Source organism: Mustela lutreola, chromosome 2, assembly GCF_030435805.1.
Source record: "Mustela lutreola isolate mMusLut2 chromosome 2, mMusLut2.pri, whole genome shotgun sequence".
In the NCBI taxonomy this organism is placed as follows: Eukaryota; Metazoa; Chordata; class Mammalia; order Carnivora; family Mustelidae; genus Mustela; species Mustela lutreola.
In genome coordinates this window covers 108,865,040-108,917,215 of record NC_081291.1, presented here as the reverse complement: position 1 = coordinate 108,917,215, position 52,176 = coordinate 108,865,040, and the positions used below count along the sequence as shown (strand labels likewise).

Below are 52,176 nucleotides of genomic sequence, written 5' to 3'. Positions count from 1 at the left end.
AGGGTCATACTAACAAAGAGGAATATTAAAATTCTGCTAATGAAGACAGAGAAAGAGCATGAAGTCAGGCTAATTCAGACAGTAAGATGTAGCTTCTGTTCTCAGCGTGCTGGCCAGCCGGTGTCCATTCTCCAGCCACTAAGTTTAGGGATGGGGTTTTTACACAGCAAATAACAATTCAGACACTCTCCAAACCTTCCATTTTTCAATGCTTCTGTATTTCTCCATTCATTCCTTCATCCATATTGACTGTATACCCATTAGGTCCCAGGCACTGTGCTAGGCACTGGCAATACAAAAGGGACAAAGACAGGGTCCTTGCCTTCTAGGAGTTTAAATAGTAATCAGGAAGAGATAGGAAAGCCTCAAACAAAACAATTAACAAGGTAATCTCCATACAGATGACGTGTTCTGAGGAAAATAAAAAGGCAAGAGGATAGCATGATATTGCAGAAAGGAGATAAAATTGTTTTAGAAACAGCTGTGGTCAAAAGAAGCACTCTCAAAAGACGATGTCTGTGCTGATGGCGTGTGAATGGTGAAAGGATCCAACAGGTTAAGATCTCAGGAGAGAACATACAAGCAGGGGCATGGTCAGGACCAAGTCCTCGAGGCAAGGGAGAGCACTGGCATGCTGGGAGACCAGAAAGGCCAGTGTGCCTGAAACATGCTGACCAAAGGGAGTGTGGCCCACGCTGAGGCCAGCAAGGCTGGCAGAGGTCAGATCACAGAGGTCCTTGACAGTCATGGTGAGAAATTTGGATGTGGGGGCGCCTGGGTGGCTCAGTGGGTTAAAGTGTCTGCCTTCGGCTCAGGTCATGATCCCAGGGTCCTGGGATCGAGCCCTGCGTCGGGCTCTCTGCTCAGCAGGGAGTCTGCTTCCCACTCTCTCTGTCTCTGACTACTCGTGATCTCTGTCTGTCAAAAAAAAAAAAAAAAAGAAAGAAAGAAATTTGGTTGTGAATTTAGGGGTAATGGGAAGCCATGGGAGCAGCATTGCCCAAGAGAGATCGCATGCCAGCAGCAGAGGCAATTTAAAATTTTCTAGTAGCCACATTATTTAAAAGTATATTTTAAAAGTCTAATAAATTTTAATATTTTATTTAACCCTATAATATACCCCAAATATTTCAACATGTAATCCATATGCCATATGATTAATGGGGTATTTTACATTCTTTTTTGGTACAGAGTCTTTGAAATACGTGTATATGCTACAGTGACCGCTCCTTTCAGTGGAGACTGACCACATTTCAGGGGCTCAACAGACACCTGTGGCCAGTGGCTGCCATTCTAGCCAGAAGAACACTGGAGGATCTAATGACCATGGTCGTCCCAGATTCCCGGGCTCAGAGCTGTCTTTTAGTCCTCTCTCCCCCTCACGTCTACCTGCCATCACATCCAAGAGCTTGGATAATTCTATCTAAATACCCCCACAGCTAGTCCATCATCTTTACCACAGCTCAGATGTCTTCCCTATTTCACACATCAGTTAGTGCTACAGTCTCTGAACGGGGCTTTTTGGCTCCACCTCTGCCAATCGCTCTCCATGAGGCTACTGACACATTCTGCTAAACACAGCACCCACCTTCTCCCCTCTCCCCTGCAAAATCTTCCATAGCTCTCACTGTCTGTGAGGTTCAAACTCCTTCAGAAGGCCTATAAGACCCCTCAAAGACCAGCCCCACCCCTCCTGTTAGCCTTATTTCCTGCTGTGTGCCCTTTACATAATACAGTTAAAACCCAGGGCCCAGTTTGGTCCACTTCAACACACTTGCTCCAGTAACTTATGAAAGTAAAGTTATTTTATTTTCCAAAATATCCCTACCCCACCACAGAACAATGGTAGCCAAACATTGGAAGTTTTCAGGGTTTGCTTCCATGTATTATTCCCCTTGAATAAGAATTTCCCTCTCCATACGAAGTTTTGTGTTTTCTTCTTCTTTGAGAGTTTTTATTTTGTAAAGTTTTTTTCTTCTTTTAAAGGCAATTGCCGCATGTGGATATGAGTTGCCTGCTTGCTGCTTGATTTCTTGCTTGTTCTTGTCCCACAATCCAACTCTTAGCAAAAGTGATACATGGCAAATATACATAATCAAGCATCATATGGTGTGTGTTTGTATGTGTGTGTGTGTGTGTGTGTGTGTGTATGAATTTTGAGGCTAAAGTACACTTAATTGTATTTTGAACAACCCCTGACGTCACTTGAAATTACCAAAAACACTATGGGTTATGACAAGTCCAGGCTGGGAATCTCTAAACTCCTCCTTAACTTTGGTTATGACCTTAAAAACGTTGCCATCTTTGAAGTACGGTTGAAAGCCATTCTTTGTGTTTTTCTTTTCCCCCTTGATTGAAACATTTAAGTAACTGAATATGTAATTTTGCAGACTCCACTCCAAAAGAGCCATCAAAACAAAATTCACATGATGTGTCCTCTGCCAGTGCCCGTCCCACAGCTGCTCCTGACTAGTCATGGCCGTGAGATACCAACTCTGGAATTAGACTGGAAGTGAACTGAGTCATAAATTGCTACTGAAGGAAGGAAGTCTGTGCTTGCATCTCTGGAAATTCATGTGCAAAGGCAAGGGGCTCACAAGCCTGCGCCAGCAACAGTCTCCATTACCGAACTCTTCCCTACCAACTTGATCTGGTTTGATTTTAACTTGCTTTGGGAGCCGAGTTCAATCCTTTGCATATATTTGAGTATAAATACACGTCTCAGAGCAAACACTCATTGCTTGTTAACAGGCACAGAAAGGCATTACTCCAGGCCACACCATAGGGGCAGGGCTTTGCTGAGAAGACCCACTAACAAAGCTCAAAGCTCACGACTCCCCAGGTTGTCTAGAGTTCTGGTCTCCGTCCTTCCCCACTTCCTTCCAATACCAGACTCTGACTGAGCACCTACTATGTGCTGTCTCTGTAGAGAAACAGATGAGTGAGACACTCTCAATTGCTGGGGAATTTAGGTATCAACAAAGAATTTCTTTCTTTTTTCTTTTTTCCTTTTTTTTTTTTTTTTTTAAGATTTTATCCATTTATCTGACAGAGAGAGAGACAGCTAGAGAGGGAACACAAGCAGGGGGAATGGGAGAGGGAGAAGCAGGTTTCTGGCTGAGCAGGGAGCTCGAAGTGGGGCTCGACCCAGGACCCTAGGATCATGATCTGAGCCGAAGGCAGACGCTTAAGAACTGAGCCACCCAGGCGCCCCAACAAAGAATTTCACATAAAGTGCCCCCTCAGGTGATTCAAGGGAAATGTGTGCTTCTTTTTTGAAAGCCTGGGAATTGCAGGCAGCTTGGTAGGTGAGAGCAGCCAGCGAAGTGGAGAAGAGGTTACAGGATGCTCCGGGGCTGGAGGTGATTTCAAAAGGGAGGGCAGAGAAAGGCCAGGTCTGACTGGTTCCATGTGCTTATGAGTCACAACCATCAATCAATGTTGTCCAGGAAAAGCTGCCTCTTCAAATCCCCTGGAGGAGGACAGGTGGAACCAGAAGAACGTGACCTGGAGATGGTATGGGCCCTGCTCCAACTCAGAATGACCTTGGCAATGTCACTCACCTGCCTTTAACTCGTTTCTTGTTATTTAAGAGGGTGGGATCCCATGGTCCCAGGGGTCCTCCAGTTTTGAGACAAAATCCCCTGAATTACCGTCCCAATACGCCTATTGCTGCATGGGGCGGGGGGGGGGGGGGGGCGGGTCTGTGCGTGCCGACAGCGTGAGCTGTGGAACTATTTATGCCAGTGTCACAGTTAGCTGGGTGTGACTTGTGAACTCCAAGTGCACATTATCTGCCCCAGAACACAGAACTCCCTTTCAACCTCTCACCTCCTACCCTCATCCCCAGGCTTTGCCCCTCCCGATTTCCACCTGCCGTCTTGCGTTATTCCCCCTCTCTAGTTGGTTCATGTTTTCACTCATCCCCTTGTTCATTCAACTAATACGTTTAGCCCCTGATGTGTGCTGGGCCCTAGATCAGGCCTCGAATCTATGCCTTCCTGACTCAAGTGAGCTAAGTGGGAAAGGAGCAAGGGGAGGCAGGGAGGGTGTCCAGGACACCGTGGGGAGGGCTCTGGCCATCCTGCTGGGCCCTCTTGCAGCAGCACCCATTTTCTGGATGTTTGCCGGATTACCTGGAAGGAAGGGTGAGGGGAGTCGCTACACAGGGTGTCTTAGCACACCGTAGACTCAACCTTCCAGACTGAAGTTCAAGATGGCACCCCCTTCACAGCACAACCCCTCCGTGAACAGGAATGCCCTCTCTTTTTCTCTATATATTTCTCTTTTCACTCAACTATACTTGGGTGCATTGATGGGTCCACAGAGGAGGCAAGTGACCCTAAGAAGTGGAAGGGCATATGTGGTCATTGTTGGGCAAGTGACCAGGAGGCAGTGGGACACTGGAGGCAGATTCAAGCAGCAGAGAGAGGCGGTGGGGGTGGGGGGAGAAGGCTCAGGGCTTGCTGGAGGGTTGCTGAGTACTTTGGGTCTCAGGGTTCAGAAATGCCAGCAGCTGGCATTCCTCCACCACCTCCAAGTCACTTTCTTTGCCGTCCCCGTGGCTTTTTATTTGCTTGGAACTGGGAGAGCCTGCTATGGCGTCTAACAGAGAGGCTCAGAGCTGGAGTCCCTACCTCAAGGGAGACTGGGCAAGCTCCCAGGCCACGGACAGAGCAGTCAGGCAGGCCTGGGCTTCTGATGGGGTGCAGGGCCCGCACCGTCCCCAGCCTGACCTGGAGACTTGCCACCTCCCATAGGAACTGTCACCTTTCCCTTCAGGTCTGTGGGAAGCCCCCTCCCAGCCTCACTCTTCTCTGTCCCCAGGAGAGTTCAAATATGGAATTCAGGAGGGGTGAAGGTGGGAAGGAGGAGTCCTGAATTGGGAACCCAGGGGCAGCCCAAAGTCGCCAAACCTCCAAATGCAAGGAGAAAGAATGCTCTGAGCTGGGATGGGGGGAGCTGTTTCAAGGCAGAAATGAACTGGGGTGACAAAGTGGGGCGGTGGGTGTGGAGAGAGAGAGAGGGAGAGAGAGAGGAGGAGACAGATTGACAGAATTCTGAGGGCAAACTGAATCTTTCCTCCCCCTCCACAGCCGAATCTCGGCTCAGCCTGAGGGTCTCCAGATTTCAATCTCTCTCCCTTCCCACGCCCCCCACCCTCCACTTACCTTCTCACTTCCCGCTTCCCCCTCCCTCTCTCCCTCCCACCTCCCTCTTCTTTGGCTTCAGGGCTTTGCATTATCAGTGGTGGAGCATCTTGGGACCTGGTATTGACTTCAGTCCCAGCTGCAAACCTTCCCTCTCACTCCAGGAATTGCACAAATAAACCGTGAGGAGCAGAGCCCTCCTCACCACAAACATTGAAGGGGCTTCTGCTGGCTTCTGCTCAGCCTCTGAGGCTTTGAACCAGCTCCTGGGAAGGGCCCCTGTCTGGGGGACAGGCACCAACACAGCCTGCCTGTCCCCTACAGGCAACCCTGAGGACCCTCTCCCCCACCTCCCAGGTGAGTGGGCAGGGCTTGGTGGGATCACAGTCACCCCTCCCCCCAGATGAAGCTGGGTCCAAGGCACAAGGCTTCTCTCCCAGGGAACTAACCACACAATTCGGTGACCTTGAGAAAGTTAACTTAGCCTCCATAGACTTCCCTTACCCTGTTTTTAAATAGATCAGAGATTTATGCTTTTTAATTCACAAAGAAGCTGCACGGAAAAAGACTGATTAGTTCTGAAGGGTTCTGACTTCCTGAGAGGAACCCGAGGTTCCAGGCAGCTCAGACATGCATCAGCTCACGGATTGGACTCTGAGGTCCAGCCACAGGGATGCTGCTGCGTGCCCTTCTGGGTCCCCGGCAGTATTGTGCTTGGAACAAAATGAATGCTCAATACTGACTGAATGAATGCACTTGGCAAACGTTTCCTGCATTCCTTCCTTGGGCCAGGCACCGTGTTCAGAGCTGAGAGACAGCCCAGGCCCTTGAGGTGCTCACAGACCAGGAGGGAGACATGCACATCCACAAATACAGCCTATATAGAGTGTTAATGGGCTGGTGCCAGGACAGAAGAGAACAAGGCGCAGGGAGGCTCAGAAAAGAGAGCTCAGGCCTGCCCTTTGTGGGGAAGGAGGACAGGGGAGTGGCAACTCTGAGCTTTGAAAGAGGGGGGCATTCAGGAGTCCGACAAGGCAGGGAGTGGGGGTGGCCCATGTCTTCCAGCAGATGGAAACATGTTCAAAAGCACTACGTGGCAGAGTCTTGTCACCATGAATGACCCCTAGGGCAGGACCACAGGTGGTTAGGAGATAAGCAGGAAGGGGAAAGGGCAGATAAGGAGGGTTGGATCCCTTAGGTCATTATGTCCCCGTATTTTCCAGGGATTCCTATACGTGACTTCAACATTCACCTTAGATGATTAAAATGTAGTAGTCTTATTTTTCTAAGAAACTATAGTAACATCTATAGTAACTCTATAGAACTACTATACTATAGAGTTAACTCTATAGAAACATCTATAGTGACTCTAAGAGCCCACCCCCCTACACCCATGCCTGACTCCACACTGTGCTCCATACTTGGGGCCATACCCAGTACTTAGAGTGACCGTACAGTTTCTCATCCAGATTGGTCCACTTTGGAGAGTGAATGGGGTCACTATGAATAACTGCACCAGAGGAACAAGGAAGAACTAGGACTATTCTGGGCAAATCAGGGATGCATGGTCACACCAGCTAAAGACCTTGGGCTGCCACTGAAGGGTTCTACAGAGTAAATGGTACCATCAGATTCACGTTATTGGAATTGAGTCACTCTCCGGCTCTCACTTTTCCACAGAACAGTGGGAGTAAGAGGAGAAGGATGGTTCAGATGGTCCCGGAGGCCCTTTTCAGCTTCGGCATTCTATAAATCTGTGTTTGGTTGGCATTTGAGCAACAAGAAGGGTTGGATAGAATGTAACCTCAAGGAAGTTTTGGTGGTGGCCTGCAATTCAACCTAAACCATGAAGATCCATACCAATATCCTGTGTTTTTAGTTGAAACCCAATGAAAGTGCCCAAGAAAAACACTCCCAAGGAAACTCCACTCATTCACCCATCCAGGAAGGGAAAGGCAATGCCCATGAAAACATTCCATTGAAATTAAAGCCCTGCTGCCAATCAGCCTCTCCCACAAGTCCTAGTCCTCCCTTCTTCTTCTTCCTCCTCCTCCTGCGTCTAGAGGCCAGCAGGTGAGCCGTGATTGGATCTGTAACAGGATGAGCTTCAAGTGGCTCAGTTAATGCTGTGGGTTCAACTCCCATGACAATCCCCTCCCAATTAGAAACTTCTCTCTGAAACAAAACAAAACAAAACAAAACAACTCCATGGCTCCTCATCACCCGGAAAATTAAGCACAAACTCTTCAATCTCCATTTCAAGACTCTCTACAGTCTGAAGACAACCCCTTTTTTAAGCTTTGTCTCCCATTGTACTTTTTATACACCCTTTCTCACAATCTAATTGGAATTCTTGCTGAAAGTACTTTATATAATTCTCTCTAGATGCTAACTCATGTTCTATCTACTCCCTACTTTAAATTTCTACCAATAAATTTCATCTCTTCCATAAACTTTATCTTCCCTCCTCCCTCACTTTCTGTCTTTCAAGTTATCAAACACGTATCTTTCAAGATACTTGTGTACTTACTTCTAAATAAAAGTATAGGGTCACTTGAGTGGCTCAGTGGGTTAAAGCCTCTGCCTTCGGCTTGAGTCATGATCCCAGGATCCTGGGATCAAGCCCTACATCAGGCTCTCTGCTCCGCATGGAGCCTGCTTCCCCTCCTCTCTCTGCCTGCCTCTCTGCCTACTCGTGATCTCTCGCTGTCAAATAAATAAATAAATAAATAAATAAATAAATAAAGGTATAATGACTGAGTATCTATCTCTGAATCCTCTTTTATAAGGAGCTGATGGCGAGTGTGGTTTAAGGAAGTTTGGACTCTCATCTGTGTGTCCCACACGAGGCTAGTCCTATCCAATTTAGAAATGCAAAGAAACTAGAATAGCCAAAACACTTCTGAAAGAGAACAAAACTGAAGATTTATACATGTATTTCAAGACTCATTTAAAGCTACATTAATCTTGACAATATGACATTGGTGTAGCAATGGGCAAACTGATCAATAAAATAGTACAGAGAATCTACACATGGATACCACATGTATATAGAGGCAGAAACTAAAATTTAGTGAAGAAAAATTGATCTACTTAAATAAACTGCACTGGAACAATTGGATAACAATGCAAAAAAAAAGGAACTTCAATCTATGCCTCCTGTCGTGTTCAAGAAATAACCCATGAAACATCTTAAGATATAAATATAAAATGTAAAACTATAAAATTCCTTTTTTTAAAAGACTTTTTATTTATTTATTTGAGAGAAAGAGAGAGCACAAACAGGGAGGGGGGCAGAGAGAGAGAGAGGGAGAAGCAGACTCCCCACTGAGCAGACAGCCTGATGCGGGGCTCAAACCCAGGACCCTGGGATCATGACCTGAACCGAAGGCAGATGCTTAACCCACCGAGCCACTCAAGTGCCCCTAAAACTACAAAATTTCTCTAAGAAACAGGAGAAAATCCTTGTGACCCAGGATTAGGCTAGTATTTCTTAGATACAACACCAAAAAGCACAGTGCTTTACAAAAATTCAGCAAATTAGAATTTACCAAAATTAAGAGCTTCTCTTCCAAAAACAATGTTTTGAAAATAAAAGACAAATAAATAAACAAAAACACTTTGGAGAAAAAAAGAAAAAAGAATTTGGAGAATATCACAGATCTGATAAGAGGATTGCACCCAAATTAAATTTAAAAACTTTTAAACTCGGGGCACCTGGATGGCTCAGTTGATTGGGTGTTTGCCTTCAGCTATTGTCATGATCCTGGAGTCTCAGGATCAAGTCCTGGGGCAGGACCCCTGCTCAGCAGGGAGTCTGCTTCTCCCTCTGACCCTCCTCCCTGTTCCTGTTCTCTCTCTCACTCTCTCTCTCAAATAAATAAATAAAGTCTTTTAAAAAAATTAAAAACCAAAAAGTTTTAAAACTCAATAATAGGGGCACCTGGGTGGCTCAGTGGGTTAAGCCTCTCTCTGCCTTTGGCTCAGGTCATGATCTCAGGGTCCTGGGATTGAGACCCACATCGGGCACCCTGCTCAGCGGGGAGCCTGCTTCCCCCTCTCTCTCTGCCTACTTGTGATCTCACTTTCGCTCTGTTAAATAAATAAATAAAATCGTTGGGGGGAAAAAAACCTCAATAATGGGAAAACAAAAAAAAAAGATTAAAAAATAGGCAAAAGATTTAAACAGACGCTTTATCTAAGAAGAATATAGATGGCAAACAACTCATGAAAAGATAAATATCGGGACACCTGGGTGGCTCAGTCCTTAAGCATTTGCCTTTGGCTCAGTTCATGATCTCAGTAGGAAGCCTGTTTCTCCCTCTCCCACTCCCCCTGCTTATGGTCCCTCTCCGCTATGTCTTTCTCTGTCAAATAAATTAAAAAAAAAAAAAAAAACTTTACAAAAAGAAAAGATACATATCGTCTGTCATTAGGGAAACACAAATTAAAATTACAATGAGATACCATGTCCCCATGACACACTCGCTAAAATTAGCCCAAATAGAACAAAAAAAACCCTAACTGTATCAAGTGTTGGCAAGGATATGGAACAACCGGAACTCTCACACACCACCAGTGAGAATGTAAAACAATAAAAACATTTTGGAAAACAGTTTCTTTAAACATATGCCTAATATATGACCCAGCCCTTCCATTCCCTGGTGTTCACCCAAGAGAAATAAAAGACTTAAACCTGAACATCCAAGGGAGCGTTATTTGTAAGAGCCCCAAACTGGAAATGGTAGAAAGGTCTATCAATAAGTGAATGGATAAACAAATTGCAGTATTTCCCTCCAATAGATTCCTACCTAGCAATAAAATGGAATAAATTATTGATATATACAACCACAAGGGTGCATCTCAAAATAATCATGCTGAGTGAAAGAAGCCAGAAAAAGAAAAGTAAAAAAAAGAATAACTCCTTTATGATTCCACTTCTGTGACATTCTACAAGCTGCAAACTCATATAGGGATGTAAGGCAAATCATCGAGTTGCCTAGAGATGAGTTGCCTAGAGATGGGAGTGGGGGAGGGGGCAAAGGGCACCGAGGGTTGGGGAGGCAGGAACACAAATGGAGAGGGGAAACTTTCGTGGGTGATGGATATATTCACTATCTTTTTTTTTTTTTTTTTAAGATTTTATTTATTTATTTAACAGAGAGATCACAAGTACAGAGAGGCAGGCAGAGAGAGAGACGGGAGGAAGCAGGCTCCCCACAGAGCAGAGATCCCGATGCGGGGCTTCATCCCAGGACCCTGGGATCATGACCTGAGCTGAAGGCAGAGGCTTTAACTTACTGAGCCACCCAGGTGCCCCTGTATTCACTATCTTGATTGTGGTGATCGTTTCACAGGTGCATACATATGTCAAAATATCAAATTGTATATTTGATTTCATGGCAAGAATACCTCAAGAAAGCTTAATTTTTAAAAATACAGACATTATCATTTAGGAGCTTGGAATCATGGTCTTACTGAAGAGACACCACTCAAAGAAGAGCAGGGTTTCAATTTGACTGTTTTACTTTAATACTGTCTAGATCCGCCTTCTCCACAATCACTCAACACCTGGCCTACCATATTACCCATGTCCTCATACCTGCTGTTTGAGCTTCTGGGTTAGAAGAGGGGTAAGGGTCTGGGTCTGATTTCTTGATCCACACCAATTGCTTCTGAACCACAGAGACACTTGAGGACATGACTGAGGGGCCTTCAAACTGAAAGGAACCTTTGGGGTTTTCTGGTCCCCCTTCCATCCAGTGCAGGAACCCCCCTACTTTGAAGAAACCATTATCTAGTCACTGACAGTGTCTCCTGGGATGGGAAACTCCCACTGTTACCTGCTCATACGGCAAGTAGCCACAGTCCAAGGGGAAAGAATGGGAGTAGGACAAGAGGGAGTGAAAAAGCTATCCCTGAAATTGGCCAGGATCCATATCCTCCTCCAATGTAGTTCCTTAGGAATCTTACACTTAGGGAGAAATCAAATCAATGCCTTCAAGAGACAAATACACTTTCTCTGGCCCACGATGGAAGAAGGATGCGAGGAAGGAGAGACAGGCAGATTTGTTTAATAAAACCTGAGTTAGCAACAAATTCTTTAAAAAAGAAATTCTATTTCTGACCCAGTGGACTGTTTCTTTTTTACTTTTTTAAAAATATGACTTTATTTTTAAGTAATCTCTACACCCAATGTGGGGCTTAAACTCACCACCCCGAGATCAAGAGTTGCACACTCTATTGACTTGAGCCAACCAGGTGTCTCTCGATGGGCTACTTCTGTTTGGTTGGAGTGGTTTTTATGTCTGTTAGCTCTAACTTTGAGCCCATCTTTTAATGTCTCATCACCTTGGCTTTCCCAATTTGGGGCATTTAGAATCAAGATCCTGGACCCTCCTTCCCTCATGAAGGCTCATGAGAAATTTGGGTTCTGGGGAGAGAAAAAAAAAAGCCCTGTATAGGAAGACCAGGACTACATCATTTCTGTTTCTCTTGACACCTTTTCATGGTTGGTGATTTCGGCTACTTCTCGAAGGGAATAATCTCTTAAGCTCTCCATCTAATCTGTTCTCAGACAGGAGTTTAAACTCTCCTCCATTCGAAGTTTATCAGACAGATCTACAGAGACTTTTCCGGGAGGATGTTTACAAAGGACTTTTAGTGTTGCCAAGAAAAGAAAAAAGGGGGGAAGATAGGGTTTCTGAAGGGCAGTTTCAGAGGCAGTGAGACTAAAACATAAAAGAACCTTTCTTTCCCTTACTAGCAGGTTGTCCAAAGGCCAGTGATGGGCAAAACGGTTTGCGCCAGGGGCAAATGGCTTTCCTGGCGGAGAGTGTCCCTTGTAATCACTGAAGCCCGTGGGGTCTGCTCTAAGGGTAGAGACTTGTTCTCTCCTTTTGCGGAGTTGGAATCTTTCCAGAGATGAAAGCCTGTAGTTCTACTCCCCGACTTCCTTTTCGATCACTTCATTCTCTGGGAGGTCTTCTTAAACAGTGACATCTCGCTTTGTAATGATGTCACATCTACATGACTGTGTAGCACTAGCCCTGTAGCGTCTCCTTTGGGAAGAGGGGAATTCGAGAGCATGCTAACCACCATATCCAGTAAATCACATTACACAGACACAGAGCGTTTTGAGTATGTCTTCAGGAAATCAGAAATATTTAGAAATTGTGTCCCTGTTCAGGTATTTACAACTCTGGAAGTTCCCACTGTAGAAATCTAAATGCATTTGGCTTACTAAGTTTAGATTTCTGTGTGAGAAAATGTCCCCCATATTCAAACCCACACTAATACAGAGTTAGGTCTAGAGAGCAACTTTCTTTAATGTGTCACTTGAGAGGCTCTGTTATTGTTATTTCTAGAAAAACAAACACTTCTGAGGCCAGTCTTGGGAAACAGTTTTCCTCTCTGGTAAGAAGGACTTCATTTTATCCCAGTAAAAGATACGTTTTCATCATCATAATCAAGCAGAAGAGAAATTATTCCCTGTGAGCTGCCTGGCACGTTGTATAATTGGAGTTCATTTTAATTAACCGGCTCCATTTTTGAATTGTTAATCTCCATTTCTTTCATTTTAGTCAGGACTAAAACTAAATGGATTTCAACAGTGCGTTTCCCCCAGCCCTTTCAATGAACGACTACGTTTCAAGTGTCTTCTAGAGGAGAGAATGAATTTATCCCATTTGTCATAAAGCTGAGGTCTTCAGCTGCAGAAAGAAAGGCCTTGTTGTTCATGGCAATGTCCTTGCATGGTGAAAAGAAGGTCTAAAAGAGAGCTTCTAGAGCATCTACTGCAAGGGGAGCCGAGGGAACACGTGTGTCCGGACAGAGGGGAGGAAGGCTGGCATTCCTCAGGAAATTTCCACACAGCCTCCATAAATAGGGAAATCCGAGGCTCTAGCCTTCAAGTCACGTAACATATCGGCACGAAGAAAAGTTGGGAACCAGATTTTACTTTTCCTGGCACTACTTTCAGCGTGCACACACACCATACACACACACAGGCATGCACGTATTTTTTATAGTCTTTATTTTTTGAGCACTTTGAGGTTCACGGTAGTTTTTTACAAGAAGAAAAACCATGAGTTCCACATATTTGCTGAGAAAGACCTCCAAGAACAAAGAGTAGCCGTGAGGTTATTGAGAATTAAGCAATATCCTAAAAGGGGCTTCATTTGCCCTCCTTACTTCCACCCACCACTGGGTGGTGGTGTGATTGAAACCTTCTTCCCAGGTACACTGGCCTCTGATGATCTATCTCCCCCATTCTGCCCAGGTCACCGGTGTCACCGGCTGGGAAGTGTGTGTGTGTGTGTGTGTGTGTGTGTGTGTATGTGTGTACGCGTATGTGTGTCTTTTGAATCAATAGAATGCTGTCCTGATTGAATGTGATCTGCAGCCATCCTGACAGAGGGAATTGTTCTGCCCTTTTCAATCAACAGCTTTCCATCTAGAGGACACAGAGGTGGCTTGGAAAGAGGTCACCACGGGGCACGCAGCCTGCACCATGGTCCTGAGCTTGTTTTACGACACCAGAGGACATGCATAGTCAGCCCAAGGGAATGAAATGAAAGTGTTTCAATTAAATTTTAATCATTCACATAGGTCCCCTCCACTGTCACACAGAAAATCAAAACATCGCTGTCACCTGGTGTAAAGAATCAACCCATCTCCAGGCTATTAGCTTTGTGAGATTTTTGCCGACCTATGGGATACTTTTCTTTTTTTTTAAGATTGTATTTTTTATGTAATCTCTACATCCAACGTGGGGCTTGAACTCGTGAGCCTGAGATCAAGAGTGGCGCCCTCTACTGACTGAGCCCACCAGACGCCCCATGTGCTATTTTTGTTAAATGAATCAGTTTCCCATTTTTCATTAATCAAAGCTACTAATGGTAATAGCTAACTTTAATCAAGGGCTTATTTTGGACTAACCCCAGCAACTCTGTGAAGTGGGTATTATTACTATACTTAGTTCACAGACAAGAAAATGGAGGTTCAGGAAGCTCCATCAAAGCCATTCTGCAAGGAAGCGGACGAGCAGGGGCTTGACCCCAGATCTCCCTGCTGTCAAAGCTCAGGTGATACATCGAATTTCCATTTGGCCGAGGAGAGGTCCTGGTTTGCATGATGAGGTGGACCCCGGTATAACCACACTGCCAAAAGCAAAAAAAGGGGGGGAGTGGCGTGTCTTGGTGAGACTGGAACCCATATCCAAACAAACGTGGAATTCCCAATAAGCTCTTTGAAATGCAGAAAATTGTTCACAGACCTCCTCTCATCTTCCCTACCAGTAACACCTGTAACTCTCCCTACAAGTCTATGGGGTCAGAGATAGAGGATCACATGCTGCATCCCATCCGCTCACCTAAGAGACAGTTCGGTTGTGAATGGGGCTGGGGGTGGGTATATGTACAAGGCTCCCAGCCCCGCTCTGTTGAGATATCGTACATGGGCTTAAACAAGATATTCTCTTTTTCCTTCGAAAATTGGCTTTCCTGGGATTCTATCCCTTGCTACCCGAAAAGCACAGTCTTCAGCCTTGACCAACAAAGAGCAGAAAATTCTATTATTTTTTTTTAAATAATTCCTTGAGTCGTATGATATTACCAGCATGGGACCTATGTCTCTAAGATTTTGGAGAGACCCCATGTTGACTGCTTCTGGCCATTTTGAAACAATCTGGGATCTAAACCTACAGGCCAAGGAATACAAAGCCAGAGCAGGGCCATCAATCATGAGCGGAGGGTCTGAAGGGTGCTTTCTCCCACTTCAAAGGTGGGAGTGGGGCCAGGGCAGAAGAATGTGAACATTTAAATAGATCTTCCCAGAACTTAAAAAATGAATTACTATCAAAAGATCTTTGAGACAAGCTGAGTCGATGTTGAAAATAATATTTAAGGAGCACCATGAACCCAGCTTCTCTGTTGTCGGTTAGCAGCTGGGGGTCTGGCCCCCACCGCTTCATCCCTGTGTCCCTACAGCGCCTAATACACAACTTGGCACCCTGGAGTGTTATGGAAATATTGGCTTTATTACAAAAATAAAGTCCAGAAGCTCCAGGATTGGTCCTGGAAAGAGCCTGCCTCGGGGCAGGGTGGGGGCGTACGTAGGGAAGGCTGCTCCAGGGGCCCTCTGGCCATATCAAGGACCCACCTTGTCCTCCTCGGAGGGGTCTGAAGACCACCACGCCTCCCTCCATGGTGGTCCCCTGGGAGGGCTGCACTTTTCCTCACATGCTGGCCCCAAACATCTTCCCAGGTGAGGTCCAGAGTCTGCTGAAGGGGGGCTAGAACGTGAAAAAAAGACTCTACCAAGGGAATAGGAAACCGCAGGAGGGAGGTAACTGAGAGATCAGGGAGACTGAAGAGCCCAGCTTTAAAACCCGGCTTTAAACATGAGCAGCTTGCGGTGCCCCCGTGGACTCCTTGCCCGGCCTCGGTGTGGCAGAGTATGGATTTCACTAAGTCCCAGGGCACCTGGGTGGCTCAGTGGGTTAAGCATCCCAGGGTCCTGGGATCAAGCCCCACATCTGGCTCCATGCTCGGCGAGAAGCCTGCTTCTCCCTCTCCCACTCCCTCCATGAGTGTTCCTTCTCTTGCTGTCTCTCTCTGTCAAATAAATAAAATCTTTTAAAAAAAAAAAATTTTTTTTTCACTGCGTCCTGCAGGAAGGCTGCCTGAGGCTTCCAGAACAGACATGTCCCTATTCCTGCAGGACCAAATAGGAAAACCAGGCGACGATTCACCCAGGAAGCACTTGAGCTGAAGCTGTCCACGTTTCCCTTCTCAAGTGAAAGGACACAGTGGGTGTGTGTGCTTCCCACCCCCTGGAATAAACCAAGGGGAGGCAGTCATCCGAAACGCCGGGAGGGAGACCTTTCTCACACACGACCATCCCAGTGACTGCTGACATTATTGTACAGAAATCTCATAGAGCAGGGTCAGACCTGCAGGCACCCCACATTTACATATAAGGAAACTGAGTCCCAGGGAGGGAAGTGACTTACCCAAGGTCACACCACACAAGCTCTCTTTGCCCTGGGTCCCCTCCTCCTCCCACAACGGCCCCCCTCCTCACTTGCAATGATGATCAGCTCTGAGGTGAGAGGGTTAACCTTCATTCTGAAAAGATATTAGTAGTGATTTATATTCTTAAATGTGGCTAATGGCAGAAATAAAATGATAATGAGAAAGCAACACATGCTCTCCAAGTGACTGTTCGCCAAAGCGAACATTAAGCCTGATTTGATCACCCCCATTAGAGATTTCAGCTGAACATTATGGAGATGCTTCTGCTGAATTTTTCTGATGGATGTGGCAGGGTCAGCTGCTAGGGATAAAGAACCATCCCTGAAATGTCCAACTAGACAAAATTTTATCAATTATAAGTACAAGAGAATTTGAAGTGCTCCATGTAAATCAAACTATTTCTAAAATGAAGCAGTTATTTTTCAAAATTCATGTGTGTAATACAAGCAGTTTTACCTTTATTGGCCTTTCTCATAAGTAAAACGTTATTTGGGGAGGGTAGATTTTATTTATTGTTTCAGATGTCAGGTTTTATAAAGTAAGAGACACCTTACTTTAAGTCCGGAAGCCACCTTAGAGACTCTCTGGTCAACCTCTCCGTTTTCCAAATGAGGCGGCTGTGGTCCAGAAAGGGGAAGTGACTGTTTCAAGGTCACACAGCAATCAGCATCAGAGCTAGACCTACCAAAATGCCTCGGGATCCAGGTCAAGGTGTCATCTGATCAAAAGCCAGCAGAACTCCTTGCCCTGTGAGTTGCAGGAACAAGATTACAGTAAGGAAAATACAAAAGAACACAGTCTACTTCCTATTTAAGTCTTTTATTTTGCCTTTAAAAATATAATATTGTTACTCAATTTCCAAAAAAGCTTTAATGGCATAAAATAAGACAGCTGGAGAAAGAGAGAGAGAGAAAGAAAGGAGGAAGAAAAGAAAGGAGGGAGGAAGAAAGGAGGAACAAAGGCAGGCAAGCAGAAATAAGAACGCATGTATGGGGTGTGTGTGTGTGTGTGTGTGGTCTTGTGTGAGGGGGAAGGGTGATCAAAGAATACATATTTTGGGTGAAATCAAAACCTTTAGTAAGAATAGCCATTAAAATTGATTTAGATCTGCTTGCCCTGGCTATAAAATTTTCATTTGCTTATTTATTTCCCAAAAACCCTACAGCCAAGGCGTAACTAGAGAGTCTCCCTTTCTTACCGCTCCTATCACAGCTTCCTATACCCCAGTCGGAGAACCACAGAGCAACACTGCAGCCCTCTGGACCTGAAAGGCTAGTCAGTCGCCACCAAGCCCAACCCCCCAGTTGACAAGGGCAGCTGGAACCCCAGAGAGAGAAGTAAATTGCCACCGTCATGGCACAGTCCACAAAAAGGTGAAGGGAAAAGCTGGAGAGACACCGGACACCTCATGTCTTGAGTTTCAGGGATGCTAATGATTAAAATTAAAAAAAAAAAAAAAGTTTAACTTGTTTTTACAAATAACTCCAGTTGCCTAGCAACAGGCTGGCATCCCTGAGCTTCTTTAACCTCCTCCCTGAGAACCTTGAGCCTGACGGTCACAGAACTTCTTCCTTCCATGGTATTTTATTAGGTACAATATCCTTTCATGCCTGGCATGTCCCATGGTACTGTGGCTTATCCCCAAGAGGCAAAGGGCAGAATAGGAAATCGGCTTCAGAGAGTTAGACTGGGCCAAGGTCACACCACCCGGCAGGGCTGCTGGTGGATCAGCTCCTGACCGTGAATCAGGCTCTTGAAGGCGAGTCCACTCTTTCCTGTCTGTGCCGTGCGTCCCCCAACCCCGAGAGGCGGGGGAGAGTGCACCCCACTGCCCACTGACAGAAACCGTACAAGGACATGGTGACAGCTAGTCGGGGTGCCAGCTCCATGGTCAAGTGCTATCTCTTACAAACATTCAACATCTAACACAGGGGGTTTCTGTGAAATGCTTATGTTAAAGGGATATGTGTGTGTGTGTGTGTGTGTGTGTGTGTGCGCGCGCGCACATGCGCGCGCCTGCATATTATCCCCGCCAAGGTAAAAGAGTCAAAGGCTTCCTGAACACCGAAGGATATGTCAACAGATGTCCTGCCAACCACGTGGTCACCCAGGGGCTTCTGGGAGTTAGGTTACCACTGGTCCAAAACTCCAGAAGGAGATTCAAGGGCTTTGGATGAGGCTAGGATTGAGAGAGACATAGGGAAAACGTAAAGCAATTGTCAAGCGTGGATTGAGGAAGATTACCTCTGTAGTCAGGATCCTACCTCGGGATCTGAGACTTAAAGTTAAAAATAATAGTAATAAGGGAGCATGTTGGTTCCATCTGAGTAGGAAAAGCCAGTGTCTACAGGCGGCTGGCTGCTGAGCGAGGCCTTCATCCTGCCGGGGCATCCACGGAGACACTGTCAGAGACAAGGATAACTGGAAGCAGATCCCAGCTGGGGCATCACCCCCACCCAACCCCCCCCCCTTGTGAATGTGCAGTCCTGGCGGTTAGAAAAAGTGTCTCCATCTTGTAAACACAGCAAATTTGATCTGGAAGTCATTGAGAAAACATAAACACGGAGCCTCATGCGGTCATGTTTACACTGCCCCAGCCCCAGTGAAAGATGAGCTGGTTATGGAAGGATGGGTTTTTTCCAAAGGCGCTTTTTTTTTTTAATGAAAATCCCAGGAAGCACACATTACCATGAAGACCAAAATCCCGAAGGAGAGACCACAAGAGCACGAACAAGTGTTGCCTACGCACGTAACAGACATAATGCCACATTTACGTGGGCTCTGTTCTGCAATTGCATAAGCTGCTTCACCAAAAAGTCAATTGCTTTTGAAATGGAAGTTAACAGTACTGGAACATCTTCTGAACTAGGCCCTTAGTTAAGAATATGGGTTCATGACGATTTCGTGCTTCCCAAACCCATTCCAAATTTGCAGTAACATGGACTGGAATTCAGTCCAGTTCCCTATATTTAACCAACACATAGACAAGGGTCCAGATGGGGAACTGACTTACTTAAGGTCACAGAGCTTGTTGGTGCCAGAGGCAAAAATAGGACAATGATTTCCCGATGTCAGCTGGTTCTTTCAGTCTCTTCCAGATGTTGCGATCTAACTAACATTCTTGCCCAAAGGCATTTATTTGGTATTATGACCTATAGGGATCAGGTAATGCTGTTAGTCCATAACTGTGGGCAGGAAAGAAACGTGCATGATTGTTCTATAAATAAACTAATTCTGCTTAGGAGCGCCCTGCCCTGGTGGGTGAAGAAATTCAGCACCTCGGTCAGGAATGAATGGGGGTCCTCCCGGAAGCAGCAGCAGCACCCACTCAGGGGGACATGGAAGGGCCCAGGGTGCATCAGTGCAGTAGCTGTAAAGGCCTCTGGTTATTGAGATCCTCGCACGTCAAGGTCTTTCCAGGCTAGTAGCTCACCTGCTCCTGGGCTGTGGCGTCTGCAGAAGATGCCGGTTCCCAGACTCACCACGGCTCTGCCTCCACTCTGGGGTCCTGAAAGGGAAGGGAGTCAGGGCCTGGAACTCAAGCCACTTCTCTTCTATGTCGGGAAGACCTCTTCAGCTCACTTTCTCTCCACTCCCCTGATTCTCTCTCTTCTGCTCCTACTCCCCAGCCTCTCCGGCTACCTCCTTCCCAGGTTAGCACAATCTTTTCCAAAGCCAGGCCAGAAAGGCAGAGAGAGGAGTGCCTTGGGTGGCTCAGTCAGTTAAGTGTCTGCCTTCGGTTCAGGCCATGATCCCGGACTCCTGGGATGGAGCCTCACATCAGGTTCCCCACTCAACGGGAAGCCTGCTTCTCCCTCTCACACTCCCCTTGCTTGTGTTCCCTCTCTCCCTATCTCTCTCTGGGTCAAATAAATAAATAAAATATTAAAAAAAAAATAACACAAGAAAGAAAGGGAGAGAAAATTATCTTGAAGAACTCCTGCGTTCAACCCTGTGCCCAAGGAGCCCTGATACAAGGAAACCCCAAAGGGCTATCTACCTAGAACGAGAAAGGGCGAAATACAATAAGAACAAATTCCAAACGGGTATCTCAGTGAATTATCCTGCTATTGGTCTATGCCACCTTTACCATGCAGAGTTCAGATCCTTTCATAATGATACAGCGATGCACCTGGTACAACACTGGCCGTCTACCGAGCACTTTCAGACTCACCCGCTTGTTTCGCCCTCAAACACCAAGGTCACTCTTATCACCCCATTTCAGATGAGGAGACTAAGGCTTAGTGAAGTGATGAGATACTTGTGGTTCCTTTCTCCTGGTCCTGAGAAGAGGGTGTCAAGCCATGCGTGTCAAACACCCTCTGAACTTGGCCACACTCTCAGAAAACCAGTGCTCGTTAATGCCACTCCGTGATATATTTCCTCCTCCTATTTTAAACAGCCCGATGAACTTAGGTAAAATAACATGCAACTTTTAACATTCTTCTGGGGTGAGCGCCATTGTTTTTGTTCACTGAGCTTCAAGGTTAGAAAAAAGAGACCAGAGATCATAAACAATCTCCCTACTTTAGTTCCTCCTCTGCATTTGAAGGTTTTGGAAAGAAATTCAGTGAATGATGAAAAGAATTGTTTAAATTCCCCGGGGTTGTTTGGATAAGGTCTTTGTGCCCTGGTGCCAAGACTCCTGAGACTGTCCTCAATCTCTGTTTGTCACCACACCCTGACCTGATCTGTACCTTCAAGGGGCTGGGTCACTGATCGGTGTCAACTTCTTCATCTCCCTGGAGACCCATAGCACAAAATGAAAAGAGCTTCCTCAGTCACTGCAATGGTCTCCATGTGTACTGGAATACTAAAATTCGTATGTTGAATCCCTAACCCCCAATGTCATGGTAGCAGGAGGTGGGACCTTCGGGAGGCAATGAGATCATGAATGGGATTAGTGCTTTTAATAAAAGGGACCCCCCTCTGCCCGCCAGAGCTCTCTCACCGCTTCTGCCTTCCAAAGACGCAATGAGAAGATGGCCTTCCATAAACCCAGAAGCAAGCCCTTACCCACGCCACCTCTTGGACTTCCAGCCCAGAACCGTGAGAAATACATTTCCGTTGTTTATAAGCCACGCAGCCTGTGGTATTCCGTGACAGCAGCCAGACTACGAGAGTCGTTCCCTCCATGCCCCTAGTCACCCAGCCAACATTTCCCAAGTGGCCCCTGTGTGCCGGCCATTGTTCTAGCACGTGGGATTCGGTCACAGAGCCCCTGCCCATGTGGAGTTCTGAGAGAGAGAGAGCAAGAGAGACAGTAAACAGAAATAAATAAATAGTATTCCAGGGGGTGGAAGCGGTGTGAAGGAAATACAGCTGACCCTTGAGTGGTTTAGCGGTTAGGGGCACCGACCACCTACTGCGTCAAAAATCCACGTGTAACTTCTGATCCCACCCCACCCCCCAGAACACAACTGCGAATAGCCTGCTACTGCCTGGGAGCCAACCCGTAACAGAAGGACTCGACGGATACACATTTTGCGGGTTGTATGTATTAGATAGCGCATTCTTACCACAAAGTAAGCCAGAGGAAGGAAAATGTTAAGAAAGTCTTGAGGAGGGGCGCCTGGGTGGCTCAGTCTGTTGACCGTCTGCCTTCAGCTCAGGTCATGATCCCAGGGTCCTGGGATCAAGTTCCACATCGGGCTCTCTGCCCAGCAGGGAGCCTGCTTCTCCCGCTCCCCCTGCTTGTGTTCATGATCTCTCTCCCTCTCCCTCTCCCTCTCCCTCTCTCTCAATCTCTCTCTTAAATAAATAAATAAAATCTTTTAAAAAAAGAAGAAAAGAAAATCATGAGGAGGAGAAGGTACTTTTAATACTGTATTGTATTTATATATATTAAAAAAAAAAAAACAACCCTGTGTATAAGTGGATCCACACAGTACAAACCTGTGTTGTTCGAGAGTCAACTGTATGGCAGGTAAGGGGGGGTCTTATTCCACAGAATAAGGTCTCCAAATGTCGCCCAGTGACACTGATGGTAAGGACTCAGAACCACTGTTGTTACTATCTTATTCCATTTACCAGGTCTGTGAGCAGGAGGAACATGAAATAATCAGTACAAATGGCCCCTGAAGGCTGTGCCCATTCACAAAACCCCAAAACAGAGGCCACAATATCAGGGACAGTAGCTGTGAGAAAGAACGAGATCAACTGCCACTTGTCCTGAGATTGGAAGCTCTCATACCCATCACAAGGTGACAGGAGCCAGTTGCAGAACCAAACGCAGGCCATGATCCCACCCAAGTAGGAAACCTACTAGCTAGTATAGTCATAAGTGTACCCGTGTACACATGCACATTCTAGAAGGATACACGGAAACCACTGACAGAGGTGTCATCTGGGAGCAGGGCAAGGAGGGTCAGATTATGGTTAGGGTAAGGGTAAAAGAAAGGGTGGGGTGGGGCGCCTAGGTAGCTCAGTCAGTTAAGCGTCTGCCTTTGGCTCAGGTCATGATCCCAGGGTCCTGGCATCAAGCACAGCATAGGGCTCCCTGCTCAGTGGGGAGCCTGCATCTCCCTCTCCCTCTGCCTGCCACTCTGCTTACTTGTGGTCTCTCTGTATCTCTCTGTCAAATAAATAAATAAAATCTTAAAAAAAAAAAAAAGGTGGGTCTTGGTCTTTTAACTCTTAATTTCTATTTCATTTAAACTTTTTAAAAATAAACAATTATCCATATATTGTGTAGTTTTAAAGAGGTTAGCCGAAAAGCAATGTTACCTGCATTGGCCATAGCTGCCTAAAGTCTCAAGTCTCAACACTAACATCCCTCTAGGATGTGACCTTGCTTAACTCACTAGCATTTGAGGGCCACCATTGCCAGGTGTGCAGGTTGTACACTGCACAATGAAAGGGGGAACCATTCACACAGAGCCCTCTTGACTGTGAAACATGGAACTCATCTTATCCAAGACTTCTCTCCTCCATGTCCAACCCCATGCCATCACATGCTCTATATTCACCATTTCCTGGATACAAGATATTATTTTGTGCTCTTTATAAACTCCAGTCCCTTTCTTACGAAAGTATCTCTTTACCTACTCCATCTACAATTTCTTATTCTTTCAAGACCTAGTTCAGACAGCTTTGGTTTTCAAAGGTCATTCTGACTCCCCAGCAGAATTTGTTCCTACCACTACCACCTCCCTTATCATATTGCTTTGACAATCTTCCCAGGGAATATCCTGGGGACAGAAACTTAATGTCATATTCATTTTGACTTGCTCTGAACTGATCGCATGAAACATGAGCAATGGAATAAATGAAGGGACATGAGTGGCAACCCTAGAACACTGGTTTTTAGATTGATCGTCTGCAATTTTTTCACTCTTGGAACAATTCGGTTTTTCAAACTGTTCTGCAAAACATCTCATTTACAAGGTTAATTCTGAATGTTAAAAAGAGGTTCCATGAGTGAATTTGGGGGAAATGCCAGATTACAGGCAAAGAGTTCCTTTATCTAGTCTTCTCAGAGGGTTTCATATGCTAATAATCACATCGAATTGTCAAGAAGGGGAAACAGAAAACCAGCTCCAAACTTATCTGACCATTAATCTGCTTTTCCACGAATACCTCTTCATTCAAGAGATCTACTGTTAGATTTCCTATGTCCCAGACTCCCTAACCAAGAGGGAAGCAACTATTTTATATATTAAGAAGTGGCAGAAGGAAAAGAGGAAGAGAGGGCTACAGCAAAACATGGGAGGATTCCCAGTGTCGAGCTCACATGTGAGTGCGATGTGGCTGGCAGTGGGCAGATACCAGAAGACGTCAAATGGAGGCTTTATGAGAACATCACCCTGGAATGACTGGAGAAAAAGGATCACTAGGGATCAAGGAAGGATGAGTCAGGAAGACAGGTGTGGGGCTGTTGCTATAGTCCTGGCTAGCCATGACGGTGGCCTCATGTGAAGCGGTAGCAGTGGAACTGAGAGACAGAGACATAAAGAGACAAAGAGACAGAGTGAGACAGAAAGACAGAGATGGAAAGACAGGGCAGAAAAAAAAAGACAAGGACAGGACATCTGGGTGGCTCACTAGGTGAAGCATGTGTCTTTGGCTCAGGTCATGAGTCCGCACTGGTTCCCAGCTCAGCGGGGAGTCTGCTTCTCCCTCGTGCTCTGCTCCTCCCCCATCCGTGCCTGCCCCCTTTCTCTCTCTCTCTCATTCTCTTTCAAATAAATAAGTAAAATCTCAAGAGAGAGAGACAGGAACAGAGAGACAGATGGAGAGAGACCTTCAGAGGAAGTTATAAAGTAGAATTACCAGGACTTAGGACTTATTCACCAGTTAAATTATACTGGGAGAGGTGGGAGGGGCTGAGGCAAAACTGAGACCAGCGTGCAAAACTGAAGGGGACATCAAAAAACTCAGGACTCGGGATAAATATTTTAAGGCAATATTTTTTAAGTCTACTTTTTAAAGTAATCTCTATACCCAATATGGGGCTCGAACTTAACCCCGAGATCTTCCAACTGAGCCAGCCACGCAACCCTCAATGCAATATTTTTAAAACTAAAACATAATGCAAAACATTCGTGATACAGAAAATATCAAATTTTTAAATAAAGACAGGATGTCTCTCCTTACTGGTGGTTTTTGTTGTTGTTGTTGTTGTTGTTGTTTTACTTCTGCCCTCATTGTGCAGTATGGCTCAGCAAGGCACTGAATGTAGGCTTACCTCTCTAGGTTACAGAATTGTGGTGCTTAGACGATGACCACCTCCATGAGGGATGGTGGTGAGGATGCTGAGTGGGAAAGAGGAGGGAGAGGGAAGCCACGGCACAGGAGGATGAAGGGAGGACACGAAAAAGACTGAGAGGAAGAAAGGAGAAAAGGATGAAGAGAAGTCCCGAGAAGATGAAGAAGAGAAGACACAGCGCTAAGTCAGATCATTGGTCTTCTAAATTATGACACAACTATTTCAGGTGAATTTCGAAGGTGAAAGCTGCTCTCCGCAGCCCGGGCCACTATGGGCCGTGGTGACAAACCGAAGAGAGATGGCACACTGATTCCAACGCTGCTGTGATTTTCATTTGAGAAAGAGGTGCCCCTCTAGGGAACATAGCCGCCCTGCCTGACTGCCCAGCAGGTGCCAGACTGGGACCAAAAATCTCGGTTCTTATGCACCGTGGTAGGGTAGGCACCCAGCCCCCTGAAGTCCCCGGGGAGTACAAACACACTAGGGATTGATCAGTGGCTCAGGGGAATCACTGCTTTCTCCTCTTTAGAAGGAGAGAGAGAGAGTTCGCCAGCAATGATACCATTGCTACCGTGACTCTCACGTTGAGCTCTAACCACTAGGCTCAGACAAACACAGCAGGCAAGAGAAATGACCCGAAGAAGCCACATGGAGCAAGCCAGGCAAGGAGCTGGGTTTCTTCCAAGGGAGAATTTGATGACGTGAATATGGTCTCCAGAGGAGGCAACTTCCCTGTAAATTCAAAGTGTGCCAGCAGTCCCCGTCACTCGGGGGCCCTTGCTGTGCTCTAGAGTCCGAACGGCCATGCACACAGCTGCTGAGGAAATGTCCTAGTGTCTGGCGAGCCCTAAGACACTTTTCCAGGGGACAGACAGGCCCCAGAAACAATCTTGGACTGAGTCAGGACACCCCTACCACTAACTTAATCAGATGACCTTAGATCATGACCTCTTTCTGGAACTAGGTTTTCACATCTACAAATAGAGGACACCGGGGTGCGGAGTAGGTTTCGCTCTCCTGTGGCTCCCAGATGCACATCCTGCCATGGGCCACACCAGATTCACCGGGCTGGGACGAGGAACAGGGGCGCCCTTTGCGCACCCTTTCTGGGCCAGCCCCCAGATTCCGGTTTGGTACATCCAAGACCCGCCAGGCTGGTGCCCATCACTGGCCCTGTGAGAAAGAACTGCTGGCCTCAAGGGACCTCTAACGTCCTTTGAGGCCCACAGACAGCTGGACACAACCACCAGACAAGGTGACTAGAAATTACATCAAAGTCATTTTGGGATGGGACTCTCGTTCAAGTGATGTGGAAAAGAAGGACGGAACAGCCTACAGATTTCAGACTATTTCAAAAAATAACTCTCGTGATGGGAACTAGAATCCACATAAATAAACAGAACTGAAAAGGCAATTAAAGAAAACTTCCCCTCAACTTCAACTCCTTTAAGTATTATCTACAGGCAGCGCTGGAGGGGCAAGGAGCGAGGGAAATCGCCGTGTCCCCAACAATTACAAAGCGATTGGTTGTGGAGGTCACCCTGGCCCCTGTTTGGGCCTGTTACAGCTCGCTAAGCTTGACTAAGCTTAGGTATTAGGAGAGCCTTCATTGGAACATTCCTGTTGAGGGACGGAGTTGGAGGAAGGGAGGAAGATTCTTTTTTTTTTTTTTTTTTTTTAACTGCCTGAGGCCCAGTCTAAGTCTTGGGGCACAGTTCTGTTTGTCTTCCCTCACTATTCACGTTGCGGCTGTCCCAGGCATTCTCTGCCCCGTTGCTCAGTGTTTGTTTACGGCAGCGAAGTAGAAAATTGTAATGTCTCCAATTGTTACTGGCTTGCTGATTGTGTGACCACCTGGCCTGCAGGATCCAGGACAAAGGCTGTAGTCCTGGATTTAAAGCCCGAGCTATGTACTTTAGGAGGAGGAGGACGAGAAGGGGACGTTTGTCCGCCTTTTGTTTGTGTCTGTGTGTTGTCTTGCAAGGAAGCATTTAAAGTTGGAATTATTTTAAATCAAACAATACCATACTTCTTGTGGCACCAGTTTGCAGGGGTTTTGTTTTTGGTTTTGGTTTTGGTTTTGGTTTTGGTTTGTTTTACAATGAAATGCCCTGGAACTGAGGAATTCCTTAATAAACAACTTCATACTTGATTTGCCGTGTTCATGAAGTTGGATGGGCCGTTTCCAGATGTTTTCCAAATAGGCCCTGTGCCCCAAGGTCCAGTGACGGCTCTAAGACATCCCTCTGGTGTGCAGGGACCCCACAGCTGTTTCAGCAGATTTTTTTTTTTTAATTTTATAAAATGCCACATTCAACATGCACGTTTCATCCAGAGAGGCTGCTAAGATGTTCAAAGGATTCAGAATTACCGGCCCACACCCCCGACCCTCTGGAGTCATATTAATGACTAATATTAATATTAGTCACAGAAAATATTTAACATCTGTACTGCCGTACCACCCAAAAATTGTAAATTGAAGGAAGATGTGTTTCTTGCCCTAAATTACCCAAGGAATTTTCAGAGTAGAGCTCAGTTACTGAGGATGGCCGGGACGCCACTGCTGGAAAACCCTTCCATGCTTAAACATGCCGAGGGACTACGAATGGATGGAAAGACAGCCCTTTGCTTTGAGCCTTACCTATACACGGCACTCAGCTGGCTCTGGCATAGTGATGATAATCATTGATAATAATAATACCATCTGGCATCACTTAACCATACACCAGGCCTGGAGTTCAATGCCTAATGCACGTAACCTCATTTACTCTTCCTACCCACATTGTTAGCTGCGTATTGTTAATCTTCCCACTTTACAGAAGAAAAATATATGAGGCTCCCAGAATCTAGATGTCTAGGCAAAGATCACAACACTGGTAACAAAACTGAAACCCAGCTTTGTGTGGCCTGGTGCCCATGGTCTCAGCCCCTCTGTGATTGCCACGGCCCCAATGCGCACAGAAAAGCATTAGCCATCTTGTCATTTGGATCCAGAGCACCTTACCAAGAACCCGTGAAGGGTGAGAACCCGGGAAGGGCTCAACTGTGGGCTGGGGTCAGAAGAGAGATGAATAGCCAATTCTGCTAATAACCAATCATGCTAACAGGGTGACCAGCGGTCCCAGTTTGCCTGGGATGGTCCTGGTTTTAGCACCATGAGCCTTCATCCCAGATGTGGTAGGCAGAATTCTAGGATGACTCCCCAATTCCTGGCCCCTGCTGTACACACAAACTCACCCACTTATTCAATAAAACATTAAATGTAGGTGTTGCCGTGAAGAGATTTTCCAAGTGCAAATGAGTTGACTTTAAGATACAGCGATGAGAGCTGCCTGGGTGGCTCAGTGGGTTAAGCCTCTGCCTTCAGCTCAGGTCATGATCTCAGGGTCCTAGGATCAAGTCCCACATGGGGCTTTCTGCTGGGCAGGGAGCCTGCTTCCTCCTCTCTCTCTCTCTCTCCTTGCCTCTCTGCCTACTTGTGATCTCTTTTTGTCAAATAAATAAAATCTTTAAAAAAAAAAAAAGATACAGACATGAGATGGGTGGGCCTGACCTTATCAGAGGAGCTCTTTAAAATCTGGGTTTAGAGGCCAGAGACAGAAGTCAGTGAGATCTGAAGCCCAGGGCAATTCAACAAGGCTTTAGAGATAGAGATCACATGGCAAGGAATAGGGGTGTCAGCTGCTAGGAGCTGAGTGGCCTCCAGCTGACAAGGAAATGAGGATTTCAGCCCGTATACTGGAAGAAATTGAAATCTGCCAACAACTTGAATGAGCTTGGAAACAGACTTTTACCCAGAATCTCCAGCGGATGACTCGGCCTGGTCAACACTTGATTTTCAGCCTTGGAGACTTGGAGCTACCCAGCCATTTGGGTGTAAGTTCATACGGGCATTGTTCTAAGCTGGTCGGTGGCAGTCCTTTCTTGTGCAGTCATCGAAGTGCCCTACACCAGGAAGCTTCACTCCTGGGCACACTGGAGCACTTGGTCACCCAAGTGACGGGAGCGGAAGCTCATGTGGTGTGTGTTGCTGGGAGATTCAGAGTTAGCCCCAGTACAGAGGGGAGGATTTCGACATGGGGGAGGGGCTGAGAGGCACTTCCGGAGGACACAGTATAAGCAAAGGCCAAGGCAGGTATGTGCAAGGGATACCCCTTCGAGGCTACCACGGCATCAGTTACATCTTGGAGAGAGGTCAGTGCTGGGGGCAGAGGCTTGGTACCTTCAACATTTGAAAGAGTTTGTTCCGGAGTCCTGAAAATGGAAATGAGATTAGCAGCCTATAACTGCATGTTTTGTGTCTGTCCTCCTGGCCCTGACCAGCTCAGCCTTCTCCAAGAAACTCTGAACCCCTGGAAGGCAGGGATGGGGCTGAAGCTGGATGACCCCAGAGCCAAGGGCCGGTGTGGCCCATCACTGATTGGGCAAGTTCAGTAAGCGCTAAGAGATGGATGAATGGTTTAATGTGGACAAAACAATCCTACTTCTAAGCCTGCAGCAACGTTGTCCCTGGAAATTCCTAAGAGGTTGGCAATATCCCATTCTGACCCTGCCTCCTCCTGGACCTGTCCCTCCTGCTGTGTACCTGAAGGGGCCTTCCGGGACCTCCTCCACAGGACCTGGGACTCTGAAGTCCAACGGCCAGTCTCAGTGCTGCTCCTTGGGCAAGTAACGTAACTTTTCTGTGCCTCCGTCTTCTCATGTGTGGCAAGGGCATAGCAGGTCCCACCTCACCTGGTGATTCTAAGGATTAAATGAGTCAGCACAACAGGAGAACCCTTGGCATAGAGCCCAGCAAAGGGTAAGTTCAGTCAGTTTAGTTGTTATTAGGATTCATTTTTACTTTAAATAATGACAGATTTGCTGACCAAATTCAGGTAGAGACCCTTGCACAACCCCACCCCAACCTAAGGGCATTTTCATTTTACGAGAAGATTCTTGAAATCACAAAAACTTTGAGAGGCAATAGGAGGACTTCCCGATGGAGGTGGGTTAGACCAGGGAACCTCCAGAAGGCAGCTCTTCCAAGTGTAGTGGGTAAACTAGCATAGGCCACACCTGGGAGCTGGGGAGAGCCGCAGATTCTCAGCCCTCCTCCACGTGGCCCGAGTCAGAATCTATTTTTCACAAGCTCCCCTGGGAGAGGCACCGGTGGACACAAGCTCCCATCGGTCCTGCATCTGGGTAATGCAGCGTCTCTCTGACCTTTCCTTACAATTTGCTTTAAAAGTTAGGCGAGCCAGACCATAGGCGAGCCAGACCACAAAACTCTGAGCTGGCAAGAGAGAGCCTCCTTTCTAGGGACAGCTGGCTCTCTACGTGTTTCAACAAACTGGCATTATCCAGGAGCTCTAATGGTCTGAAGTCAGGCTTAAAACTCAGCAAAAATAAACTTTCCAGGAAATTTCTGGCACACCCCCTCTTCAAACCCATCATCTCAGGAATGTTATCCAAGCAGTGGCCTCCTTTCCCACTTCTCAGTCCATTTCACATTTAGGATAGTTCTCGTTCTGGACCTGATCCACAAAATACACATACACAAATAGGAGAGAACAGGGAAGCTGCATTTATGAGGGCTTTAGGGAAGGACTCGGGAAAGTCCGTGATCTCATTTTGGCACACTTAGTGTTCTACTCCTTAATGCAAATAGTGTTTTAAAACAATGTCTTAAATCTGAGGGGCATCTGCTCTTGGGCCCTGGGGTTCAGAGAGGCATACTTGCAAATAGGAGAAGTAGAACGCACACATCTCCCTTCCTGTGGTCACAACTTCCTTCCACCCCAAGCCAGCGCAAGCGCTCAAGTCTTCCTTGAGGACCCAAACTCCAATCAGCCACATCCTTTGGACCCACTCACAAACATTCATATTCATGAATGGATGGACTCCTGAGTGGTACCCACTCCAGAGAGTATGATGAGGTGTAAGTCCTTCACCAGAGAAAACTCGGCTCAGAAGGGAGCAGAAGGGAAAGGTGTCGAGGGAACATATCAGTCAGGGTCTCTCCTACTTACCTATGGCCGTGTAACGATCCACTCTGATCTTAGCAGCTTAAAGAAGCAACGATTTCAGTATGTTTCTTAGAATCTGTGGGACAAAAATCAGGCAGGGCTCAGCTGGACTTCTCTGGGTCCAGTGTTTCCCATACTGGCAGTCAGACAGGGGATGCAGAGGCAGCAGGGTCCGGCCAGCAATCGCTCTCAGGGCTTCCCCTTCCGGCAGGTCTTCTTTCGGCCGGAGCCAACTTGGGCTCCCTCACAGCATGGCAGTCTCAGGACGAACTATTTACATGACAGCCCAGGGCTCCAAAGGTGAGTGTCCCAAGAGGACCGAGCAGAAGCTGTATTATCTGTTAGGACTCATTCAAAGTCATGGTGTCACTTCCCTCCTGCGGGAGAATTGTCAGAGTCACATTGTAAGAAGAGCACATGGGATGGGAGATACTGTTTTAACCATCTCTGGAAAATAAAATCTGCAACAGGCTCCCAACAGACACTTCACAAAGGAACTAGCTGCAAGACATAAGCAAAGTATAGGGAAGTAAGAGCTAAGTGAGATATCCTGACAGGACTGGTAACAGAGAAATTGCCATGCTCCCATTTGGAAGGAACAAGGAAAAGGGAGACGTTCTAGGAGCTCAGAGACAAGGGCTCTCTGGAGAATACAGGTGCCCTGACCTCCAGTCTCCTGCCTGGGCTCCCTATTGACCAGACCCAACAGGAAGCCCACACTGATCACACTGGAGAAGAATGGAGAGTGCATCTCCAGAGGCAAACAGAAGATGCCCAGCGGTAATAAATATCTGTAATACAAAAAAGATTATCATCTGGTGCCAACAGAGAAGTATGTGACATGTCTGGGCATGTCTGAAGAGGGAAATTTGGAGCCATTGCTATGTAATGTCCCAGAAATACAGACATGGCATAGGGGGATGTCCACATGCCAGCAGTCCTCTGGTCATCTGGGGTCCCACCCTTTCTCTTGGGGCTTAAGAGGATCCGGGGTGTTGGGAAGGAAGTTGTCCCCATGGGTAAACCAGATAGAACACACAAAGTCTCTGGGCATTAGCAAGAGTGTTCCTTGGATGGTCCCTGGTGGTGGTCCGACAAGAGGGACGGATGGCAAGGTTCCTCAGCAGCAACAATGTGACCATGGGATGGAGGAAACCTGTTGGGGTGGAGACTGGGTGGTCTGTGGCACTGTCTGGCCCCCCAGAGCAGGGCTCCCATGACCCCTGAATGAGTCCTCTTCTGTCCAAGTGGTCCCTCCAGGCATGGCTCTCATACTGAACTGCATCACCCTCTCCTCCTTGTCATGTTCCCTCCAGCTCCCCTCTCCCCACAATCCAGAGAGTCTTTATCTAAGATACCTGGGTATCTCCCAGGTAAGGGAGCCTGGTTTTTCATCTAGTCTTCCAAACTGGTTCTCTATCAGACAAAAGGAACACTCAAAAGTCCAGTTGCTTGTACTTCCGCATTCTCACCTTTTGAAACTCAAAAGCCAAGATCTGCATTCTGTATGTGTGTCCCCTCCTTAAAGCATACAGTATGGAAGTTTGGGAGGCCGGGGAGGGTTGCAAGATATGTGGCGGTGGTGGGTGGAGGGGTGTCATAGAACAAAAGAATGATCATGATTCAAACTAAGAGGTTTAAGAACCCCAAATACCACTTAGGGAGGTGGCCAGAAAATACTTCATTTGATTCTTTGAAGAATGGGTCAGATTTTAACAGGAAGAGCTGGAAGAAATTTTCCAAACAGACAGAAGAGAAGGATCATGAGAAATAAAGCACATTCCAGAAAGGACAGTTTGATTTATGAAGAATCTAAGGGTATTTGCATGTATTGGAAATGATTCTAGAACATCAGGGTGAGGCCTGGTCATGAAAGACCTTGAGAGAAACCTTTCATGTTGCACTTTAAAAAAGCCTTGAAGGGCATGACCGTGGGTAGGGTAACGGGGTCTGGGCCATGCTTTAGGAAGATTAGCACAGTGACAGCGTCCAGGAGGCAGGCGCTGTGGTTAGGATGTTGGACTCCATGTAGGTGTAAATTCGTCTGAGCCTTATGCCCGGCTCTGTCACCATCTGACTTGCAAGTCCACGGATTCAGCAGTGGCTTCTCCCTGATTCCAGACCTGCGTTTCAACTCCCTGGAGTGCATGCCCACCCACATTTCTAGGCGCCCTTTAGCTCAGTGCACTGAAAGCCAAACTGTCATTCCCTCTCCTCCACTGCCCCACATCTGTGGGGCCTCTCCGCATATCCTCCCCTAGACTTGCCGAAGCTCCCAGGTCAGAAATCTCATTTTCCTCAACTTCCTCTGGCCATTCCACAGCCTGTAGGATCAGGAAAAAATTCTTTTATGTAGCATTTAAAACCTTCAGAAGCTGACCCAGGTTACCCTTCCAGCTTTGCCCCTGGTCCCTGCTGACGCAGGAGTTGAGGTCTTGGCTCTCTGCATTGGGCTGGCTGCCCTAAGCTTCCTGGAAGCAGCCCAGTGATGGGATTATCCCCCAGCTGTTTGGATCGGAGGGGAAGAGACTCAGGGCAGGGGGAAATCCCGGATGTGTGTGTTTGTGTCTGCGGGGAGGGTGGCGGAGGGAGCTGGAATGAGACTCAGTAATATCTGCCCCCCTGTCAAATAAGCAGGCATATTGCTGCTGAAGAAATGTTTGTATTGTCTTATGTTTAAAGACTCGAAAAGAGGGGTGCTTAGCTGGTTTAGTCGGTTGAGCGGCTACCTTCGGCTTAGGTTCTGGGATCGAATCCCAGGTCGGGCTCCTTGCTCAGCGGGGACTCCGCTTCTCCCTCCCCTTCTGCCCTTTCCCCTGCTTGTGCCCATCCCCCTGCTCCTGCTCTCTCTATCAAACAAATAAATTAAATCATTAAAAAAAATAAAGACTAGAAAAGAAACAATAGATCTGGATAAAATCTTATTCTCTTAGGGGCTGCCCCAGTGAGCCCTCAGACAGGTGTTTCTACAGGTCCCTCTCATGAGAGGAAGTAGAAGACTGTAGAGTTTCTTCTTGCAAGACTCCAAGCTGCTGGGAGAGCTTGAGAGGGCAGGCGAACTTTAATAAACACACACTCTTATGAGGAAGAAAAAGAAGGAATTCAAGGCCAATAGGATTGGTGATTCATAATTAATTAAATCATTTTTTCTTCTCTCTCTGGCTCTATTAAGCAAACACAGACGATCTTAGTGAAACAAGTTTTGGCTAACTTTACAGTGTGTTGTTACCAGCGCTCGAGGCAGGAGACCTGGCCTTGGTTTCCAGCTGTGTCTCTAACTCGCTGGGTGATCTTGGGTAGTCTGGGCCCTTCTCTGAGCCTCAGCTGTCCTATTTATATAGCCAAAGGATTGAACTCATTTATACAAGCCCCTATATACTCAATTCCACATTTCTTCAATTTTAGGCTAGTAAACTATTTCCCCTCTGTTTATCTACTCCTGAATTTTACTTTTTTGAATTACTTCAGTCTTCCTCTTTATTTTTTCTTTTCATTCTAGCTGCTCAGCCAAGCAAGGCGTAACACTTGTCCACTCATTTTCCAGACTCTTGACTTGAGTGTACAGAGTATGTTCTGCCCAGTAACTCTGTTCAGGAGAGGAACTTCCTTGGATGGGACTCCAGCAGCCGACAGACCTTGGAACTCAGCCGTCTAGGACCCTTTCTAGACCTGAAGGAGAGGAGTCCCAGGTACTCTGCTGCTCGAGATGCCATGCTGGCCATTACCAAAATGGTACCACCTTCTAACAACCTTTCCCACCTGAATGATCCCATTTATGAAATTAATGTTTCACAAGGGAAAGGAATTGAATGGTTATGTAAACTACCCTAGAAACAAAAGCAACAACAAAATCAGTGACCAAACTAAGGCCATGGCAGTCCTTCTGATGAGAAAAAGATCATTCTGGCAGCCCCTCAGCTCAGCAATCTTGGCGCAGTTTCAATATTTTTGCAACTACTTTCAAGATATTCTTGGAGCCCTTCCAGGTAATGGACCCCATGATAAGGACCTTGATATTTGTATATTACCAAAGATCAGGATATGTCTTCTTCAAAAGCCAACATCTGGATGAATGAGTGGATTTTCACTTAACAAGTGATTTCTCAACATCATCACGTTAGCTCAGATGGGGAGCTACTAACCACAATACCCAGATACCTCTGAATAGGCGGCAAAGTGTACATGGCGGGATTTTTTTTCATAAGAAACCTCCAAAGCATCTTATTATATTAAAGTGTATCAGACAGACACCAGCTAAATTTAAAAGAAGCCAGAAAACTCATGCAAACTGAAAATACCATGGACAATGGACACACGCTATCCTTTTGGCCTTACTTTATTTCCCCACCTCGCATGACATGAGAAAGGACCTGAAGAATGTTTTCAGACACGTTGTTTGACATCTTTTTCTCCTAATAACAGTCCTTTCCACATACAGGAGCGTTCAGGTTCATTCATCAGCCCCACCTCTAGTTCACCTCTCTCCACCGTCTCTGACCTCCTCATTTGGCAATACCTGCTGACCATCTGCTACGTGCCAGCACTGTGTGAAGGTGGTACGGAGCAAAACAACACACAGTCCTGATCCAGTTGGGAACAACTACACTTAAATAAGGCATGGTAAATAACAAGGTGTACACCAAGAAAAGGTGCATGGAAAGGGAACTCAGTCCTATAAGAAAGCAAAGAGAATTGTCTGGTTTTCTCAGTAAACCATAGACTACTGGTGCCCGAGAGATTTCATGGATTATCTAATTAAAACCCCTTCATTTTACAAGTGGTAAAGTTATAAAGTTGGGGTTAAGAGATTAATTTTTTTTCTCTATTCCTGGTTGATGATTTATTGTATGCTTCTCAAAAAGTTTTTGGATGTAACTAGAATGAAATCATAACTATACCACGGAAAGAAATCTATTGTGTTTTCCAACTAAAAATACACAAGATAGATATCATCAATATTTTTAAGCAAGAAGATGATTATTTGGGGTGCCTGGGTGGCTCAGTGGGTTGAAGCCTCTGCCTTCGGCTCAGGTCATGATCCCGGGGTCCTGGGATCGAGCCCCGCGTCAGGCTCTCTGCTCAGCGGGGAGCCTGCTTCCCCCTCTCTCTCTCTGCCTGCCTCTCCACCTACTTGCGATCTCTGTCTGTCAAATAAATAATAAAAAATCTTTAAAAAAAAAAAAAGATGAAGAAGAAGAAGATTATTCTCCTAAGATTGTTGCACTCGGTTCCCTGTCATTTGCTTTGTCTGCTCTTAACCACTGGGGTCCTTCATAGAAAACTGCTCTTAACCACTGCTCTTAACCACTGGGGTCCTTCATAGAAAACTCATCATTATACCTATCATATTCCTTACATTTGCCCAGCTCTTTGGAGTTTAAAAAGTATTTAAAAGCCATCGTCTCCAATTTGAGAGTCGAGTTGTAGGCTTCATCTCTTTAGAGGGAGGTGGGAAGTATGAGAAGGTTCAGAACGGAGCTAAGCACATGATCCCAGGGTCAAGGAACAAGACCCACAAAGCCAGGTGATAGGCACCAGGATGCCTGGGACGGCTCTCACGGGTGAGGCAGCCAGAGGAATTGCTGAGGAAAAGATTTCAATTCAGTGAAACCCAGTGAACTGGAAGAAAGCAAGTCAATAAACACTTAGTGAATAACTCCTCTGTGCAGGGCACCAGGCTAAGTGGCTCCAAAAGCGAATAAGTAAGGCACCCCCTCCGAAGAATGTTTTGGATTGCCACATGATCTCCTTCAGCCACAGGGAGCAGAAGGCCTGAGTGAGCAGAAGCCACAGGGCGGAGGGGAGAAGTTGGTGCACCGAATTCCCGAGGTGTGACCAGAGCTTCTCCAGTGGGTTTGGGAGCACCCCAGCTATGACACAGGGAAGGAAAGAAGGCACCAAGTCTCCTCGCAGGACAGCCAACACAGCCACTGGACGCAGGTGGACAATAGCGTGTCACAGGAATGGTAGACTTGACCCCTCCCATGAACACCTTGTAGGTTGAACCCTTGGGCTGTGCCTCATTTCAAGGCCATTAAGTAGATTCACATGAATGAGTTTCTACCCGCTTTATAGACAATGGGATTTTAATGACCTTTACATAGGTTGAGAGAGGCCAGAAGGACCATTCTTGTGATAGTTAAAGCCTGATGCTCCATGGCTGGGGAAACCGAGGCACAGATAAAGTATGATGAGCAGATGACTGCAGAGGGGGCCAGGGAGGCTCCAGCAGGCAAGACTAGGAAATAAGCGGTTGATCACCTTCAAGAACATGAAGGGCAAGAAGAAATTTCCCCGGAATCTCTCAAATCAACATTAGAAGGAAATGGAGGTGGGTCGGGGATGTGGGAGCCAGATAGAGAGCTATCGCAAACCAACCGTGAAGGCAGAAACATCAGAAAGAAGGGGCAAGTTTGGAATTCGCTTTATACAGACATTGAGTTAGTGGTTGAAGTGGCAGACCCACCAGGCAGCGCCTCCTCCATCTGGACTGCAGGTTCTCTCTACTCCTTTAAAATAGCCCCCGGCTCTGCTTACCAGATTGCCAGCACCCTCAAGGCAGACTCGGGGGGCCCTCTGTGTGCCAGCTGGACCTCACCTCTCAGCCTCCTTTCCCACTGCTCCCCTCTGGCTCTGCTGCTTCTCTCCCACACAGCTGCTGTCTGGACCCCTCTCTACAGACCTGCTGATATCCTCCCCATCCTTGCAGACTCACCTCCCATGCCACCTCTTACAAGAAGCCCTCCTGATCCATCCCCTAGAGGGTCTATGCTCCCTCCCCATAACATGTGCTTCATCATGACACTTTGATTTCATCCTATATTACAACAGTTTGTGTGCTTGTCTGAGCTCCTACCCCATACCTTCTTAAAGAACTGCAAGGGCAGTGACCCAGTCTCTTTCATCTATGTATCTGAAGCACCAGGACAGGAACTAGAGAGTCACAGATGCTCAGTTACTGGAACAAGTGAGTCTGCAGAGATTGAGAGCTGCGCTCTGGACTCAGACAACTCAGACCCTAACACTTGCCTCTGTCACTAGCTAGGAACCCTAGGGCAGGCTTAAAGGGAAGGTGACGATCGAGCTGGACCCTAACAGATGGGTGGGGAAAAGTGTGTCAAGAAGACCAGGTAGAAGCTATTCCATGTACAGAGAGCAACTTGCTCAAAGGGACAGAGTCCTGACACTCCACGCGTAGGAAATGGTAAGGTCAGTGAGCCAAAGGGCCCCAAAATCAATCCACATTATCCTAACTCATATAGACTTTATTTCAAGTAGAAATATTTCTATCGAATTAGGTATGCACCTCAGAAGAGATCATCTTATTGCTAAAATAAACATTTTTTTCTTTATTTTTTTCCCAAATGATTGGACCGTTACTTTTCGGAAATACATTTTTTATTTCTGTTGGAAAACAAGTGACTTCAACAAGTCCCTTTGGGCCCCAGAGAGAAAACTGAGGCAGCCCAGGTTCAAAATGATTTAGTTAGCTCGCGCTAAAAGCGACCCCTTCGTGTTTCACTGGACTACTCCAACACACAGGGATTTGGCTCTTCGAAGCTAGCAAAGAGAGAACCCAGGGCTCCCAAATTCAACAGGAATAGGCGCAGAACCCATTATCTCCTGTTTCATTTGTTCTTTCGATTATTCTTTAAGCAAGGGAAGGAGAATGTAGCCAGGGCCTCCTTCATAAGAGACAAAGTCTTGGCGGCCCCAGAAAAAAAGAAACACGCACACACACACACACACTTTATGTCAAATTAGACTTAACTCCCATTTCTCATGTGGGATTATAATCTTACAGATACTACAGAGGCAAAGCTAAGGTCCCCTGACACTGTGCGGTATCTTTCCATGATGTGTGGTCCCTGCTATTTAAGTGGCCTTTGCTTGTCCTGACTTTATGAGTAGCTCTTTCCCTCAATAAGCAGCATGGCCTGTTGGAATTAGCACTATTGTTATGTGATTGTTGTCCTCTTGGTCTCAGGGCGTGGGTGGGGCTGGGTATCCTGAGTTGCAGGCTCTCCTGGAGAGCCTGCCCTTCCTACAGGTGGTTGCTCAGGCCAAGACCTTTCCTGTGATTGTATTAATCGTGTTCTAGAGCACAGGACCTGTCAGTGGATGCTTGAATAAATCACTTCTCTCTCCTAGACCTCAGTTTTCTCAACTGTTACAAAGAGTTATGGCAGGGCGAGGGTGAGGACTAAGATACTTGAGAGTCTTAAAATTTTTCTCATTTAATTGATCTGAAAAGGGAACTCTTTCTATCATTTTGAAGGATATTTTGTGGGAAACAGGAGACTTGTGGTTCCTTGAGTTCCTTAGCAAGGGACCGCAGTGATTATGGGGCAGACAAGGTTAACCTGGCCGTAAAGACTGCTCTACAGAGAACTTGACCTGCTATCCAGGGCCAGAAGTGTTGCGAATTTTAAACTTGTATTAGGGACGTACGCAAGGGGTGCAGGGTAGTAAAGAAGGCAGACAGAATAAAAGTCTGGGATAGGCGTCTAACCACTAAACTAACTCACTGAGACTGTGACCAGGACATATGCATCTTAAGTCCTCAGTTGACTTGTGGCTGAAATGAACATGGTGGACAGACCCAAGGAGGCCCGGATGACCCATGGGGATGACCCATGCCTCCTGGTATCCCTTCCCATCAAGAGTGGGCATCAAGGGGCGCCTGGGTGGCTCAGTGGATTGAGCCGCTGCCTTCGGCTCGGGCCATGATCTCAGGGTCCTGGGATCGAGCCCCGCATCGGGCTCTCTGCTCAGCAGGGAGCCTGCTTCTCCCTCTGTCTCTGCCTGCCTCTCTACCTACTTGTGATCTCTCTCTCTGTCAAATAAAATAAAAATAAAATCTTTAAAAAAAAAAAAAAAAAGAGTGGGCATCAAGATCCGGGACTTATTTCTAACTGACAGAATCTGGTGAAGGTAATGGAATGTCACTCCCACAATCATATTACATAAGATGGTAACACTCACCTTACTAGCAGCCTTTCTACTGATGGTCTCCCTTGCTAGCTCTGATTCAGTAAGCTGCTGTACAGAGGTCCCTGGGCAAGGAACCGAGGATGACCTCTACCTGTAGCCCACAAGGTGCCCTCAACCCAAGAACCCTCAAGGAACTAAATCCTGTCAACAACCACATGAACTTGGAAGTAGATCCTTCCCCTGTCAACCTTCAAATGAGATCCCAGCCCCAGGTAATACCTGGAGTAAAGCCTTGTAAGAGACTCTAAAACCTGGTTGGGCTGTGCCTGGACCCCAGACCCACAGAAACCATGAGATAATAAGTGTGTGTTGTTTGAAGCCACTACCTTTGCGATAATTTCTTACATGGAAAAAGATCACTAATACAACGAAGCAGTTGGAACCTGACATCCCATGAGTGGGATAATTATATTCTTATGTTATCAGCATTACACACATAAATAAAATTACTCCTTTATGACATAGACAAACACATTGTAAGCTGCTGTCACTGTGCAGGGTTGAGAATAATTTATCTTTCTAGAACTCCTAGGGTACCTGTTCTATTTTTAGATTCTCATCTAATCAGGCCTCATTTGCCGGCTTCTTCCTGCTGATTGCAAACACCATACTCACACACACGTCCACGTTCACATACAGGTCCTGCATTATGCTGAATTTAGGTAGGGATCAACCTGAAATAAAATGGCTCCAGCAGAAAAGAGGACTCCTCTGAGGCAGATTCCGAGGACATGAAGTGAGAGCCTTTGGTATCATTATCTGATAGTGTTGGTTCTGAGAGAGAGAGAGGGTCAAGTAGTAAAATCTGCCAAAGTGAATGAAGCCTGAGGAAGAATTAGCGGGGGAACCCCCATTTTGCAATAAAAAATAGGTCCACTTGTATAATTTTAATAGCAGCTAAAGATATTGGGCTTCATTTTATGTATGGATTTGCTCAGAGTGTAAAAGAGCACTGGTAAGCTGTATGTTATCCACCACATTTTGTTCCTTTCCAAGCCTGCTTTTCTGGAATCCTGACATCCTCTATAAATAAAATCAACACTAGGAACTGCCTCATTCTGGACAGGAAAGGAATAGAAGCAAAGTTTGGCTAGTGTCTGAGGTGGCTGGTGGCTGTTTGGAACGCTCCAGAACGGTCCTGAGGAAAGGCGGCCCACACATGTCAGTATGAGGAGGGGCAGGTCTGTACTTGGACGGCAAGGGCCTTCGGTGCGGGTAAGGAGCGTGATGCTTTGTGTTCTGAGGAGTGTGACAGGTGCTGCCCTCTGGAGATGGGGGAGGTAGATCGGACAGGGGCCTGGGGAGGTGCAGACGTTCTGAGACCCACACAGGGCTTAGGGGTGCTCAGTATATGTTTATGAATGAGCGAAGGGAGGGAGGGAGGGAGGAAGGAAGCATTAATTCCTGCCCTTAGATGCCCAGCAGCCACACTTCCCCCTGGAGTCTCCCCTAGCGCTAGGCTGTGTCTTCCAAGGAAGAGTGAGTTCTTCCACTGCCCTTCACTGAAAAGCCAGGCAGGACAAGCGGGCAAGACTCATGAAATGCCCCAATATAATCTCATAAAGACTTGGGGCAGGGGCGGGGAGTTGGTGGTTGGTGACAGTTCATAGAGCCTGGGGGAATTTCTGGAGATGCCTTCAAAACCTTAGCCAAAGGCCAGCTTAGACAAGGGAGTTGTGGACATTTCTTGATGAACTGACGCTCTAAAAGTCCCCAGCTGCTTGTGACCCCCAGCAGAACCCCTTGGAGTTCCAAGGCTAAGAGCGTGAGGCGCCCCTTCAGCAGGAGGCCTGCCCTGCACACAGGCCCTGCGCCCTGCGCTCCGGAGCCGCTGGCTGAATTGCGAGGCTGGTGGGGCGTCCTGCCAAACCCCAGGGGCTGGGGAGAGGGCGAGTGTGGAAGGCCGCCCTTGGCCCCAGGGGCGCCCACCTTTGTGTGGCCCGTGGCCGCCTCCCGCAAAGCTCCTTCTCCCCTCCCCACCTCCCGCCAGGACTCCGCACCTGGCCCTTTGTCCCCAGTGCCAAAGAACTCAGAAAATCAAATTTATTTCCCTGCTGCAGCGGGGGCGCCCCTCCGCGCAGCCAGGTCGCTCAATGCGCGGAGTCCCGGCCGGTGACGTGAAGGCCGGTTCTGCAGGCGCCCCGCTTCTCTCCACAACTGCCGCCCTCGAGCCCCAAGACACTGGCTTCCCAAGCCTAGAGCCTGTGAAAGGGGATAAATTAATAGGCATCTTGAGTTCGGAGGGCGTTGTTTCCTTTCTCCCCTCCTCACGGATGAATGGTAAGCCCGTTGTTTACCAGCCCAGCGCTGTCCTGGCCCTTGCCCCTACAAGTCCAATTTCACCCTGAGTTTTCAGCACCGCCCTCTCTTCTCCACAGAGTCTTCCGAAGCCACAGGCTGATCTGAAAATGCCCTTCTGAGGCGGGATTCTCAGGGGTCTGGCGGCACCTGAAGATGAAAAGACATTACCATTATTCTCCTTGATTAGGTTAATATTGCCTGAATTGAATCCAAAATATGGTCTTGCAATTTTCTTTTTTTCTTTTAGTGATTGAGTGGGAAAATAAATGTCCCTTTTTTTTTTTTTTAAGAAAACCAATAAAAGAAAAAAAAACAATCTAGAGTAGGTACATGTTTTCAATACATATACCCTACAGTGTTTCTTCTCCATGCCTAAAGTAACGTTTAGGAAAGTTGGGTATGTGCAAATCTACCAACTGGTGATGAAAGTCCAGTAATACCTTTACATGAAAACAGTCGCAAAGAGGGGGACCTGGCTGGCTCAGTCAATTAAGCAGCTGCCTTCAGCTCAGGTCATGATGGGGCTCCAGTAGTGGGGCTCCCCTGCTCTCTCGCTCTCTCTCTCTCTCAAATGAATAAAATCTTAAAAAAAAAAAAAGTTACAAAGAGCATCATAATTTGTACCCTCATTATAAACAGTTAGAAAGAGCATCATAATTTGTAATACTACACAGCACAATAATTTGAAATATATAGTTGTGAGGTAAAGAAATCAATAACAGAGTTTGGTCCATTGCTTGCAAATTAGGCATGTTATAAAGCTTTCGCAAATACTAAAAGGTAACAATGATCTGCAGGGCTTAAGCAGAAGCCTTTTTTTTCCCCCTACCTCTTCTTTTTATCGTGAGAACTTAAGAGATGCCACTCAGTTCTTCTGTGACTAAAGGAAGCGAATATAAATCAATGCCACATTTGCTAACAGACAGCATTCCTCTCTTTACACACATCTGTCTGTCTCCTTGCACGCATGCATACACACACGCACACCCTACATGAGCGCTTGGCCCACTGAGCTTCCCCATAATTTCACAAAAGAGTAACTCTAATGTTTTCTGCTTTGTAGGGAGCCGGTGGGCAGGGCCATGGATTGGATACCTACACCAGAAAAGGCCCCAGAGGTGTAATCAAATAAGGGAGCCACTTGAACTGAACTCCCAGCAGGAGCTCGAGGGAGGCCTGGAGAGGTTACAGGTATTTTTTATCCAACCTCGCAGGAGAGCACCAACTTCCTGCTGCTAGAAATTTGTCTGCAAATTTTTTCCTCATTCAGATGGGGAGCTGGGGTCCAGGAGACACCGGGTTGATATGATAACTTGATTAAGGCTGGGACAGATGACATGGAGCACCAAGTGGGCTCAAAGGAAACTGTGCTCTCCTCTTTAACCTCTCCTTGGGAGCCTACAAATTATATCTGTTAACGGATCGGCCCCCTAGCATCGCACAAATACGGTGTCTGCTTAAATGTATGTCAATCACTCACAGGGGCCTTTGCGGGATTCCCACCATACTTTTATTTCTCTTCCCCCTTTAAAAAAAAATGTTTAACCTGTTGGCTCGCTCTGACAATGGCTCACAGCCCGCCTCCTCCTGCCGAAATCACTTTGGAGGGAGAAGTCCAGTTTGTCTGCCAAAGTGTTCAGAGAACCGTTGAAATGGGCCCGGGGCAGCTGGAATGTGTCCAGGGGAGGGACCTACAAGGAGGAAGGGTTTGGAAACCATGTTCAATGAAGCATGGATGGAAAAACTGGGGATTAGCCTAGAGAAGAGAAAACACAGAGAGAACCGGAGATCTGAAGAAGTGCTTAGGGGAAGAAGGATGGGAGTTTTCTGTGGGCCCCCAAGAAAGTCCGGGGAGAGACAGGCATTCACAAAGTGCCAACAAAGTGCCTGGATGAGAAATGGGCCACGTGCTGGGGCCGCCCCAGGCGGATGTGAGGAGATCTGTAGTGTGGCCACAGCTGAGGCATCACCGCTTCCTTCCCTGGGTCGGAGCCGGGAGTCAGACAGCCAGCCACGGAAAGGCCGGGAAGCTTCGGCTCCAGATACTTCAAGGGGGTTTTCATTGAAGGTTCAGTGAACAAATAATGCGATGTAGAGACTTTTAAGTGTGTAGTTCAGGATGTGTGGACAAGTGTTAACTTCTATAAACCACAACCCCAGTCAAGATACAGAACATTTCCATCAACCCAGAAACTTCTCTCATGCCCTCTTTCCAGCCAAAACACTCCCCCCACACACACACACTGCACCCCCAGGCAAGCACTGTTGCTATTTCTATCACTACCCATGAATCTGGCCTGTTCTAGAACTACATTTAAGTATGAGCATTCAGTATGGACCCATTTGCATCTGGCTTCCTTTACTTAGCATGCTTTCAAGATTCTTCCATGTAGTTTGCTTCTTTTTATTGCTGAGTAGTGTTTTCTGGTAAGGATATAATGAATTTTGTTTGTCCATTCTCCTGCCGGTGGACATTTGGCTTATTTCTGGTTTGAAGCTGTTATGAACACAGCTGCCGTGAATGGCCTCGCGCAATTTTTCACGGCTGGGTAGCGTATATTCCAAATGCCATTTCGACCAAGACTACGAAGCAAGGAAAGCCTGAGGTCAGGACAAGTGCGGTCTTTAGCCAAGACAAGCAAGAGTTTGGGGATTTAGTTTCCGGCAGTCTGGATCCTCCCAGAAAAACACAAGTTGTGTCCCCATTCCTCCCACTGGTGAGCAGGAGGCAGACACCAGGACCAATCCAAGGCAGCCCGGGGTCCTTCATGAGCAAAACTATCTGTTTCGGCAAAATGGGTACTGGCCGTCATTCAAATTTACTCAAAAATTTAGAATTCACATCTGCAGAGTTCTCTATGCTAGGTCCCATGAGTGGATGAGTTGCTATGGGGAAGAGAGGGATAAATTTGAATTCGATGAGCCTCTAACTTTGAAGTGCTTGCAGTCTGAAAGGAGAAATAAAATGAGTAATAAATTATGAAACCATAACCCAGTGTTCAGCAAACACTTATGGGTCAGCTGCTGTGTGGGCGTGCTGGGGACATGGTCAAACAGCCTTAGGAGAGAAAGTTGAACGTACTCCTCCCGGTACTGGGAATGGAGCCTCCTACTCTGGGAGGATGAGTCTCATCCAGAGAAGAGTGTGTCAGGCCAAGGGACAGATTAAATCTGGCTCGAAACTGTTATTTGAGAACCCAGATCTGCTGTATAACCTTGGGACAGAGAACCTGTCTATGACTGCCTTTGCCCTGTGTCCTCAGAGCCTCACTTCAGGTGGTCCCGAGAATGACTTTGGCACGAAGGCTTTGAAGGTCACATCAAGGCCATCAAAACACAGAATACTGGTGCCAGATGTCCCTTTAGAGTTTATCGTCCGTCTATCTCTGGGACGGGGGGGAAACTGAGGCCCATGCTAAGAGAAGTTGTTTTCTCAATGTCCCAGGGCAAAAACAGTTTGCTTCCAGCACGTTCATTCTTCTGCTATCAGTCTGTCATTTATTATCAAATTCTTACTACGTGACAGAGACCTATTTATAATGCTGTTACTAGAGGGATAAGATTAGCATATTTCTATAGTCTCAGCAGGTTAATCTATCAGATTTTGCCTGTGAACAGCTGTTACATTTGGAGAAACATATTTTAGTCCAAATGTTATCTAAACTGTGTGATAAAAACAGTAGACCACATTATGTTTGGACCCTATGTGATTTGGGCTCATTTATCGTCTGCACGAGGTTGTTTATTTTTTTAGTTGTTTGGCTCTTGGTTTATTTCCATCCATTTTTCTATGCACAGATTTGACAGCTATGTAATGACAGCATGCCATATACACTACTTTATATTTTGCGTTTTTGCAGAGAATAAAGCTTTCTTACTTTGACCAAACTACTCTGGCCTTTCAAGACACTGGTGTATATACTGCATTACCACAAGGAGGAAGAAAAAATTGTGAATATATCAAAGTTCCATGCTATCTTCCAAATACTTATTAACAGATTTCTTTAAAAGAAAAAAAAAATCATGAATTTGGATTTATGCAAATTTGGTGGGAATTCATTCAAAATTAATTTACAAATCAGAGAGAACAAAGAGCAATGTTCATGATTCTTGCTCTGCGATTTTTTTTAGTAATACTAAAAGTTATAAAGTGCTTCGAACATGCACAACACTTTAAAAGTTTCAAAACATCTTTATATCCTTTTGTTTTTTGTTTTTTGCTGGAACTTCAGACAAAATGAACAAGGCACATGTTATCTCCATTTTGCAGATTAAGAAAAGAGAGGCCTCGAGATAAGCAACTCGTCCATGTTTACCTAGGTAATAACTCCACGTGGTTTCAGCGCATCACCCTTTGCCTACAGAGCAAGGCAGCACCGCGAACCAGCCCCTCCAGCACACCAGTGAGACCCAAAGGACAGTACCATCCATAGATCAGTTCCTTTTGCAGTTAATCATGGACTCTGTGATCACAGAAGATTGATTTTAAACATATGATATTCATTTCTACGTGTCTTCTGCCAGAACAGGGCTAACGACATAATGCAAGAGCAGTACAAAATAAAATCATTGGGCCTCCAGCTGATTGACTGGCTCACAGTGGGCCAGTCATATGACCAGGCTCTCTGCTCAGCTGTGTTTCTTAGAAGACATCGCCTTTTTTGGCAGAAAGCACAGTCTCTCCAGGCCACGGGCGACCCACTCAGCGGCCACACAGGGCACTTAGCTTGCTGTGACCTTCGCTGAATTCCCACAGGGAGTACACATAGGACGCTCTATGCAATGGGGCAGCAAGGAGCTACGTGCAAAGGCAGAGTGCACATACCACCCTTGCTCCCCCGTTTTATTGGCCTTCACTTATAAAACAGAAGTTCAAAGATAAAGTATGAAGAATGTCAAGATAGTGACAGCAGAGCATAAAACTACACCCTTTGGAGCATGGGGTCTGCTACCTCCGCACAGATCACATGCCCAAGACACCAGCCCTGGTCTTGAAATCAAAGTCAACTTTGACTCTTACCAGTCTAGAAGCTCTAAGGGTACACAGGAGTCTCTTGGGCCTGAACCCCAGCAAAACGTAGATGAGTGCCGGGGTGGAACCCCCTTCCTCACGATGCCCCTGGGACCCATAAGACTCAGGGAGGCACCCCGACCCCATCCCGCAGGGAAGATGGACAATCCAATATGGCGCCATGCACCAGCCATGCTCCTGTCCCGGGGTGACTTGGGGTTGAGGAAGGAAGGAGTGGCTACGAATCAACCGGGCATAGCGAGAGTCCCGTGAAAGGAGAAGTCTTGCCCCTGCAATGCTATCGTGACCAAAAATTAATGCGGAAATCCAAAACGCCACCGTAATCGAGCAGCACCCTTCTTTTCCTAAAATGTAACGTTTTCCACAAATGCCTCTATGAATTTGTCTCTGTGGCGCACACATACATGACGTGCCACCCCGGAACAAAGTGGGGTAGAGTGGGAACAGTCACGGGGATCTCAGTTCTGGCCACAGCTCCTTTCCCTATGTGATGTATGACTCTGGTCGGGTCACCTGACTTTCCCAAAGCTCAGCCTTCTTAGCCATGTCACGCGAGCACTGACTCTAAACTCAGAGGTCGGCTGCGCGGGAGAAGTAAACTCAAGAATGTCCCCAAGCTGGTTGTGAGCCGAAGAGCGCGTGTGCGTTGCACGGGCACGTTGGTATCCTGTGTGCAACTGGTGTATATCACATACAGACCCCATCAGGGAATTTCACTCTGGGGCAGAGTGATTTACAAAGCCTGCTCAGAAGTGGAGTCAATTAAGGTCAGCTTTCTATGTTGCTAAACAACAGGGGATTCTGGGTTCAGTAACGTTGAAAGGCAGGCCCAACACACCCCTTGAAACCGGGCTTTTGAGAGGGTTCAAAGGAAGGGGAGACAAAAGCCTCTCTTTGTGATGTTTTCACTCTTCCTTCATTGTCCTCTTTCACCCTCCAAGGGCCTTCATGTAAAGAAAGGGGCTGCTAATGTGGCGAGTGGGAGTTTAAAATTGTCCCGGGCCAACAATGTTGGCACATTCTGCCGGGCCTCATTACAGAATCATCTGAAATGCTTGAGAAGTGTTTCCCACTCATTAGCATAAATAGCAGAAAAACTCTTTCACAAACAAAGCAGGTTCCATCTGCCCCCAGTATGTCCTCACCTTGACTTCAAATGGCCAGTCCCTCCCCCAGTACAATACCGGGGGCGCCGGCCTCCGAGGCCCCAAGCACCCCACTTCAGAACGGCATTCAGGGAAATATCAACACGGTAACCTGCATGTTTATTCATTGGCCGGCCCCTGCTTTTAATGGAGTCCCTTCCCCATTGTGGTCACTTGATTCTTTCACACACCGAGAGGGCGAGGCAGGGAGAGGCTCCCTTTCCGAGCTGTTGGGGTCCTTAGCAACCCACACCTTGTGAGTGGGCTGACCAGGCTCTAATTAGGTTTGTTCTGCCTTTCTGGCCCGAGCGTATTTTGTCAGGTATTCTGCTCTGGGATTAAAGAGTCATTAATCACCCAGGGCTGACGCTGACAAGGTGGTTTGTACAATGAAGTCCACTTCCCTGGTGTCAGCCGGAGCCAAAGCCGGATCTGTTTTGCATTACTTCGCAGAGGAATGTAACAGCTTCTTCTCCCCAGTCATCCTCTGAGGACATCTATCATGGGCTCCGGTCCTGTAGGAGGCCGGTGCCAGGGGCAGAGATAGCCTCTGTCTCCAAGTCAAACGGTGTTAACAGCAGCCGGCTGGAGTCGGGTGTGGCGAGGGCATTTCACAGACCAAGATTAGAGCAGAGCAGAGTTGGGGAGGGGCAGGGGACCTTCGTCACCATCCGCACAGCCCCAGATTTTGCTGAAGGAAACACTGAGGTTCAGGAAGGGAGAGAGACTTGCCTAAGGGTGCACAGTAAGTGGCCGTGAGCGCCAGCATTAGAACGGGATTGGTATCTCCCTGTGATCTCACCCTCGAGGCTTCTGAACCCAGTTCTAAGCTTTTATAACCATTTGCAACATCATCAGTACTATTCAATTTGCCCTAAGATCTCAAGAGGAGAAAGGAAGGAAATCATTTTCATTTACCAAGTACAGTCGACCCTCGAACAACATGGGTCTGAACTGTGACGGTGCACTTACGCACAGATTTTTTTCAACAAATACAGTACTGTAAATGTAGTTTCCTTAAGATTTATTTTCTTTCTTTCTTTCTTTCCTTCTTACTTTCTTTTTTGATTCCTTTTCTCTCTCACTCTCTTTTTTTTAAGCAGGGCTTAAACTCACAACCCTGAGATCAAGACCTGAGTTGAGATCAAGAATCGTACACTTAACAGACTACGCCACCCAGACACCCCTTCCTTACCATTTCCTTAATAACATTTTTTCTCTATTTTAACTTATTGTAGAAATACAGCATATAATATATATAACACACAAAATATGTGTTAATCGAATGTTTATGTCATGGATAAGCTTCCTTCAACAGTAGGCTATTAGTGGATAAATCTGGGGGCGAATCAAAAGCTACACATGGACTTCTGATGGTGTGGGGGGGGTGGGCGACCCTAACTCCCGCGTTGTTCCAGGGTCAACTGTACTACAAAAGACTAGACACGGAGGTAGGCATTTTGCATACAAATGATTTAATTTAAGTGTCATTTTAGTGCGATGACATGACAGCGCTCAGCAGCTATTAGTTCTCACTCAACACAGCACTTTTCCTGGGTAACTACTATCAGCCTTTTTTTTTTTAATGGACAAAGAAATCAAAACAAGGAAAGGTTAAGTAACTCCTTCACTGCCTACATTCTTTCTCCGTGCCAGACGGCCTTCTGAAAAGATGAGAAGAGTCCTGTAAATCCAGGAGTTCTTGTGAATTTTCATTACTATTTATGTAAATCACAAGTTCAAAGTTTAGGTCGGTCATTCAAACATCAGACTGTCAGGGTTCCCTGTTTCCCTTTTATCTCTTAGGTCTGTGATAACTTTTTCTCCGCTGGTGGTTTCTTGTCCTCTTCTTCCTTTATCCTTTCATTATTTAACAAACATTTATCGGGCACCTGTGATGCTGGGTGCTGGAAATACTGAGGTTAAAAAGGCACAGCTGCATGCCCCGTGTCTCCTGTACTTCATAGAAAATGAGCTCCTCATGAATAGAATAAATGGAGGATGTGGGAAATAGGAGATCCACCTGGGAAGGGCAGTGAAGGGAACCTCAGTGATGTAGGACAGCCGATGATAGGGTTTGAAGCCGTTGGCCAAGAGATAATTCTTGAGATGTCTTTGGTGCGAAATGGTGATTTTATTAAAGTACAGAGACAGGACCCGTGGGCAGAAAGAGCTACAACGGGGTCGTGAGGAGTAGCCCCTTAGATACGTTCGAGTTGGGAGGGAGTTAGGGATAGCGTAAGTCGGTAAGGAATTTTGGAAGCAAGGTTTCCAGGACCTTGCGTGGCTAGCTATTGCTGGGAAAAGGTCTTTTATTATCGTCCAATAAAAGCTTAGTCATGAGACCCTTCAGATGGATATCGGTGGGCCATATGCTTGGGGGGTGATTGCCAAAACAGATCTTGGGGGTTTATAGATAAAGGAAGTTTTCCAAAGGAATTTTTACACGTTAAAGTAATCTTACAGGATCCGGGGCGGGGAGGGGGGTGGGCAGGGAGGTCAGACTAGGATTGCCTTTTGCCCTTAGCAAAGGATTAACATTGAGGCAGTTGAGTCCCTAGAGGAATGTCACTATGCCTATTTCAAGGACTTGTCAATGGGCTCTACGTAATAAGGAAATTTAATAATTCTTCTTCTGCCTTCACTTCCCACATCACCCAGGATGCTGCAGCCCTCTTCCCCCCATAACCAGGAGAGCTCAACAGCAGGCACGTAGGGAGAAGCAGGGAGGGCCACCAGTGGCCACTGCCACCGGCCAGAGCTCCGGGAGTGGCTTCTGCACTAAGATGAATTGGATAGAAGACCCGCGGAGGGGATTTAGATCTTGGCAAAGACTTTGAACTTGAAAGATTGCTTAATATAAAATAAACTGAGCAAATGAAAAAAATAATACAGTCAGTAACTCCAGGAAAGGAAGAGTAATCTCACCTTACTGAAGGGCTCCATCAGAATGATCATCTATATTTTCATAACGTAAATACAGAAATATCAATTAATGACATGAACATATAACAATATTAAGATGTGGAATGGAAAAGGAGTGTGTGTCTAAGGGGGCTCGGCAGTGGACAAAAGAGTGACATTCGTCTTTCATAGCAGGAATTCAAGGGTGAATGCTTAAAACTAAAAAATCCAAACAGAAACACAAGCATGTGAGGGGCAGCCCTTGTAGAACTATGTCACTCTCCAAATTGTGTGCATGTTTCATTTTGATCAATATGAAAACTAAAATTAAAAAGCCATTGACTAAGGTAATTTTTAAAATAAGAGCCTGTGTTGTCAAGGGTTAACAACATCAGTAGGAGACTATCAGGTAAAGAAACACTCAAAATGTGCCTGGGCTGCTGGCCCTTCTGGGCTGTTCAGAAGGAGGGGGAGAGGCACAGGCAATTCGCAGAGGAGGACTGCTCCGTAGGCTAGTATCTTGAGTGAACGCAGCTGGGACAGGGAAGGAGTCCTAAGGAATTGGTTCCATGAAAGTCTGGAAGCAGGAGAAGGTAATAGAACCCTGGGGAGATAATGCTCAGGCCCGGTCTGGTAAGGTAGACTGGACTGGATAGAGAGTAAGACCTGGGTTCAAATCCCAGCTTCAGTACTTATAGGTCCCAGGACTTCAGAAAGTGGTTTAACCTCATAGATCCTCACTTGCGGCATCTATTAAAAAGAAAAATAGGGGCGCCTGGGTGGCTCAGTGGGTTAAAGCCTCTGCCTTCAGCTCAGGTCATGATCCCAGCATCCTGGGATTGAGCCCTGCATCAGGCTCTCTGCTCAGCAGGGAGCCTGCTTCCTCCCCTCTCTCTCTC

At 46.6% G+C, this 52,176-nt stretch overlaps 1 long non-coding RNA gene across 5 annotated transcripts; it reads right to left on the bottom strand.

Moving 5' to 3' along the window:
- Nucleotides 1-15,300: 15,300 nt before the first annotated feature.
- LOC131824710 (uncharacterized) lies at nucleotides 15,301-28,889 on the bottom strand. Of its 5 annotated transcripts, none has more exons than XR_009350946.1 (5): nucleotides 28,688-28,889; nucleotides 19,620-19,694; nucleotides 19,200-19,338; nucleotides 18,451-18,588; nucleotides 15,301-16,933 (listed from the first exon to the last, which is right to left on the bottom strand). It is a non-coding gene; the product is annotated as an uncharacterized LOC131824710 (long non-coding RNA). The 5 variants fall into 5 exon arrangements; XR_009350947.1 differs by having other exon boundaries at nucleotides 18,451-18,565; XR_009350949.1 differs by lacking the exon at nucleotides 19,200-19,338 and having other exon boundaries at nucleotides 18,451-18,607.
- Between the last annotated feature and the right edge of the window lie 23,287 nt (nucleotides 28,890-52,176).